Source organism: Tachypleus tridentatus, chromosome 7 (genome assembly GCF_004210375.1).
Source record: "Tachypleus tridentatus isolate NWPU-2018 chromosome 7, ASM421037v1, whole genome shotgun sequence".
Classification (NCBI taxonomy): Eukaryota; Metazoa; Arthropoda; class Merostomata; order Xiphosura; family Limulidae; genus Tachypleus; species Tachypleus tridentatus.
In genome coordinates this window covers 115,052,802-115,124,890 of record NC_134831.1, presented here as the reverse complement: position 1 = coordinate 115,124,890, position 72,089 = coordinate 115,052,802, and the positions used below count along the sequence as shown (strand labels likewise).

The 72,089-nt window shown below is 33.3% G+C and overlaps 1 protein-coding gene across 1 annotated transcript; it reads right to left on the bottom strand.

Moving 5' to 3' along the window:
• Positions 1–38,011: 38,011 nt before the first annotated feature.
• LOC143257781 (embryonic protein UVS.2-like) lies at positions 38,012–46,340 on the bottom strand. The gene is made up of 3 exons (XM_076516813.1): positions 45,691–46,340; positions 39,458–39,802; positions 38,012–38,136 (listed from the first exon to the last, which is right to left on the bottom strand). The coding sequence occupies exons 1-3, from the start codon at positions 46,193–46,195 to the stop codon at positions 38,012–38,014; spliced, it is 975 nt and encodes a 324-aa protein (XP_076372928.1). The 5' UTR covers positions 46,196–46,340.
• Positions 46,341–72,089: the final 25,749 nt, after the last annotated feature.

Below are 72,089 nucleotides of genomic sequence, written 5' to 3'. Positions count from 1 at the left end.
ACTTTTCCACTCGACATACCGTGTAAATAGTACAACTGTTTTTACAATACACTCTTTCCACCGATATACCGTGTAAATAGTACACTGTTTTTACAATACACTCTTCCACTGACATACCGTGTAAATAGTACACTGTTTTTACAATACACCTTTCCACTGATATACATCGTGATAGTTAGTACAATGCTTTTACAATACACTCTTCCACTGATTTGATATACTGTTTAAAGAGTACACTGTGATACACTTTTCACTGACATACGTGTAAATAGTACACTGTTTTTTACCATACACTCTTTCACTGACATACACAGTGTAAATAGTACAATTGTTTTACAATACACTCTTTCCACTGACATACCGTGTAAATAGTACACTGTTTTTACAATACAATCTTCCACTGACATACCGTGTAAATAGTACACTGTTTTACTATACACTTTTCACCGACATACCGTGTAAATAGTACAATGTTTTACAATACGCTCTTTCCACTGACATACAATGTAAATTGTAATAATTGTTTATACTATACACTTTTCACTGACTGATACCGGTAAATAGTACACTGTTTTTACAATACACTCTTTTCACTGACATACCGTGTAAATAGTGTACTGTTTTTACTATACACTTCTTCTTCCAACTGACATGCTGTGTAAATAAGTACAACTGTTTTGCTACAATACACTTTTCACTGACATACAGTGGAAATAGTACACTGTTTTTACCAATACACTCTTCCACTGACATACCGTGTAAATAGTACACTGTTTTATTATACAACCTTCCACTGACATACCGTGTAAATAGTACACTGTTTTTACTATACACCTTCCACTGACCTACCGTGTATAATAATACACTGTTTTACTGTACACTTTCATCACTGACATACCGTGTAAATAGTACACTGTTTTTACAATACACTTTTTCAATGACATACCGTGTAAATAGTACACTGTTTTTACAATACACTCTTTCCACTGACATCCCATGTAAATAGTACAATTGTTTTACTATACACTCTTCCACTGACACACCGTGTAAATAGTACACTGTTTTTACAATACGCTCTTTCACTGACATACATACAATGTAAATAGTACACTGTTTTACTATACACTCTTCCACTGACATACCGTGTAAATAGTACACTGTTTTTATTATACACTCTTCCACTGACATACCGTGTAAATAGTACACTGTTTTACATACACTCTTCCACTGACATATGTTTAAATAGTACACTGTTTTTTACGGTACACTCTTCCACTGACATATACCGTGTAAATAGTACACTGTTTTTATTATTACACTCTTCCACTGACATACGTACAGTGGGCCACACTGTTTTTACTATACACTCTTTCCACTGACATGTAAGTGTAAATAGTACACACTGTTTTTACTATACACTTTTCCACTGACATACAGTGTAAATAGTACACTGTTTTACAATACACTCTTTCCATTGACATACCGTGTAAATAGTACACTGTTTTACAATACACTCTTCCACTGATATACCGTGTAAATAGTACACTGTTTTACAATACACTTTTCCACTGACATACAGTGTAAATAGTACACTGTTTTATTCATACACACTTTTCCACTGACATACCGTGTAGTACACTGTTTTACTATACACCTTTCCACTGACATATATCGTGTAAATAGTACACTGTTTTACAATACACTTTTCCACTGACATACCGTGTAAATAGTACACTGTTTTTACAATACACCTTTCCACTGACATACCGTGTAATATAGTACACTGTTTTACAATACACTCTTTCCACTGACATACTGTGTAAATAATAGTACACTGTTTTTACTATACACTCTTCCACTGACATACCGTAAATAGTACACTGTTTTACAATACACTCTTCCACTGACATACCGTGTAAATAGTACACACTGTTTTACAATACACTCTTTCACTGACATACCATGTAAATAGTACACATTGTTTTACATATACACTCTTTCCACTGACATACCGTGTAAATAGTACACTGTTTTACAATACACTCTTTCACTGACATACCGTGTAAATAGTACACTTGTTTTTACTTATATACTTTTCCACTGACATACCGTGTAAATAGTACACTGTTTTACAATACACTCTTTTCCATTGACATACGTGTAAATAGTACACTGTTTTACAATACACTTTCCACTGACATACCGTTTAAATAGTACACTGTTTTACAATACACCTTCCACTGACATACCGTAAATAGTACACTGTTTTTACAATACACTCTTCACTGACATACCGTGTAAAATAGTACACTGTTTTATTATACACCCTTTTCCACTGACATACCGTGTAAATAGTACACTGTTTTACTATACACTCTTCCACTGACATACCGTTTAAATAGTATTACTTGTTTTACTATACACTTTTCCACTGACATACCGTGTAAATAGTACACTGTTTTTACAATACACACTCTTCCACTGACATACCGTGTAAATAGTACACTGTTTTTACTAATACACTCTTCCACTGACATACCGTGTAAATAGTACACTGTTTTACAATACACTCTTCCACTGACATACAGTGTAAATAGTACACTGTTTTTACCATACACTCTTCAACTGACATACCGTGTAAATAGTACACTGTTTTTACTATACACTCTTCCACTGATGACATATCGTGTAAATAGTACACTGTTTTACAATACACTCTTCCACTGACATACCGTGTAAATAGTACACTGTTTTTTACTATACACTCTTTCCACTGACATACCGTGTAAATAGCACTGTTTTACAATACACCTTTCCACTGACATACCGTGTAAATAGTACAATGTTTTTACAATACACTCTTCCACTGACATACCGCTTAAAGAGTACACTGTGACATAACCTTCACCTACATACTGTAAAATAGTACACTGTTTTACCATACAACAAATTTCACTGACATACATGTAAATAGTACACTGTTTTACAATACACTCTTCCACTGACATACCGTGTAAATAGTACACTGTTTTACAATACACTCTTCCACTGACATACCGTAAAATAGTACACTGTTTTACTATACACTCTTTCACTGACATACCGTGTAAATAGTACACTGTTTTACAATACACTCTTTCCACTGACATACAATGTGTAAATTGTACACTGTTTTACTATACACTTTCTTCACTGACATACTGTGTAAATAGTACACTGTTTTATTATACACTCTTCCACTGACATACCGTGTAAATAGTACACTGTTTTTCCTATACACTCTTCCACTGACATACCGTGTAAATAGTACATTGTTTTACAATACACTTTTCCACTGACATACCGTAAAATAGTACACTGTTTTTACATACACTCTTTCACTGACATACCGTGTAAATAGTACACTGTTTTACAATACACTCTTCCACTGACATACCGTGTAAATAGTACACTGTTTTACTGTACACTTTTCACTGACATACCGTGTAATAGTACACTGTTTTACAATACACTTCTTCCACTGACATACCGTGTAATAGTACACTGTTTTACAATACACTCTTCCACTGACATCCCATGTAAATAGTACACTGTTTTTACTTATACACTCTTCCACTGACATACCGTGTAAATAGTACACTGTTTTACAATACACTCTTTTCACTGACATACCGTGTAAATAGTACACTGTTTTACTGTACACTCTTCCACTGACATACCGTGTAAATAGTACACTGTTTTATTATACACTTTTCTCACTGACATACCGTGTAAATAGTACACTGTTTTACTATACACTCTTCCACTGACATACCGTTTAAATAGTACACTGTTTTATGGTATACTCTTCCACTGACATACACTCTTTACACTGTTTTTACAATACACGTTTCACTGACATAGTACACTGTTTTTATTATACACTCTTCCACTGACATACCGTGTAAATAGTACACTGTTTTTACTATACACTCTTCCACTGACATACTGTTTAAATAGTACACTGTTTTTACTATACACTCTTTCCACTGACATACAGTGTAAATAGTACACTGTTTTACAATACACCTTTCCACTGACATACCGTGTAAATAGTACACTGTTTTACAATACATACCTTCCACTGACTGTACCGTGTAAATAGTACACTGTTTTTTACAATACACTCTTTCATGACACTGTAAATAGTACACTGTTTTTACCATACACTCTTCAACTGACATACCGTGTAAATAGTACAATGTTTTACTAATACACTCTTCCACTGACATACAATGTAAATAGTACACTGTTTTTACAATACACCTTTCCACTGACATACCGTGTAAATAGTACACTGTTTTTACTATACACTCTTCCACTGACATACCGTTTAGTACACTGTTTCTACATACACTCTTCCACTCACATACCGTAAAAATAGTACAATGTTTTACAATACACTGACATACCGTTTAAAAGAGTACAATACACTTTTCCACTGACATACTGTGTAAATAGTACACTGTTTTTACAATACACTCTTTACCGTGTAAATAGTACACTGTTTTACAATACACTCTTCCACTGACATACCGTGTAAATAGTACACTGTTTTACAATACACTCTTCCACTGACATACCGTGTAAATAGTACACTGTTTTTACAATACACTCTTTCACTGACATACCGTGTAAATAGTACAATGTTTTTTACTTATACAACCTTTTCACTGACATACCGTGTAAATAGTACACTGTTTTACTATACACTCTTTTACCACTGACATACCCGTGTAAATAGTACACTGTTTTACAATATACACTTTTCACTGACATACCGTGTAAATAGTACACTGTTTTTTACAATACACTCTTTCACTGACATACCGTGTAAATAGTACACTGTTTTACAATACACTCTTCCACTGACATACCGTGTAAATAGTACACTGTTTTACTATACACTTTCCACTGACATACCGTGTAAATAGTACACTGTTTTACTATACACTCTTTCCACTGACATACAATGTAAATAGTACACTGTTTTACAATACACTCTTTCCACTGACATACCGTGTAAATAGTACACTGTTTTTATTATACACTCTTCCACTGACATACCGTGTAAATAGTACACTGTTTTTACTATACACTCTTCCACTGACATACCGTGTAAATAGTACACTGTTTTACTGATACACTCTGACTGACATACCGTGTAAATAGTACACTGTTTTACAATACACTCTTTTACACTGACATACCGTGTACATAGTACACTGTTTTTATTATACACTGTTTTACTTCTTCACTGACATACCGTGTAAATAGTACACTGTTTTATTATACATCTTTCCACTGACATACCGTGTAAATAGTACACTGCTTTTTACTATACACTCTTCCACTGACATACCGTTTAAATAGTACACTGTTTTTACTATACACTCTTCCACTGACATACAGTGTAAATAGTACACTGTTTTTACAATACACTCTTCCACTGACATACCGTGTAAATAGTACACTGTTTTACAATACACTTTTCCACTGATATACCGTGTAAATAGTACACTGTTTTTACAATACACTCTTCCACTGACATACAGTGTAAATAGTACACTGTTTTTACCATACACTCTTCAACTGACATACCGTGTAAATAGTACACTGTTTTTACTATACACTCTTCCACTGACATATCGTGTAAATAGTACACTGTTTTTACAATACACTCTTCCACTGACATACCGTGTAAATAGTACACTGTTTTTACTATACACTCTTCCACTGACATACCGTGTAAATAGCACACTGTTTCTACAATACACTCTTCCACTCACATACCGTGTAAATAGTACAATGTTTTTACAATACACTCTTCCACTGACATACCGTTTAAAGAGTACACTGTGATACACTCTTTCACTGACATACTGTGTAAATAGTACACTGTTTTTACCATACACTCTCCACTGACATACAGTGTAAATAGTACACTGTTTTTACAATACACTCTTCCACTGACATACCGTGTAAATAGTACACTGTTTTACAATACACACTCTTCCACTGACATACCGTGTAAATAGTACACTGTTTTTACTATACACTCTTTTTCACTGACATACCGTGTAAATAAATAGTACAATGTTTTTACAATACGCTCTTTTCACTGACATACAATGTAAATAGTACACTGTTTTACTATACACTCTTCACTGACATACCGTGTAAATAGTACACTGTTTTATTATACACTCTTCCACTGACATACCGTGTAAATAGTACACTGTTTTACTATACACTCTTCCACTGACATACCGTGTAAATAGTACACTGTTTTACAATACACTCTTTCCACTGACATACCGTGTAAATAGTACACTGTTTTACAATACACTCTTTCCACTGACATACCGTGTAAATAGTACACTGTTTTACAATACACCTTTCCACTGACATACCGTGTAAATAGTACACTGTTTTACAATACACTCTTTCACTGACATACCGTGTAAATAGTACACTGTTTTTATTATACACTCTTTCCACTGACATACCGTGTAAATAGTACACTGTTTTACAATACACTCTTCCACTGACATACCGTGTAAATAGTACACTGTTTTACATATACACTTTCCACTGACATACCGTGTAAATAGTACACTGTTTTACAATACACTCTTTCACTGACATACCGTGTAAATAGTACACTGTTTTTACAATACACCTCTTCCACTGACATAGTACCGTTTTTACAATAGTAACTGACATACCGTGTAAATAGTACACTTTTTACTATACACTCTTCCACTGACATACCGTGTAAATAGTACACTGTTTTACAATACATCTTTTTCCATTGACATACCGTTTCACTGACATACACTCTTTCCACTGACATATGTAAATAGTACACTGTTTTACAATACACTCTTTCCACTGACATACCGTGTAAATAGTACACTGTTTTTATTATACACTCTTTCCACTGACATACCGTGTAAATAGTACACTGTTTTACTATACACTCCTTCCACTGACATACCTGTTTAAATAGTACAATACACCTCCACCACCGTGTAAATAGTACTGTTTTACTTTTTCCATACACTCTTTACCACTGACATACCGTGTAAATAGTACACTGTTTTTACAATACACTCTTTTTCCACTGACATACCGTGTAAATAGTACACTGTTTTATTATACACTCTTTCCACTGACATACCGTGTAAATAGTACACTGTTTTACTATACACTGTTTTTACTTCCACTGACATACCGTGTAAATAGTACACTGTTTTATGTTTTACTGACATATACCGTAAATATACACTCCACTGACATACCGTGTAAAAATAGTACACCACTGACTGACATACCGTGTAAATAGTACACTGTTTTACAATACACTCTTTCACTGACATACCGTGTAAATAGTACACTGTTTTTACAATACACTCTTTCCACTGACATACCGTGTAAATAGTACACTGTTTTACAATACACTCTTCCACTGACATACCGTGTAAATAGTACACTGTTTTACTATACACTCTTCCACTGACATACAGTGTAAATAGTACACTGTTTTTACACTACATACACTCTTTCCACTGACATACCGTGTAAATAGTACACTGTTTTACAATACACTCTTCCACTGACATACCGTGTAAATAGTACACTGTTTTTACCATACACTCTTCCACTGTTTTTACTTATACCGTGTAAATAGTACACTGTTTTACTATACACTCTTCCACTGACATACCGTGTAAATAGTACACTGTTTTTACATACACTCTTCCACTGACATACCGTGTAAATAGTACACTGTTTTTACAATACACTCTTCCACTGACATACCGTGTAAATAGTACACTGTTTTACACTACTCTTTCCACTGACATACCGTTTAAATAGTACACTGTGATACACTTTTCACTGACATACTGTGTAAATAGTACAATTGTTTTACTATACACTTTTCACTGACATACAGTGTAAATAGTACACTGTTTTACAATACACTCTTCCACTGACATACCGTGTAAATAGTACACTGTTTTACAATACACTCTTCCACTGACATACCGTGTAAATAGTACACTGTTTTACTATACACTCTTCACTGACATACCGTGTAAATAGTACAATGTTTTACAATACACTCTTTCCACTGACATACCGTGTAAATAGTACACTGTTTTACTATACACTCTTTCACTGACATACCGTGTAAATAGTACACTGTTTTACAATACACTCTTTCACTGACATACCGTGTAAATAGTACATTGTTTTTACCATACACTCTTCCACTGACATGCCGTGTAAATAGTACACTGTTTTTACAATACACTCTTTCACTGACATACAGTGTAAATAGTACACTGTTTTTACTATACACTCTTCCACTGACATACCGTGTAAATAGTACACTGTTTTATTATACACCTTCCACTGACATACCGTGTAAATAGTACAACTGTTTTACTATACACTCTTTCCACTGACATACCGTGTAAATAGTACACTGTTTTACTGTACACTCTTCACTGACATACCGTGTAAATAGTACACTGTTTTTACAATACACTCTTTCAATGACATACCGTGTAAATAGTACACTGTTTTTACAATACACTCTTCCACTGACATCCCATGTAAATAGTACACTGTTTTTACTATACACTCTTTCCACTGACATACCGTAAATAGTACACTGTTTTACAATACGCTCTTTCACTGACATACAATGTAAATTGTACACTGTTTTTACTGTACACTCTTCCACTGACATACCGTGTAAATAGTACACTGTTTTTATTATACACTCTTCTACTGACATACCGTGTAAATAGTACACTGCTTTTACTATACACTCTTCCACTGACATACCGTTTAAATAGTACATTGTTTTTACGGTACACTCTTGACTGACATACCGTGTAAATAGTACACTGTTTTACAATACACTCTTTCACTGACATACCGTGTAAATAGTACACTGTTTTTATTATACACTCTTCCACTGACATACCGTGTAAATAGTACACTGTTTTTACTATACACTCTTCCACTGACATACCGTTTAAATAGTACACTGTTTTTACTATACACTCTTCCACTGACATACAGTGTAAATAGTACACTGTTTTTACAATACACTCTTCCACTGACATACCGTGTAAATAGTACACTGTTTTTACAATACACTCTTCCACTGATATACCGTGTAAATAGTACACTGTTTTTACAATACACTCTTCCACTGACATACAGTGTAAATAGTACACTGTTTTTACCATACACTCTTCCACTGACATACCGTGTAAATAGTACACTGTTTTTCTATACACTCTTCCACTGACATATCGTGTAAATAGTACACTGTTTTACAATACACTCTTCCACTGACATACCGTGTAAATAGTACACTGTTTTTACTATACACTCTTCCACTGACATACCGTGTAAATAGCACACTGTTTCTACAATACACTCTTCCACTCACATACCGTGTAAATAGTACAATGTTTTTACAATACACTCTTCCACTGACATACCGTTTAAATAGTACACTGTGATACACTCTTCACTGACATACCGTGTAAATAGTACACTGTTTTTACCATACACTCTTCACTGACATACAGTGTAAATAGTACACTGTTTTACAATACACTCTTCCACTGACATACCGTGTAAATAGTACACTGTTTTACAATACACTCTTCCACTGACATACCGTGTAAATAGTACACTGTTTTTACTATACACTCTTTCACTGACATACCGTGTAAATAGTACAATGTTTTTACAATACGCTCTTTCCCTGACATACAATGTAAATTGTACACTGTTTTTACTATACACTCTTTCACTGACATACCGTGTAAATAGTACACTGTTTTATTATACACTCTTCCACTGACATACCGTAAATAGTACACTGTTTTACTATACACTCTTCCACTGACATAGAGTGTAAATAGTACACTGTTTTTACAATACACTCTTCCACTGACATACCGTGTAAATAGTACACTGTTTTTACAATACACTCTTCCACTGACATACCGTGTAAATAGTACACTGTTTTTACAATACACTCTTTCCCTGACATACCGTGTAAATAGTACACTGTTTTTACAATACACTCTTCACTGACATACCGTGTAAATAGTACACTGTTTTTATTATACACTCTTCCACTGACATACCGTGTAAATAGTACACTGTTTTTACTATACACTCTTCCACTGACATACCGTTTAAATAGTACACTGTTTTTACTATACACTCTTCCACTGACATACCGTGTAAATAGTACACTGTTTTTACAATACACTCTTCCACTGACATACCGTGTAAATAGTACACTGTTTTTACAATACACTCTTCCACTGACATACCGTGTAAATAGTACACTGTTTTTACAATACACTCTTCCACTGACATACCGTGTAAATAGTACACTGTTTTTACAATACACTCTTTCCCTGACATACCGTGTAAATAGTACACTGTTTTTACAATACACTCTTCCACTGACATACCGTGTAAATAGTACACTGTTTTTACTATACACTCTTCCACTGACATACCGTGTAAATAGCACACTGTTTTACAATACACTCTTCCACTCACATACCGTGTAGATAGTACAATGTTTTTACAATACACTCTTCCACTGACATACTGTGTAAATAGTACACTGTGATACACTCTTCACTGACATACCGTGTAAATAGTACACTGTTTTTACCATACACTCTTCACTGACATACAGTATAAATAGTACAGTGTTTTTACTATACACTCTTCCACTGACATACCGTGTAAAAAGTACACTGTTTTTACGGTACACTCTTGACTGACATACCGTGTAAATAGTACACTGTTTTTATTATACACTCTTCCACTGACATACCGTATAAATAGTACACTGTTTTTACTATACACTCTTCCACTGACATACCGTTTAAATAGTATACTGTTTTTACTATACACTCTTCCACTGACATATCGTGTAAATAGTACACTGTTTTTACCATACACTTTTCCACTGACATACCGTGTAAATAGTAACTGTTTTTACTATACACTCTTCCACTGACATACCGTGTAAATAGTACACTGTTTTTTACAATACACTCTTCCACTGACATACCGTGTAAATAGTACACTGTTTTACTTTTTTCATACACTCTTCCACTGACATACCGTTTAAATAGCACACTGTTTTTACAATACACTCTTCCACTGACATACCGTGTAAATAGTACACTGTGATACACTCTTCACTGATATACCGTGTAAATAGTACACTGTTTTTACCATACACTCTTCACTGACATACCGTGTAAATAGTACACTGTTTTTACCATACACTCTTCACTGACATACAGTATAAATAGTACACTGTTTTACTATACACTCTTCCACTGACATACCGTGTAAATAGTACATGGTGTTTTGTTTTTTACTATACACTATTCCACTGGCATACCGTGTAAATAGTACACTGTTTTTACAATACACTCTTCCACTGACATACCGTGTAAATAGTACACTGTTTTTACAATACACTCTTTCACTGACATACCGTGTAAATAGTACACTGTTTTTACCATACACTCTTCCACTGACATACCGTGTAAATAGTACACTGTTTTTACAATACTCTCTTTCACTGACATACCGTGTAAATAGTACAATGTTTTTAAAATACAATCTTTCACTGACATACCGTGTAAATAGTACACTGTTTTTACTGTACACTCTTCACTGACATACCGTGTAAATAGTATACTGTTTTTACAATACACTCTTCCACTGACATACCATGTAAATAGTACACTGTTTTTACAATACACTCTTCCTCTGACATCCCATGTATATAGTACATTGTTTTTCCCATACACTATTCCACTGACATACCGTGTAAATAGTACACTGTTTTTACAATACACTCTTCCACTGACATACCATGTAAATAGTACACTGTTTGTACAATACACTCTTTCACTGACATACCTTGTAAATAGTACAATGTTTTTACAATACACTCTTCCACTGACATACAGTGTAAATTGTACACTGTTTTTACTATACACTCATCCACTGACATACCGTGTAAATAGTAACTGTTTTTACTATACACTCTTCCACTGACATACCGTGTAAATAGTACACTGTTTTTACAATACACTCTTCCACTGACATACCGTGTAAATAGTACACTGTTTTTACTATACACTCTTCCACTGACATACCGTTTAAATAGCACACTGTTTTTACAATACACTCTTCCACTGACATACCGTGTAAATAGTACACTGTGATACACTCTTCACTGATATACCGTGTAAATAGTACACTGTTTTTACCATACACTCTTCCACTGACATACCGTGTAAATAGTACACTGTTTTTACAATACTCTCTTTCACTGACATACCGTGTAAATAGTACAATGTTTTTAAAATACAATCTTCCACTGACATACCGTGTAAATAGTACACTGTTTTTACTGTACACTCTTCACTGACATACCGTGTAAATAGTATTCTGTTTTTACAATACACTCTTTCCCTGACATACCGTGTAAATAGTACACTGTTTTTATTATACACTCTTCCACTGACATACCGTGTAAATAGTACACTGTTTTTACCATACACTTTTCCACTGACATACCGTGTAAATAGTACACTGTTTTAACAATACACTCTTCCACTGACATACCGTGTAAATAGTACAATGTTTTTACAATACACTCTTCCACTGACATACCGTGTAAATAGTACACTGTGATACACTCCTCACTGACATACCGTGTAAATAGTACACTGTGATACACTTTTCACTGACATACCGTGTAAATAGTACACTGTTTTTACCATACACTCTTTACTGACATACCGTGTAAATAGTACACTGTTTTTACTATACACTCTTCCACTGACATACCGTGTAAATAGTACACTGTTTTTACCATAAACTTTTCCACTGACATACCGTGTAAATAGTAACTGTTTTTACTATACACTCTTCCACTGACATACCGTGTAAATAGTACACTGTTTTTACAATACACTCTTCCACTGACATACCGTGTAAATAGTACACTGTTTTTACTATACACTCTTCCACTGACATACCGTTTAAATAGCACACTGTTTTTACAATACACTCTTCCACTGACATACCGTGTAAATAGTACACTGTGATACACTCTTCACTGATATACCGTGTAAATAGTACACTGTTTTTACCATACACTCTTCACTGACATACCGTGTAAATAGTACACTGTTTTTACCATACACTCTTCACTGACATACAGTATAAATAGTACACTGTTTTTACTATACACTCTTCCACTGACATGCCGTGTAAATAGTACACTGTTTTTACTATACACTATTCCACTGGCATACCGTGTAAATAGTACACTGTTTTTACAATACACTCTTTCACTGACATACCGTGTAAATAGTACACTGTTTTTACCATACACTCTTCCACTGACATACCGTGTAAATAGTACACTGTTTTTACAATACTCTCTTTCACTGACATACCGTGTAAATAGTACAATGTTTTTAAAATACAATCTTCCACTGACATACCGTGTAAATAGTACACTGTTTTTACTGTACACTCTTCACTGACATACCGTGTAAATAGTATACTGTTTTTACAATACACTCTTCCACTGACATACCATGTTAATAGTACACTGTTTTTTACAATACACTCTTCCTCTGACATCCCATGTATATAGTACATTGTTTTTCCCATACACTATTCCACTGACATACCGTGTAAATAGTACACTGTTTTTACAATACACTCTTCCACTGACATACCATGTAAATAGTACACTGTTTTAACAATACACTCTTTCACTGACATACCTTGTAAATAGTACAATGTTTTTACAATACACTCTTCCACTGACATACCGTGTAAATAGTACACTGTGATACACTCCTCACTGACATACCGTGTAAATAGTACACTGTGATACACTTTTCACTGACATACCGTGTAAATAGTACACTGTTTTTACCATACACTCTTTACTGACATACAGTATAAATAGTACACTGTTTTTACTATACACTCTTCCACTGACATACCGTGTAAATAGTACACTGTTTTTACTATACACTCTTCCACTGACATACCGTGTAAATAGGACACTGTTTTTACAATACACTCTTTCACTGACATACCATGTAAATAGTACACTGTTTTTATTATACAATCTTCCACTGACATACCGTGTAAATAGTACACTGTTTTTACTGTACACTCTTCACTGACATACCGTGTAAATAGTTTACTGTTTTTAGAATACACTCTTCCACTGACATACCATGTACATAGTACACTGTTTTTACAATACACTCTTCCTCTGACATCCCATGTATATAGTACATTGTTTTTCCCATACACTATTCCACTGACATACCGTGTAAATAGTACACTGCTTTTACAATACACTCTTCCACTGACATACCATGTAAATAGTACACTGTTTTTACAATACACTCTTTCATTGACATACCTTGTAAATAGTACACTGTTTTTACTATACACTCTTCCACTGACCTACCGTGTAAATAGTACACTGTTTTACTGTACACTCTTCACTGTCATACCGTGTAAATAGTACACTGTTTTTACAATACACTCTTTCACTGACATACCGTGTAAATAGTACACTGTTTTTACAATACACTCTTCCACTGACATCCCATGTAAATAGTACACTGTTTTTACAATACACTCTTCCACTGACATACCGTGTAAATAGTACACTGTTTTTACAATACACTCTTCCACTGACATACCATGTGAATAGTACACTGTTTTTACAATACACTCTTTCACTGACATACCTTGTAAATAGTACAATGTTTTTACAATACACTCTTCCACTGACATACAGTGTAAATTGTACACTGTTTTTACTATACACTCATCCACTGACATACCGTGTAAATAGTACACTGTTTTTACCATACACTCTTCCACTGACATACTGTGTAAATAGTACACTGTTTTTACAATACACTGTTTCACTGACATACAGTGGAAATAGTACATTGTTTTTACTATACACTCTTCCACTGACATACCGTGTAAATAGTACAATATTTTTACAATACACTCTTTCACTGACATACCGTGTAAATAGTACACTGTTTTTCCTATACACTATTCCACTGACATACCGTGTAAATAGAACACTGTTTTTACAATACACTCTTCCACTGACACACCGTGTAAATAGTACACTGTTTTTACAATACACTCTTTCCCTGACATACCGTGTAAATAGTACAATGTTTTTACAATACACTCTTCCACTGACATACCGTGTAAATAGTACACTGTTTTTACAATACACTCTTCCACTGACATACCATGTAAATAGTACACTGTTTTTGCAATACACTCTTTCACTGACATACCTTGTAAATAGTACAATGTTTTTACAATACATTCTTCCACTGACATACAGTGTAAATTGTAGACTGTTTTTACTATACACTCATCCACTGACATACCGTGTAAATAGTACACTGTTTTTACCATACACTCTTCCACTGACATACCGTGTAAATAGTACACTGTTTTTCCTATACACTATTCCACTGACATACCGTGTAAATAGAACACTGTTTTTACAATACACTCTTCCACTGACACACCGTGTAAATAGTACACTGTTTTTACAATACACTCTTTCACTGACATACCGTGTAAATAGTACAATGTTTTTACAATACACTCTTCCACTGACATACCGTGTAAATAGTACACTGTTTTTACAATACACTCTTCCACTGACATACCATGTAAATAGTACACTGTTTTACAATACACTCTTGTACTGACATCTCATGTAAATAGTACACTGTTTTTACTATACACTCTTCCACTGACATACCGTTTAAATAGTACACTGTTTTTATGGTACACTCTTGACTGACATACCGTGTAAATAGTACACTTTTTTTACAATACACTCTTCACTGATATACCGTGTAAATAGTCCACTGTTTTTACAATACTCTCTTTCACTGACATACCGTGTAAATAGTACAATGTTTTTAAAATACACTCTTCCACTGACATACTGTGTAAATAGTACACTGTTTTTCGTATACACTATTCCACTGACATACAGTGTAAATAGTACACTGTTTTTACAATACACTCTTTCACTGACATACCATGTAAATACTACACTGTTTTTATTATACAATCTTCCACTGACATACCGTGTAAATAGTACACTGTTTTTACTGTACACTCTTCACTGACATACCGTGTAAATAGTATACTGTTTTTACAATACACTCTTCCACTGACATACCATGTAAATAGTACAATGTTTTTACAATACACTCTTCCTCTGACATCCCATGTATATAGTACATTGTTTTTCCCATACACTATTCCACTGACATACCGTGTAAATAGTACACTGTTTTTACAATACACTCTTCCACTGACATACCATGTAAATAGTACACTGTTTTTACAATACACTCTTTCACTGACATATTTTGTAAATAGTACAATGTTTTTACAATACACTCTTCCACTGACATACAGTGTAAATTGTACACTGTTTTTACTATACACTCATCCACTGACATACCGTGTAAAGAGTACACTGTTTTTACCATACACTCTTCCACTGACATACCGTGTAAATAGTACACTGTTTTTACAATACACTGTTTCACTGACATACAGTGTAAATAGTACACTGTTTTTACAATACACTCTTCCACTGACATACCATGTAAATAGTACACTGTTTTACAATACACTCTTGTACTGACATCCCATGTAAATAGTACACTGTTTTTACTATACACTCTTCCACTGACATACAGTGTAAATAGTACACTGTTTTTACTATACACTCTTTCACTGACACACAGTGTAAATAGTACAATGTTTTTACAATACACTCTTCCACTGACATACCGTGTAAATAGTACACTGTTTTTACAATACACTCTTCCACTGACATACCGTGTAAATAGTACACTGTTTTTACAATACACTCTTCCACTGACATACAGTTTAAATAGTACACTGTTTTTACTATACACTCTTTCACTGACACACAGTGTAAATAGTACACTGTTTTTACAATACACTTTTCCACTGACATACCGTGTAAATAGTACACTGTTTTTACTATACACTCTTCCACTGACATACCGTGTAAGTGATACGTTTTTCTTGCGATACATTTTTTGAATGAAACTTCGTTCAGTAATACATTTTTTCTTTAAATATGAAAACCGTCTGTCTGAGTAGAGACATGTGTTTGTAGAGACATGTGTTTGTAGAGACACGTGTTTGTAGAGACACGTGTTTGTAGCGACATGTGTTTTTAGAGACATGTGTTTGTAGAGACATGGCGTTTTATTATTTAAATTGCATATTAACAAGATAGGTTTTCTTTGTTAAGTTATTAAGGGGAAACCTATGTTTGCTCATCGTGTCCGTTTCATGTTCACACACTAACTAGTTTTCTATGTACTGGTGAAAACAAAAGAGGATTTACTTTTTAGTTTGTTACTTCCATTTTGTTGTTGTGTCTAAACTATGTTTGTAAATCTAAAAGCTTATTCCAGTCGCCCAGTAAAACCAGAGAGTTTCAACTATCAATTGCTTTTCACACTCAGGTTACTCTGACTGTTTATATCTGGCAGGAACGAATGACTAATTTGAATTAAAATAAATTTGACCAGAGAGATAGATAGAGCAATAACTTCAAGAAAGTGTAACAGTTTTCTCTTTCTGCAAGTTCACTACTTGTTGATTTTTCAATTGTAAACAGCGTCGTTGTCAACTGAAACTTTATATAGAAATATCTTAGATAACATCCCCAGACGTACAGTGTACTTATAACTAGGAATACAATTAATCAAATAGTTGTATGCAATGTTATTAGCTATGTTTTTTTTTTGTTATTTAGATGTCTATATTTTGTTTGGCTAGAGGGAGTTTTAATGTGGCGTGATTGAGAGGTTGATTGATTATTGTATTAGCAGGTTGTGTCTGCTGCATACACTGAAAATAATAAACTTGTGTTTCAGTGAAGTACTGGGAGCGTGAGATGTGATTAATTAGCATTTTTTGTTAATTTAAACCTATCGTTAATTTGTGAAAACAAGTTGTAAGACTTGTGGTCAAAGAAATGAAACCTTTTCTTTATTATTAATATGACTGTACTCTACACCATTTTCCTACCAAATAATCCTTAAGAAATAGTCCAACAAAAGAAACCGTTAAAACAGTATAAACAAACAACACCCCTACAAACAAGCACTATGCGATCTGATATTGCTACGCAGACTATCTAAACTCTAAACTTCAGGTATATGTATACATGTGCTACTCCCCCAGTGGCACAGTTTCGTGTCTCAAAAGCGGTTTTTGATACACGTGGTGGACACAGTGCTGATAGTCCAGTGTGTATGTAAAAGTAGGTTTTCTTTTCTGCACACAGATTATGAGATTTTCATTTAAAAATCGGATTTTTTTTTTTCAAATGCAAACGTTGTGCAATATCAAGGCTTAGCTTACAGTGAATTTTAAACGATGCAATCAACCCGAAACTTGTTACAAGACCCTACTAAAACATTTTTCAACAGTCTTTTGGAAAATTATTTTTAGCTGTACAGAATTAATAACGTGACTAGAGTGAACATGATAGAAAAACAAATAAATACATAAATTAATTAAAATAACTGCGCTAACTATTCAGAACATCCATAAAGTTAAACATAAATAATTAACCATTTGTTAGGTCTTAAACATACTGAAAAATAAAGGATGACCAGTATCAGTATGGTTACAAGGAACATCTTTAAACATTAATAATGGTGAGTGTCAGTATGGTTACAAGAAACATCTTTAAACATTAATAATGGTGAGTGTCAGTATGGTTACAAGGAACATCTCTAAACATTAATAATGGTGAGTTTCAGTATCAGTATGGTTACAAGAAACATCTCCAAACATTAATAATGGTGAGTGTTAATATGGTTACAAGAAACATGTTTAAACATTAATAATGGCGAGTGTCAGTATGGTTACAAGGAACATCTTTAAACATTAATAATGGTGAGTTTCAGTATCAGTATGGTTACAAAAAACATCTCCAAACATTAATAATGGTGAGTGTTAATATGGTTACAAGAAACATCTTCAAACATTAATAATGGTGAGTGTTAATATGGTTAAAAGGAACATCTTCAAACATTAATAATGGTGAGTGTTAATATGGTTAAAAGGAACATGTTTAAACATTAATAATGATGAGTGTTAATATGGTTACAAGAAACATCTTCAAACATTAATAATGGTGAGTGTTAATATGGTTAAAAGGAACATCTTCAAACATTAATAATGGTGAGTGTTAATATGGTTAAAAGGAACATCTTCAAACATTAATAATGGTGAGTGTTAATATGGTTAAAAGGAACATGTTTAAACATTAATAATGATGAGTGTTAATATGGTTACAAGAAACATGTTTAAACATTAATAATGATGAGTGTTAATATGGTTACAAGAAACATGTTTAAACATTAATATAGAATGGCGAGTGTGAACACGATTAGATGAAACATTTTTAAGCAATAATTTCATGATGTTTTCTAAATATACACTAACAGTATGGAACAATTTTATTTAAAAACTTTCCACAAAAATAAACCTTTTTCGCACATAACCATTCTTTGGTTTGAACTGACAGAGTCGAGGAGACATTCACCGTCAACTATTCAGGTATTTTTTTCTGATTATGTTACGATCTCTTTGGAAGTATAGGATTGTTCTATTGGTTACTATGTTCATTAAAACATGAGTTAAAAACTAGTTTTTGTGTCCTAGTGGCAGTATGTTATTTTCTGGTTTCGCCTCTTTCGGTTTATTTGTTCTCTCTCACATTACCTGGTCTTTCTTTGTATTTTCGAATTTTATATTATTTTCTTAAACTCACGCCAAATTAACTTCTATTTCTAACTTTGAACTCCTTTTTTCATTTATATCAAATTAAAACGACTCATGATCAAAAGGGTTTTGTAATCTCTTCAACAGTTGAACAAGGATGGTTACCACTTACTCCAATTTCCTATAATTTCCTAATCTATTAAAAACACACCAAAAACGAGTCATTTTTTGCCTCTATCTTATCCAATAGGCCCGGCATGGCCAAGCGTGTTAAGGCGTGCGACTCGTAATCTGAGGGTCGCGGGTTCGCATCCCGGTCGCGCTAAACATGCTCGCCCTCCCAGCCGTGGGGGTGTATAATGTTACGGTCAATCCCACTATTCGTTGGTAAAGAGTAGCCCAAGAGTTGGCGGTGGGTGGTGATGACTAGCTGCCTTCCCTCTAGTCTTACACTGCTAAATTAGGGACGGCCAACGCAGATAGCCCTCGTGTAGCTTTGTGCGAAATTCAAAACAAACCAAACCGTGTTTAATTTTAAGAGCCTAAACTTAAAATCCATATTACGTTAATATGACTAGCTGAGTCCCCCGCTGGTACAGGGGTATGTTTACGAACTTACAACGCTAAAATCAGGAGTCCGATTTCCCTCGGTGTACTCAGCAGATAGCCCGATGTGGCTTTGTTATAAGAAAACACACACATACAGCACGGCATGACCAGGTGGTTAAGGCACTCGACTCGTACTCTGAGGGTCGAGGGTTCGAATTCCGGTCACACCAAACACGCTCGCCCTTTAAGCCGTGGGGGCGTTATAATGTGGCAGTCAATCCCACTATTCGTTGATAAAAGAGTAGCTCAAGAGCTGGCGGTGGATGGTGATGACTAGCTGTCTTCCCTCTAACCTTACAACTGCAGATAGCACTCCTGTAGCTTTGCGCGAAATTCAAGCCACACACACACATACACACATGACTAGTTGATGTTACACATTACAGAATCAAGAACTATTTATAACTGAGGAAGTTAAGTAATGTTCTCCTTCCTTTGTTTTTATTAACCTCATAATAACCTCACTAATTACGTACCCTAATTTATTGATCAAATATTTAAATTCAAGGTTAAAACAAGGTGGACGTATTCTCTACTTACACCCGTTCGCAGGTAAAAATCCTAAACCAAAATAGCCTGCGTTCGCCGTTGGACATTTTCCATAATCCGGCCTGTTAAGTTTGGATGAGAGATGCTAACATACGCTCATAATGGATTATCTCTAACTTCTGGTTAAAGCAAGCTACTTACATATATAATAAATAAACACATATATCTATTAACCACTAAAGATAATCAAATATAGTGCTCAAACTATATTACTTATAAAGATTATAATGTACGGTTTTATAATTTGGGTACCTCGCTATTAACAATAGTTTCGCCTTAAACCCGAAATATCCCACAAGGTTCCGCGACCCAGCAAGTCTATCGACTAAGGTTATACAAATTAGTTAAATTTGATGAATAAGTTATTGTAATAAACAAATATATTAAACGCTCTAATCAAGTGTACGCGCAATTTGTTTACAATAAGATAAGTATACGCAGTATTTCTATTGATCTAAAACTGTATTTTATGTTTTCAAGAGCAATTACTCAAGCAGATATAATGTCTGTTATAAGTTATCGTATCATGAAAGTAGTGTAGCCAGTGAAACTGAAAAACATAAGTTTATGCTTATATGTTTCAATTTGGTGTACTTATAACAATAAGCAGAGAAATTATTTAATTTGTTTAAGGCTATAACGTTTAGGTACAAAGGTGAAATAATACCAAAACAAGTGCTGCAACCTAGCGTTATCATTACATGTTAATTTTTATCTTCCTTACCCTACTGTATAAAGTTCAGTAAAGAAGAAATAATAGCGAAGAGTTCTGCAAGTATTATTATTTTATCGTTTGATTTATTTACGCTGGTTAGGTAATTTCAAACTGTGCGAAATTATTTAGCAATCCCATGGTTACGAGGTTATGTTTTCAACCCTATGTGTGATTCTCAGCAAGGTTTCTCGAAAACGGATGTGCAGATTTGGACAAAAGTTGGTATACATTTGGACTATGACCATATTTAGAGGTGATTAGGTGTTGGAAAGTCAAGGCCACAAAATTCCAGAAAAAAAACATGTTCACATGGCAACAGGCTTTTCACACTAGTTTTGCTCTATAACTCGGATTATGATGAAACTTAGTGGACATGTGTAGAATATTATTGGATTATGATGAAACTTAGTGGACATGTGTAGAATATTATTGGATTATGATGAAACTCAGTGGGCATGTGTAGAATATTATCGGATTATGATTAAATTTAGTGGACATGTGTAGAATATTATTGGCCACTTCCTCACCACCTTTGAGAGCTATGGCGGTTACGTTTACACCAGACGCGCACATGCGTACGCAGACAAATACCTGTGTGTCTTGCTGTATGCAATTTCTATTTGTAATATAAAGAACCACTTCTTTTCTATGTCGGTTTTCGCTAGTTTATATCAAAAAAAAGATGCGCACGTACATAGATAAGTAATAATACCCAGGTACACAGCCTCAGGATCCACTTAGTATGTGTGTTTCTAGGCTATTTTCTCTTTGAGCTATAGAGGTCACACACAGACTAACAGACACGCCCTTTTATTATTATAGATTATTATATTCGCAAAGCCTGGTGGGCCCTGGACTCGTTTTCCCATTAGATAAAACGGCTCTGGCGACACCAGAAAATATTTCTCGCATTTCAACTTGGTGCATTATAAGAGTGACAGTCAGTTTTTCCAAACAAAACAGCAATAAGTCTATGGAATTACAACGTCAAAATCTGCGATTCGATTTTATGCGATAGATACAGTAGATAGTGTGCTCTAAAACAAAACAAAGAGTTTTCCCCCCTTCGCAGTTGCAGAATGTCCACGAACATACAACAATAGAAATCAGATTTCGATACCTTCGGTGAGCAGGATAAAGTTAGCTCGTTGTGTAGCTTTGTGCATAATTACAAACAGATGATCAGTTCGTCAGCGTGGATGGTATCTCTGGTCAGTAGTTCAAAGTTAGGGACGGTGGCAGATAACCTCAGTATCCTTGTAAAAAACAAAACGAAACTAAGCGGTTAACATGCTAACAAGTTACTTGTTTCAAAACAATGTTTCTTTGTTATTGTTGTTCTCCTAATTTTTTGAAATTGTTGTCTTGTAGAAACATTTAACAATCACAAAATCAAAAGACGTGTTCCCGCTTTGCTAGAGTACTGAATATCTAGGGCCCGAATCATTAGAAAACAACACAGATACATACTGATAAAATTTGCATATTAAACCTTTCTTACACTTCTTGAGATTTTTCAAGTCGGGTCGTCTAATGAGTAGATTGTAACGTTAGGTAATAATAATAACAATATGGCTGAACATGTTTATTAAAGTAAGGAACGTTTTGTGTTGCAAGTCACATCCAACCGAAAATCGGCGGTTGCGATATAAAAAAAAAGCTTTACCCATTTTATCGTCTGTCGTTTATGAACTTTAACATATCATTGATTTTTATATTATCATACGTCTTGATATGTCTTCATTTCAAGCAGAACCTATCTTGATTGATCACCATTATTTCAGGCAATTTGTCTGAATATATTTCTCAGTTGTTTGAAAGGACACGGTAGTAACAGAGACAAGAAATACATTATCTACCAAGAAATCATGACCAACCTCGGTGTTTCACAAATTCACCGATAGGTTTCATTTTATTGGCTATGAACACGTTCTTTGTCCTTTTGACGTCTATAACTTGAGCAATGGAGACACATATTTCACTCAGTAAACATTTGTGCTTTTTTCCATTTCAATAAGCATATCAATATACGTGAACACGTTGATTAATTTTCCAAACCAAATGAGGAACAACCCCAACAGAACTCCAATACGTAAGGTACTTTTTACATAAAACACAATCTTTCAAGACATAGTACAACCCCAACAGAACACCAATACGTAACGTACTTTTTACATAAAACACAATCTTTCAAGACACAGTAAAACCCAAACAGAACACCAATACGTAACGTACTTTTTACATAAAACACAATCTTTCAAGACACAGTACAACCCCAACAGAACACCAATACGTAACGTACTTTTTACATAAAACACAACCTTTCAAGACACAGTACAACCCAAACAGAACACCAATACGTAACGTGCTTTTTACATAAAACACAATCTTTCAAGACACAGTACAACCCCAACAGAACGCCAATACGTAACGTACTTTTTACATAAAACACAACCTTTCAAGACATAGTACAACCCCAACAGAACACCAATACGTAATGTACTTTTTACATAAAACACAATCTTTCAAGACACAGTACAATCCCAACAGAACACCAATACGTAACTTACTTTTTACATAAAACACAACCTTTCAAGACACAGTACAACCCCAACAGAACACCAATACGTAACGTACTTTTTACATAAAACACAATCTTTCAAGACACAGTACAACCCAAACAGAACACCAATACGTAACGTACTTTTTACATAAAACACAATCTTTCAAGACATAGAACAACTCCAACAGAACACCAATACGTAACGTACTTTTTACATAAAACACAATATTTCAAGACACAGTACAACCCCAACAGAACACCAATACGTAACGTACTTTTTACATAAAACACAATCTTTCAAGACACAGTACAACCCCAACAGAACACCAATACCTAACGTACTTTTTACATAAAACACAATATTTCAAGACACAGTACAACCCCAACAGAACACCAATACGTAACGTACTTTTTACATAAAACATAATATTTCAAGACACAGTACAACCCCAACAGAACACCAATACGTAACGTACTTTTTACATAAAACACAATCTTTCACGACATAGAACAACTCCAACAGAACACCAATACGTAACGTACTTTTTACATAAAACACAATATTTCAAGACTTAGAACAACTCCAATAGAACAGCTGAATGCAAAGTACTTTCTACATAATACTCGTAAAACTGTTTGGTAGTTTTCCAGTTTTTTGCCAGAAAATGAAATTGTTATATTAAACGAGTGAAATATTTGACATTTTCAGTAACAATGTGTTTGTGGAACGTGTCATAACGTAGGGTGTATTATAATACAGAGAAACACGTACAGTTACTTTTGTTATGAAATATGGAGGTAAATAAAACTTGTTACTGAAGGCTTTCTCACTCATTAAACTAAGACATTAATTAATGTAATACAACTATTTTGATAGAGCTTAAGTACACATTTTTGCCACGAACACAACATTTTTTACTAGAAACACACCTTACTGCACACGAAGTCAAGCAGACTTGGAAAAGCCAAAAATAACCTGGTGGTTAGTGCGTCGGATTGCGGATGAAAGATCCACATAAATAACCTGGTGGTTAGTGCGTCGGATTGCGGATGAAAGATCCACAAAAATAACCTGGTGGTTAGTGCGTCGGATTACGGACGAAAGATCCACGATTCGAGACACATATCCTCCCTCCCTCCGATGGTGCTGCTGAACACATTTCGCACCTTCATTTGTGGTGCATAATAAAAGTGACAGCCAGTCTCGTTATTCAATTCAAGGAGATGGTCAAGATCCTTTTTGCAGTGGGTGTTTCTAATTAGTTGCTTTTCCTTATAGTCAGGACTTCAAGATTACGGATGGCTATACCTTATCAATAAGCATATTTAGCCTGGATTTTTAGCCTGTGTGTGTCTTAGGGCCATTCATACTTAAAATATCAATATTGTAAGAGGCTTTGTTTTGACTGTTGTTAAATACAAAGTTACACAATGAGCTATTTGTTGTCTATTCACCGCGAATATCAAAACCCAAATGCTTACGTAATAATCCGTCTGTCTTATCGCTGATCTATTGAGGGGAGCATTGGAAGTGAACAAACAACAACAATGAATTATTGGTATTAGTGGTATATTAAGAAACTAATCACCAAATCAATCAGAAATTTTGAAAAAAGGATTAAATCCCTATAGATCTTTACCTATTACAGCAACGTGAAGGTAATCTAACCTATATTTCATTTTAAGCCTGACAGTGTCAAGTATTTTGCAAAATTTAGGCATGACAGTAACTGAAAGTCCTTAAAAAATAACACTTTGTGCGTGTTTCGAAAGACGTATTACTTTAAATAGAAGGTTTAGATGACAATAAGGTTGTTATGAAATCTTTTGTAATTTGATCCTACAAAAAGATTTAATGTTTTTAAAACCAACACCAACAAGAAAGCGGAAAAATAACAAATCTTGTGTCGGTGCTGATGAAACGAAACTACTTTTAACTTAACTTTCACTTCACAACATCATTACAATTAACGCGGACGTAAAAGTGAGAGGCTGGTAAGTATCAGTGTAAGTCCACTATTAGACGATTCATTTCTTCAGTGTGTCTTAAGGAATTTTCTTTAAACCAACATCCACCTACTGAAACCTGTCGCCCCAAAATCAGAAAAATAATACCGATTAAAGTCTAATGTTAGCTATAAAACTAAACGTTGCCACCCCACAACATTAACATCTAATCTTAGCGATAAATCTCAGACAACTCGAAACCTAGGTTGTTCTTTTTATGACTTTCAGAACAGTTTCGAATCATTTTTTTAGTGTGTGGACAGTGATTTTATTTTTAATTGTTTTAGTCATTAATTGTTGAAATATCATGACTTGTACCTTTATTATAGTAATAGAAAAATCATACAAAACAAAATATGCGAGTGTTTGAGGTAACAATTTACGCATCTACCAGATAATGTAATTGAAGATTACATTAATATCCGTTTAAAGGAGTGATTTGACAAATATCACAAGAAACTTTGATCAGGTAGTATACTTCTGGTTAAAATAGAAAACCTTTATCAATATAATTTATATTGTGAACCCAAAACACTTGTTAACAACATTATTGAATGAAATACTTTAAAAAATTATGTTGAGATCGTTAGCAGTATTATTAAATAAACCAGCCCAAAGAAATCATCATGTTGAGATTGTTAACAGTATTATTAAATAAAGCAGCCCAAAAAATCATCATGTTGAGATTGTTAACAGTATTATTAAATAAAGCAGCCCAAAAATCATCATGTTGAGATTGTTAACAGTATTATTAAATAAAGCAGCCAAAAAATCATCATGTTGAGATTGTTAACAGTATTATTAAAGGTGTGTGTGTTTTCTTATAGCAAAGCGACATCGGGCTATCTGCTGAGTTCACCGAGGGGAATCGAACTCCTGGTTTTAGCGTTGTAAATCTGAAGACTTACCACTATTCCTCCGGGGGACACATGGTGAGTAACACTATACCTTGCTGTTTACCTTTGCAGAGGTAATCGCTACTTTGTTTCTCATAATTGAACTTAACATAGTTTTGTATCCTTTTCAAGGATACATCAGTTGGTATACTTTTGGAGACACAAAAGAATTTAAACTTTATTTTTACATTCGCTATTTTGTTTTACAAGAATGTATGTCGATTACTTTCTCATATTGTAAAATCAATATAGTTTTATTGTTTGTGTTAACTTTAATATTACATTTAGAATTAGATGACTGATGTTTAAACTAGCAACAATAAAGCGAAAGCTTGTGATATGAACATTTCAATGATATAAAAAAAATTCAGTAGACTAAATAAAGAAAACAATGAAGGACGTTGTGAGTTACATTCAAATGATGTTATCATCTTCAATTATATGTTTAAACGGAACCAAATGACCATGAATTATACATTTCACACCAAATTCTAGACTACCAAACATCGGTTTCAGACTGTTATGTAAACCCTGTAATACATTAAATTAGTAAAACTATAATTCACTAAACACTACTTTGAAGTTGTTTTACAAACCATAAAAACATGAAATTATTCAAATAATTGTCTATTAAAAACCAATTTTTAGACTGTTGTAAAAACCTTAAAAACATTAAATCAGTGAAATCATAACGCACTAAACACCAATTTCAGACTGTTGTATGAAGTAAAAAACACGATATGATAAATGTTTATTACATACTAAACTAAGAACCTTTTAACCAAGGCCGCCAAATACATCTTGAGTGATTTCTTAAGTTTTACTCAACATCCTGAGGTTTGATTGTTCTGACTAATTACTCAAGGTTTAAGCAACATCCCGAGGTTAAATTTTCTGATTAATTTCTCAAGATTTAATCAACATCCTGAAGTTAAATTTTCTGATTAATTTCTTAAGATTTAATCAACATTCCAAGGTTAAATTCTCTGACTAATTTCTCAAAGTTTAATTAACAATCTGAGGTTTAATTTTTCTGACTAATGTCTCAAATTTTAATTAAAAACCTGACGTATGTTTAATTTTTCTTGCTAATTTCTCAAGATTCAATTAACATTCTGAGGTTTAATTGTTTTGACTGTTGTCTCAAATTTGAATCAATGTGTTGAGATTTAACTATTCTGAGTATTTTCTTCAATTTTTATTCAATATCTTAGGGTTGAAGTTTTCTGATTACTGTTTCAAGTTTTGATCAATATCTTGGGGTTGAAGTTTTCTGATTACTGTTTCAAGTTTTGATCAATATCTTAGGGTTGAAGTTTTCTTATTACTGTTTCACGTTTTGATCAATATCTTAGGGTTGAAGTTTTCTTATTACTGTTTTAAGTTTTGATCAATAACCTGGGGTTGAAGTTTTCTGATTACTGTTTCAAGTTTTGATCAATATCTTAGGGTTGAAGTTTTCTTATTACTGTTTCAAGTTTTGATCAATGTCTTAGGGTTGAAGTTTTCTTATTACTGTTTTAAGTTTTGATCAATATCTTAGGGTTTATTTTTTCTGATTACTGTTTCAAGTTTTGATCAATATCTTGGGGTTTAATTTTTCTGATTACTATTTCAAGTTTTGATCAATATCTTAGGGTTGAAGTTTTCTTATTACTGTTTTAAGTTTTGATCAATATCTTAGGGTTTAATTTTTCTGATTACTGTTTCAAGTTTTGATCAATATCTTAGGGTTGAAGTTTTCTGATTACTGTTTCAAGTTTTGATCAATATCTTAGGGTTGAAGTTTTCTTATTACTGTTTTAAGTTTTGATCAATATCTTAGGGTTGAAGTTTTCTGATTACTGTTTCAAGTTTTGATCAATATCTTAGGGTTGAAGTTTTCTTATTACTGTTTTAAGTTTTGATCAATATCTTAGGGTTGAAGTTTTCTTATTACTGTTTTAAGTTTTGATCAATATCTTAGGGTTGAAGTTTTCTTATTACTGTTTTAAGTTTTGATCAATATCTTAGGGTTGAAGTTTTCTTATTACTGTTTTAAGTTTTGATCAATATCTTAGGGTTGAAGTTTTCTTATTACTGTTTTAAGTTTTGATCAATATCTTGGGGTTGAAGTTTTCTGATTACTGTTTCAAGTTTTGATCAATATCTTAGGGTTGAAGTTTTCTTATTACTGTTTCAAGTTTTGATCAATATCTTAGGGTTGAAGTTTTCTGATTAGTGTTTTAAGTTTAGATCAATATCTTAGGGTTGAAGTTTTCTTATTACTGTTTTAAGTTTTGATCAATATCTTGGGTTGAAGTTTTCTGATTACTGTTTCAAGTTTTGATCAATATCTTGGGGTTGAAGTTTTCTGATTACTGTTTCAAGTTTTGATCAATATCTTAGGGTTGAAGTTTTCTTATTACTGTTTTAAGTTTTGATCAATAACTTGGGGTTGAAGTTTTCTGATTATTGTTTCAAGTTTTGATCAATATCTTAGGGTTTAATTTTTCTGATTACTATTTCAAGTTTTGATCAATATCTTAGGGTTGAAGTTTTCTTATTACTGTTTTAAGTTTTGATCAATATCTTAGGGTTTAATGTTTCTGATTACTGTTTCAAGTTTTGATCAATATCTTAGGGTTGAAGTTTTCTGATTACTGTTTCAAGTTTTGATCAATATCTTAGGGTTGAAGTTTTCTTATTACTGTTTTAAGTTTTGATCAATATCTTAGGGTTGAGGTTTTCTGATTACTGTTTCAAGTTTTGATCAATATCTTAGGGTTGAAGTTTTCTTATTACTGTTTTAAGTTTTGATCAATATCTTGGGGTTGAAGTTTTCTGATTACTGTTTTAAGTTTTGATCAATATCTTAGGGTTGAAGTTTTCTGATTACTGTTTCAAGTTTTGATCAATATCTTAGGGTTTAATTTTTCTGATTACTGTTTCAAGTTTTGATCAATATCTTAGGGTTGAAGTTTTCTTATTACTGTTTCAAGTTTTGATCAATATCTTAGGGTTGAAGTTTTCTTATTACTGTTTTAAGTTTTGATCAATATCTTGTGGTTGAAGTTTTCTTATTACTGTTTCACGTTTTGATCAATATCTTAGGGTTGAAGTTTTCTAATTACTGTTTCAAGTTTTGATCAATATCTTAGGGTTGAAGTTTTCTGATTACTGTTTCAAGTTTTGATGAATATCTTGGGGTTGAAGTTTTCTGATTACTGTTTCAAGTTTTGATCAATATCTTGGGGTTGAAGTTTTCTTATTACTGTTTCACGTTTTGATCAATATCTTAGGGTTGAAGTTTTCTAATTACTGTTGCAAGTTTTGATCAATATCTTAGGGTTGAAGTTTTCTTATTACTGTTTCACGTTTTGATCAATATCTTAGGGTTGAAGTTTTCTAATTACTGTTGCAAGTTTTGATCAATAACCTGGAGTTGAAGTTTTCTGATTACTGTTTCAAGTTTTGATCAATATCTTAGGGTTGAAGTTTTCTTATTACTGTTTCAAGTTTTGATCAATGTCTTAGGGTTGAAGTTTTCTTATTACTGTTTTAAGTTTTGATCAATATCTTAGGGTTTATTTTTTCTGATTACTGTTTCAAGTTTTGATCAATATCTTGGGGTTTAATTTTTCTGATTACTATTTCAAGTTTTGATCAATATCTTAGGGTTGAAGTTTTCTTATTACTGTTTTAAGTTTTGATCAATATCTTAGGGTTTAATTTTTCTGATTACTGTTTCAAGTTTTGATCAATATCTTAGGGTTGAAGTTTTCTGATTACTGTTTCAAGTTTTGATCAATATCTTAGGGTTGAAGTTTTCTTATTACTGTTTTAAGTTTTGATCAATATCTTAGGGTTGAAGTTTTCTGATTACTGTTTCAAGTTTTGATCAATATCTTAGGGTTGAAGTTTTCTTATTACTGTTTTAAGTTTTGATCAATATCTTAGGGTTGAAGTTTTCTTATTACTGTTTTAAGTTTTGATCAATATCTTAGGGTTGAAGTTTTCTTATTACTGTTTTAAGTTTTGATCAATATCTTAGGGTTGAAGTTTTCTTATTACTGTTTTAAGTTTTGATCAATATCTTAGGGTTGAAGTTTTCTTATTACTGTTTTAAGTTTTGATCAATATCTTGGGGTTGAAGTTTTCTGATTACTGTTTCAAGTTTTGATCAATATCTTAGGGTTGAAGTTTTCTTATTACTGTTTCAAGTTTTGATCAATATCTTAGGGTTGAAGTTTTCTGATTAGTGTTTTAAGTTTAGATCAATATCTTAGGGTTGAAGTTTTCTTATTACTGTTTTAAGTTTTGATCAATATCTTGGAGTTGAAGTTTTCTGATTACTGTTTCAAGTTTTGATCAATATCTTGGGGTTGAAGTTTTCTGATTACTGTTTCAAGTTTTGATCAATATCTTAGGGTTGAAGTTTTCTTATTACTGTTTTAAGTTTTGATCAATAACTTGGGGTTGAAGTTTTCTGATTATTGTTTCAAGTTTTGATCAATATCTTAGGGTTTAATTTTTCTGATTACTATTTCAAGTTTTGATCAATATCTTAGGGTTGAAGTTTTCTTATTACTGTTTTAAGTTTTGATCAATATCTTAGGGTTTAATGTTTCTGATTACTGTTTCAAGTTTTGATCAATATCTTAGGGTTGAAGTTTTCTGATTACTGTTTCAAGTTTTGATCAATATCTTAGGGTTGAAGTTTTCTTATTACTGTTTTAAGTTTTGATCAATATCTTAGGGTTGAGGTTTTCTGATTACTGTTTCAAGTTTTGATCAATATCTTAGGGTTGAAGTTTTCTTATTACTGTTTTAAGTTTTGATCAATATCTTGGGGTTGAAGTTTTCTGATTACTGTTTTAAGTTTTGATCAATATCTTAGGGTTGAAGTTTTCTGATTACTGTTTCAAGTTTTGATCAATATCTTAGGGTTTAATTTTTCTGATTACTGTTTCAAGTTTTGATCAATATCTTAGGGTTGAAGTTTTCTTATTACTGTTTCAAGTTTTGATCAATATCTTAGGGTTGAAGTTTTCTTATTACTGTTTTAAGTTTTGATCAATATCTTGTGGTTGAAGTTTTCTGATTACTGTTTCAAGTTTTGATCAATATCTTGGGGTTGAAGTTTTCTGATTACTGTTTCAAGTTTTGATCAATATCTTAGGGTTGAAGTTTTCTTATTACTGTTTTAAGTTTTGATTAATAACTTGGGGTTGAAGTTTTCTGATTATTGTTTCAAGTTTTGATCAATATCTTAGGGTTTATTTTTTTCTGATTACTATTTCAAGTTTTGATCAATATCTTGGGGTTTAATTTTTCTGATTACTATTTCAAGTTTTGATCAATATCTTAGGGTTGAAGTTTTCTTATTACTGTTTCAAGTTTTGATCAATATCTTAGGGTTGAAGTTTTCTGATTACTGTTTCAAGTTTTGATCAATATCTTAGGGTTGAAGTTTTCTTATTACTGTTTTAAGTTTTGATCAATATCTTAGGGTTGAAGTTTTCTTATTACTGTTTCACGTTTTGATCAATATCTTAGGGTTGAAGTTTTCTTATTACTGTTTTAAGTTTTGATCAATATCTTGGGGTTGAAGTTTTCTGATTACTGTTTCAAGTTTTGATCAATATCTTAGGGTTGAAGTTTTCTTATTACTGTTTCAAGTTTTGATCAATATCTTAGGGTTGAAGTTTTCTGATTAGTGTTTTAAGTTTAGATCAATATCTTAGGGTTGAAGTTTTCTTATTACTGTTTTAAGTTTTGATCAATATCTTGGAGTTGAAGTTTTCTGATTACTGTTTCAAGTTTTGATCAATATCTTGGGGTTGAAGTTTTCTGATTACTGTTTCAAGTTTTGATCAATATCTTAGGGTTGAAGTTTTCTTATTACTGTTTTAAGTTTTGATCAATAACTTGGGGTTGAAGTTTTCTGATTATTGTTTCAAGTTTTGATCAATATCTTAGGGTTTATTTTTTTCTGATTACTGTTTCAAGTTTTGATCAATATCTTGGGGTTTAATTTTTCTGATTACTATTTCAAGTTTTGATCAATATCTTAGGGTTGAAGTTTTCTTATTACTGTTTTAAGTTTTGATCAATATCTTGGGGTTGAAGTTTTCTGATTACTGTTTTAAGTTTTGATCAATATCTTAGGGTTGAAGTTTTCTGATTACTGTTTCAAGTTTTGATCAATATCTTAGGGTTTAATTTTTCTGATTACTGTTTCAAGTTTTGATCAATATCTTAGGGTTGAAGTTTTCTTATTACTGTTTCAAGTTTTGATCAATATCTTAGGGTTGAAGTTTTCTTATTACTGTTTCAAGTTTTGATCAATATCTTAGGGTTGAAGTTTTCTTATTACTGTTTTAAGTTTTGATCAATATCTTGTGGTTGAAGTTTTCTGATTACTGTTTCAAGTTTTGATCAATATCTTGGGGTTGAAGTTTTCTGATTACTGTTTCAAGTTTTGATCAATATCTTAGGGTTGAAGTTTTCTTATTACTGTTTTAAGTTTTGATTAATAACTTGGGGTTGAAGTTTTCTGATTATTGTTTCAAGTTTTGATCAATATCTTAGGGTTTATTTTTTTCTGATTACTATTTCAAGTTTTGATCAATATCTTGGGGTTTAATTTTTCTGATTACTATTTCAAGTTTTGATCAATATCTTAGGGTTGAAGTTTTCTTATTACTGTTTCAAGTTTTGATCAATATCTTAGGGTTGAAGTTTTCTGATTACTGTTTCAAGTTTTGATCAATATCTTAGGGTTGAAGTTTTCTTATTACTGTTTTAAGTTTTGATCAATATCTTAGGGTTGAAGTTTTCTTATTACTGTTTTAAGTTTTGATCAATATCTTAGGGTTGAAGTTTTCTTATTACTGTTTCACGTTTTGATCAATATCTTAGGGTTGAAGTTTTCTAATTACTGTTGCAAGTTTTGATCAATATCTTAGGGTTGAAGTTTTCTTCTTACTGTTTCAAGTTTTGATCAATATCTTAGGGTTGAAGTTTTCTGATTACTGTTTTAAGTTTTGATCAATATCTTGGGGTTTAATTTTTCTGATTACTGTTTTAAGTTTTGATCAATATCTTGGGGTTTAATTTTTCTGATTACTATTTCAAGTTTTGATCAATATCTTAGGGTTGAAGTTTTCTTATTACTGTTTCAAGTTTTGATCAATATCTTAGGGTTGAAGTTTTCTTATTACTGTTTTAAGTTTTGATCAATATCTTAGGGTTGAAGTTTTCTTATTACTGTTTTAAGTTTTGATCAATATCTTAGGGTTGAAGTTTTCTTATTACTGTTTCACGTTTTGATCAATATCTTAGGGTTGAAGTTTTCTAATTACTGTTTCAAGTTTTGATCAATATCTTAGGGTTGAAGTTTTCTGATTACTGTTTCAAGTTTTGATGAATATCTTGGGGTTGAAGTTTTCTGATTACTGTTTCAAGTTTTGATCAATATCTTGGGGTTGAAGTTTTCTTATTACTGTTTCACGTTTTGATCAATATCTTAGGGTTGAAGTTTTCTAATTACTGTTGCAAGTTTTGATCAATATCTTAGGGTTGAAGTTTTCTTATTACTGTTTCACGTTTTGATCAATATCTTAGGGTTGAAGTTTTCTAATTACTGTTGCAAGTTTTGATCAATATCTTAGGGTTGAAGTTTTCTTATTACTGTTTCAAGTTTTGATCAATATCTTAGGGTTGAAGTTTTCTTATTACTGTTTTAAGTTTTGATCAATATCTTAGGGTTGAAGTTTTCTCATTACTGTTTCAAGTTTTAATCAATGTACCGAAGCTTATTTGCGACAACACTGTCATATCTGAAATATTCCACATTCACATCTTTGCACGAATCTTTATAGGTGACGTCTCAACAATAATAAAACCCGTCCGAAACTTCTCCTTACTTATGTGACCAGAATTTATCGTTTAAAACGTGACCCAGAGGAACACATATAGGAATTATTCATGAGCGTCGCTTCCTTAATATATATTCTAGAAGTAACAAAATAGTAGTTTCTAATCTAAGGACGTTTTTAGCCGCTGATATGCGCGAGGCGATATGCTGTAGCTTATAAAAGATACAGTAGCAAAATAAATAAAAGAAAACACTTGTATCTGCACATTAATATACTTGTGTGTTTCTTTAGTGAATAGTTGTAGCTAGTAGGACGAGCGGATAGCATAGGAAACTTGCAAGTTCTTCGCTGGAAATACATTCTGTAAATAAAACTAGAAATCTTCAATTACGTATTATACAAGAAGAATTCCATAAGAATACTCCATCGTATGAAAAATAGTATTTATTTATCGAGTATGAATGGTACATGACACATATATACTGATCTTCGTCACTGTATTTGTCGAACCACAAATAATGATTCTTTTAATTATCTGTATTTTAGTCTGTACATATATATAACCATAAATTTTAAGTCATAAACAAAACACATTGAAATGAAACAAAATACGCTGCTTATTTTTTTATGACTTACCAATTTATGGTTATAATGTAATCAGTCAGAGGTTGGGATTTGCTGTTTTTAACGCAGTCCTTCCTCATGATTTTGTTTATTCATTTGGCTTCATTTGGAATGAAAAGTAATACACTTTAATAAAGTTAAATAAGCAAACCCACAAAGAAGGACTTTGTTAAAAACAGCGAATCCAAACCTCTGACTAACCATATTAGTTATAATTTAAAAAAACAAGCCGAAACGAAAATAAATTCAACAAGAAACGCTGCACTAATTGGAAAGATATCAGGATACAAGCTGTAATATGGGATTATAAAATGTATCTCAAGTTTTGGAGGTGACTGCGGAAGTAGGACCCACATTGCGATAGGGATACACCTTTTATGAGTGTTAATCTCTATTCGCCAGTCTCACATGAGAAATAAAAGAGTAGCAATAGATATAGAAATATAAATTAGAAGAGAGAGATCTGGGTGCTCAAGCCCATCACGTCCCACATCTAAATTGCCATTCACCGTCTGCAGACAGTTGTGAGAATGTGACTGCACTTCCAAGTAAAGATGAAACGTAGAACAAATTCATTAATATAAAAATAAGGTCCTACCATTTGGGGGTAAGTAAGTTGAAAACTTACCTCTTGAAGTCAGCATTCCAGCCCCCAATATGGTAGAAAGGCACTTATTGAGAACACAGCAAACAAACTGTAACTTCCTGCACACACACACTCATAATTGTCGTTTTTCAGTACTTTACTGACCTGGCATGAGCAGATGACTGGGATGCTCGACTCGTAATCTGAGGGTCACGGGTTCGAATCCCCGTCACACCAAACATGCTCGCTCTTTCAGCCGTGGAAGTGTTATAATGTGACGGTCAATCCCAGTATTCGTTGATAAAAGAATAGCCCAAGCGTTGGCGGTGGGTAGTGATGAATAGTTGCCTTCCCTCTAATGTTACATTGCTAAATTAGAGACGGCTAATACAGATATCCTTCGGGTAGCTTTGCGCGAAATTAAAAACAAACAAACAATTATTACTTTACTAGCTGGGGACATGGCACCCTTGGGATTTTTAAAATATTTTCACTGAAATGATGAATTCTTTATAGTGTTTAAGGCATTTCCATCTTTTAAACGAGAAAATGGTCCCTAATTTTGAACTGAAAGAAAGCAGTTAACGAGCAGCACTCACCGCCAGTTTGCAGCACGAAAGGTACAAGTATAATTTATGGGTCCAACTCCCCACGACCATTTCTGCTCACGTGTGTTTTAAAGGTAAAAGTCAGTGATCCCACAGAGTCAGCATTGCCGTGTATTTCATTCTACTCACTGTCATGCCCCAAGTTCAACAACAACAAACAAACTCATCCTGGCTAACTAATAAACGAGTATTTGCTGTAAAACTATTATCAATGCTACCAGTTTGGCCACCAGTTTTGATTTCATTCATTTACCTCTCAAAATCAATCGTTTTTCAGCCGAACATTGTTTTTCACACCTAAGGTGTTTTTCACTACATCGTCAAGTATTTCATCATCAACTGTCTCGGTGTGAACATGATTAATTTGGTAAACAGTGGTTCAGAAGCAAGTTTAGATTGTCTGAACCAAGTTATAAAAATCGTGCATTGGTGCGCACGTGGTGTTAAGGAAAGAGTAGATGTATATCAAACCTGATTTGAGTTCAGCATATTGGTTAGCGTTCACGTGTTGTCAACCTGAAGGTTCGTGGTTCGTTGAACGTTGATGCATAAACGCAAGCATCACCTTGGAGACGCGGGTTTGCTTTCACTATTTATTTAGAGGAAAAAAAAAGCTCAAGAAGGAATGACGTTCACTAGCTGTCTTCCTTAACTCAAGAAGGAATGACGTTCACTAGCTGTCTTCCTTAACTCAAGAAGGAATGACGTGCACTAGCTGTCTTCCTTAACTCAAGAAGGAATGACGTTCACTAGCTGTCTTCCTTTAAGCCCCTCAGCTTAAGTTTAGATGGCTCTTTGTGGAGCTCTCTGCAAACGTTCCGAAATAGCGTATTTCAAGCGATCTAATCTTGTTGGTTACTTCAGAGGATATTTCATGACAACACTGAAATCGGTTTATTGTACAGGTGTCACATTGTCTTGTTGTTCTGTAACGAGTCCTTGTTGCTCTGAAGACGACATACTATCAGATGAAGACTACACAATATCAGATCATCTCATGATCATAAGCTAACCCTAAGTTACTTATGACAAAGAAGATCCACATATTAATCTTGTGACAAGACACAGTAAAACCTGATTCACCAGTGCAGTTTATCTCGCTAGTAAATTCTGTAACCAAATGTTAAAATAATTACATGAATCACGAACAAGATCCGCCTGGCCCTGATTCATAGATAGGATATCTATAGGCAATGCAGAAGTTAAACCTTATAGCCCTGAAGCACGAACAAAGTGTATGTTAGTTGTATAGCCTTGAGCTATCAACATGATATGTGTAAGTTGTACATAACCTTGAGTCACGAACAAAGTGTGTGTATATAATTGTATATATCCCCAAGCTACGAACAAAGTATGTATGTACATTGTACGTATCCTTGATTCACGAACAAAGTGTGTATATAAGTTGTATGTATCCCCAAGCTACGAACAAGGCATTACGTAAGTTGTACATAACTTTGGGTCACGAACAAAGTGTGTATATAAGTTGTATGTATCCCCAAGCTACGAACAAGGTATTACGTAAGTTGTACATAACTTTGGGTCACGAACAAAGTGTGTATATAAGTTGAATGTATCCCCAAGCTACGAACAAGGCATTACGTAAGTTGTACATAACTTTGGGTCACGAACAAAGTCTGTATATAAGTTGTATGTATCCCCAAGCTACGAACAAGGTATTACGTAAGTTGTACATAACTTTGGGTCACGAAGAAAGTGTGTATATAAGTTATATGTATCCCCAAGCTACGAACAAGGCATTACGTAAGTTATACATAACTTTGGGTCACGAACAAAGTGTGTATATAAGTTAAATGTATCCCCAAGCTACGAACAAGGCATTACGTAAGTTGTACATAACCTTGAGTCACGAACAAAGTGTGTATATAAGTTGTATGTATCCCCAAGCTACGAACAAGGCATTACGTAAGTTGTACATAACTTTGGGTCACGAACAAAGTGTGTATATAAGTTGTATGTATCCCCAAGCTACGAACAAGGCATTACGTAAGTTGTACATAACTTTGGGTCACGAACAAAGTGTGTATATAAGTTGTATGTATCCCCAAGCTACGAACAAGGCATTACGTAAGTTGTCCATAACTTTGGGTCACGAACAAAGTGTGTATATAATTGTATGTATCCCTAATTCACGAACAAAGTATGCACGTAACCTTGAGTCATCAAAACGCGTGTAAGTTCTTTTGTATCTTTGAGGCATGGACAAGGTATGGATGGAACCTAGAGTTATGTACAAAGTGTGTATGTAAGTTGTATGTAACTCTGGGTGATGAACAAGATTCGTATTACGTACGTTAGGCATAAGTAATGATATTACATAAGTAAAGTAATTCTACTTAATTTGTCAGTGAGTTGTAATTACATATTATTACAGGATCTAATGATTTTATCTAATAACATCATATCTTACCAGTCTGTCCTTCGGACATAATTCCACAAAATCTCTCTCCACCCAGTTCAAAGAAGTCAGCTTCACACTTGTCGTCGTATTCAACGTCGAACAGCTCCACCTGGAGGCGCAGCATGCACACCAGGCTAGAATTTTTAGCAATGATGTAATCACATATTTGGCGATTGTTGTAGTTCGATGGAAAATTGGGACTGGTAAGTTTAAACTGAGAGCTAGAGAAGTTCCCATCACAGCTAAGAGGCGGGCACTCTTGCTGGACAGCGGTCAGCAGAAAGCCGAGGCCAGATCCATATCCGTCTGAATGAAACTTCATTACTACTACTGGTTCCTGAAACTGGATGACACCTGGAGAAACAATTTATACCAAGTGAAAAATATAAAATAAAAAAATTATTTTTACGAACGTTTATGGGTTCAAAATGACAACGTACATTACAGCGTCAAGTCTTTGCTTTTCTGAACTTGGGACAATGAACCACAAATTTACTTTTTAAAATTATCTATTTATAACTAGGTTGAGTGTGCCCGAATGTATATTCTAGGGTCTCTATGGCAAAATAGCGTTCCCCACTGTGGGTTTTTGGGTGTGTTATAAAAGTGGTGGTAAGCACCGACTATTACATTCGACTAGTTGCTCTCCTGCTAATCTATTGATTCTGCTAATCACGTGCTCTAAACAAACAAACACAAACTGTTTATAATACGAGGATATGTATATGATTCAGAAAGGAGAAGGTCAAAGTACAAAATATCATATGGCGGAAATCTATCTATATAACTATATCAGGCTCAGACCTTTCCATTAGAGTCCAAACAAATCCAATCACTAGAGCACTAGTGTGCTCCACACTTTCCGCGAAGGATATCACAGGTAAGAGTGTGCTCATTTCCATTATAGTCCAAACAAATCCAATCACTAGAGCACTAGTGTGCTCCACACTTTCCGCGAAGGATATCACAGGTAAGAGTGTGCTCATCTCACACTTCCCCTCAAAGCATGTCACAGGTAAGAGTGTGCTCATCTCACACTTCCCCTCGAAGGATATCACAGGTAAGGGTGTGCTCATCTCACACTTCCCTCAAGAGGAATCACAGGTAAGAGTGTGCTCATCTCACACTTCCCGCGAGGGGAATCACAGGTAAGAATGCGCTCATCTCGCACTTCCCCTCAAAGCATGTCACAGGTAAGAATGTGCTCATCTCGCACTTCCCCTCGAAGGATATCACAGGTAAGAGTGTGCTCATCTCACACTTCCCCGCGAGAGGAATCACAGGTAAGAGTGTGCTCATCTCACACTTCCCGCGAGGGAAATCACAGGTAAGAATGCGCTCGCGAAGAATTATGTATAATAATTATTTCGTTTTCATGCATGAGAATGGGTTATAACAATCAGTTCTGTAATTGTTTACTCTCTGAAATAACAACATAGTCATTGTAAGAATCGTCTTATTTCAAATTAACGTTTTTTACTGCCGCTCATTAAGAATGTAATAACTGAACTACATTATAACATTAAAACTTTCGTGACTGAAAAACCATGCCTTAATCGTATACTAATATCCCGACATAAAAGTGTGATATTTCACACATTACACAGAGAATTTCTTAAAATACATTAATACATTTTGCTGTTCAAACTGAACATTGGTACGATACACGTGATAACTTCGTATGTAACCTTCACATATTTATCATGGTATTAGCATCCAGTCAGTATTTTTATTTTATATTATTTAGATATTTTCCTTCGTAAAGATAAAAAGTAATCCTAGTTCGTAATTTTTACATAGGGTTCAATATTTAATGTTTATATCGATTGTATGTTTCACTATAAACATTTATTTTCAGGATAAAATGAAACGCAAATATTAGGTGGATGTATATAAAAAAGATTTTTCATGTAGATTAGATCGTTAGGGGCATTAAAAATGAAATAATTTACGAGAGTTTCATAACCAATTTTTATTTTCTCCTCAATTTGTAGGTAACATGAGAATCCTTCGAATCACAAAACAATCGTCTGCTCCTTTTAATGTAAAAATAAAATAATTTATTCATGTACAATGTTTATCGTCTCAAGATATTATGATATGAACATAAACTAAAAGAATATCGACAAATAAAGCCGCCATTTTACAATTTATTAAGACTTTTCAAAATATACTGCAAAAGTGAAAACAAAGGCCTAATTTTTCTGAATAACGGATATCAATTTTATGTTTTTCTATCGGTTTACTCTGTTCTTATATTATCTTCTTGATAAAAAACTCATATAAAAAGGTGTTCTTCATTAATCGAATTGCTGGACTGATATATGTGGTCCTGGACTTACAGTAATCCTTTATTAATACTTAAATATTACATTGTCAGTATTGCTTATTTTACGGTCAAAGAAAATTTTAACGCCACATCTCGTTGTGTGTTTCGCAATTTTATCGAATATATTTGTATGTTTGAATAATATACAAAAACATGATAAATACAAATTTATGTTGTCTCTACAAACATTTATCCTTTGAGTTTAAATGAACTTCGCATCTGATACAACTTTGGTTTTTAATTCAACATCAAATTTTATTGTCATCACCTTCAAACCCGCTACATCATTGGTGTTTGAATAAACATCAGGTTTTGTTGTTATCACCTTCAAACCCGCTACATCATTGGTGTTTGAATAAACATCAGGTTTTGTTGTTATCACCTTCAAATCCGCTACATCATTGGTGTTTGAATGAACATCAGGTTTTGTTATCACCTTCAAACCCGCTACATCATTGGTGTTTGAATGATCATCAGGTTTTGTTGTTATCACCTTCAAAAGAGCCACATCTTTGGTGTTTGAATCAACATCAGGTTTTGTTGCTATCACCTTCAAAACAGCCACATCTTTGGTGCAAACTCTACATCAGGTATTTTTGCTAGCACCTCAAACGGCTACATCAATAGTGTTTAAATAAACATCATGTTTTATTGTCAGTTCCTCCAGACCAAATACATCTGCTATTTTTACAAATTTAACACCATGTTTTATTGTCAGTATCTTCACTAAAGTTTAATCTCTGGTAGCTATATTGCCAACATAGAAATCATTTGGAAGAATCCAAGTTGCTTGACTACGTTTTGTAACTGTTTCGAAAGATGAGATTTTTATTCTATTTTCTTGTCCTCTGATAACGAAAACGCTTTATTTTTATTTTTCCATCTACAATTTTAAGAACTACTCTTTGTACAAGTTCCATGTAACAACCAATAGAAACTTTACACGTAATGAGAGATTTAATAACAGCTTTATATGTCTATTAATCTTATAAACTCGGTATTTCTGGCATTTCTTGTACTTAGTTGAAAACACAAGCGCAGCATTTACCCCACTGGACCAAGTAGCTGACTAAGTCAGTAATCTCAAGAACTGACATGGCCAGGTGGGAAAGGCACTCGACTCGTAATTTGAAGGTTGCGGGCTCGAATTCCCCTCACACCAAACATGCTCGCTCGTTCAGCCGCGGGGGCGTCATAATGTTACGGTCAATCCCACTATTCGTTGGTAAAAGAGAAACCCAAGAGTTGGCGCTGGGTGGTGATGACTAGCTGCCTTCCCTCTAGTCTTACACTGCTAAATTAGGGACGGCTAACGCAGATAGCCCTCTTATAGCTTTGCGTGAAATTCAAAACAAACCAAACCAAATCAAACCAGTAATCTCAACATTTTACTCTAGCGTTTCCATACAGTTCAAACCATTCTCTACTCTAGTCATCTAGTCTCTACTCAAATTTCTAGTCATCACTTCTCTTGCACCGGGGTAATATGAGCTGTCATACGTCACGAACCTTACAGTATATGGACAGCTGTGCATATACAACGAACTTTACTGTATATGGACAGCTGTGCATGCACCACAAACTTTATTGTATATGGACTGAATACAAATATCTGAAAATTAATACTGATAATACCACGTATATTAATAGGCTTATTTTTTATTTTTATTCATCATAGTATTTGAAATACAATTATTAATAAGAACCTCTGAGAGAATGTAGTATTTGTAACAATACATATCCGGCAAGGATATAAAACACATATAACTCTGAGATACTATTAATGTTGGTAAAACAACAAGGACAGAACATTATATGCAGTTTTGTAGGTAGCGCCCTCTAACTTTTTAATAGTTATTATTTTAAATATTAGTATAGTGTACAATGTGTATCTGGTTAGGTAATGCTTATTACAACCAACACTAAGTCAATCTATTTAAGTTTGCATTACACCATGTTTACATTGTAGTTACCAGTGAGCATGCATAAGCAATACCCAATCCACAGAAATGTATGACAAGCCACATGTTAAGAGAACACCTGCATTATCCGGACGCATTTCTCACGCGCTTATCAAGCAACGTCAAACTTCCTCTGGCCAAAAGCAGAACAAACGTCTAAATTTGGAAACAACAACTTTGGTTAGAACGTTATAGTTGAGAGAGCCGAAATGTGGCAGTTTGACGTATAATTATATCCAACTTTAGTATCCGAAGGCAATATATTTGTTTGTTGTACACACATACACGTAACTAGAGATGGTTAACATTAACAAAAACAGTATGAAGAAGATAGATAAGTTCCGTTGTGAGAATACCACGTGTTTGGCCAATACGTAAGACTAAAATCAAGCCTTAGACCACTAGCCTTCATAAGTTCAGCTTAGTTTGGTTTGGTTTGTTTTGAATTTCGTGCAGAGCTGCGCGAGGGCTATCTGCGTTAGCCGTCCATAATTTAGCAGTGTAGGACTAGAGGGAAGGCAGCTATTCATCACCACCCACCACCAACTTTTGGGCTACTCTTTTACCAATAAATAGTGGGATTGATCGTCACATTAAACGCACCCACGGCTGAAAAGGCGAGCATGTTTGGTGTGACGGGAATTCGAACAAGCGACCCTCGGATTAAGAATCGAGTGTTTTTACCACCTGATCATGCCGGGCTCTAAGCGCATTTTAGAGAAAAGCAAATCGATTACTGATGGATTTAATCATTATTATGGAGCTTACGTTCGTCTTTCTGAAACTTTAAAACCAACGCACTAGAGTTAGAAGGAAATAGAGTATTAACACTAACTTCTAGAATATGTGGTAGACTGTTAACTATTGGAAGTAAAACCTCGCTAATATGTAGTAGACTGTTAACTATTGGAAGTAAAACCTCGCTAATATGTGGTAGACTGTTAACTATTGGAAGTAAAACCTCGCTAATATGTGGTAGACTGTTAACTATTGGAAGTAAAACCTCGCTAATATGTGGTAGACTGTTAACTATTGGAAGTAAAACCTCGCTAATATGTGGTAGACTGTTAACTATTGGAAGTAAAACCTCGCTAATATGTGGTAGACTGTTAACTATTGGAAGTAAAACCTCGCTAATATGTAGTAGACTGTTAACTATTGGAAGTAAAACCTCGCTAATATGTAGTAGACTGTTAACTATTGGAAGTAAAACCTCGCTAATATGTGGTAGACTGTTAACTGTTGGAAGTAAAATCTCACTAAAGGCCAAACATTTTTGATGTTACTGAGAGAGTAGTTAAAGTTATTGTTATTCCTACACATATAAAGGTTAATTAAAGATTAATATTTTGGGAATAATTATTGGTTGTTACAATATTATAGGCAATAATTACTGGTTTATACAATATTATAAACAATAATTACTGGTTTATACAGTAATGGCTGTTACAGTGTTAATGAAAAGGTTTTTGGCTGTTTGGAAATTACATAAGATATTTTTGGGTTTCTTCACTATTGTAAAGAAATAATTATATGAAGTTACACTTTATTGTTTAGGTCAAACATTAATTAATGTTTCCTTTACAGAAACATGCACAGCTGGCGTCAAGACTCGAGTTATAGAAATGTTTTCTGAATTATTGTAAAAAAATGTTAATTTAACCTAGATATTTGGTTTAATTTTTTACACTGAAAATTAATGTGACGTGCAGGTCACTTCTAAGTCATAGGGACAGATGTGTGTTAATTTTGGAGAAATTGGGTTTATTTTGTTCTGTTGAAAACTTATATGACTTTCGTGGCACTTTAAAAAAGTTACAGTGCGTTAATCTCTGAAGATTACATTGGCTTGTTTTGGGACGTATTTGTTGCGTCCAAGTGACAACGTCAGTATTTGTTTATTTTGAAATTAGAACAATGAGAGAAGGAAGCAAGTTTTAGAGATGACTTACGTGTTACTCCAGCGGAAGGGACGTAACCACATAATTTCTCTTCATTCAGGATCACGTAGTCTTTATAGCAACCCTCACTGGCCTCGAGGTCTAGGACGTTGAACAAGAAAGTTACTGAACACGAATTAGAGGAGTTGCGGTGGACTGTGTAGTCACAGTTCAAGTTAGGCCCATAGTTGGCGGGGAAAGATGGACTTTTGATCACCGTAAGTTGGTTTTTCGTGACCACCTGGCATTGGGAAGCCAGAGGGTCGTTAACGTTCAGTGACAGGTTTCCTTGAGCAGCGGTTTGAACCTCTATAGTGTACATCGCCGTTGCGTTTTCTGCGTGAAAGCTGACGTTCGAGCTAAGATCTGAATCGTCGAAAACTGGCAACAGTACCGGATCTGAGCAGTTGGTTTTACCGTCAGTCGTATCCAGTTCCTCAGTGGCGTTAATGTGGTACAAATAACCGTCGCACCACGTAAGGGAAAGAACCACGGACCACAAAACTTGCCTAAACATGACGATCAGCTTATTATCTGATTATCAGCTTCACGAGCTCTCCAAGGTGCTCTTTTCTGCGAGGCTTAGGTTGTGTCAAACTCCGTCAACAGTTATCGATTAAACTGGCAAGTAAGTGAGAGTCTAGCCAACTATTGGAGTTTCCTGCGCCAACAGTATTTCTGCTAAACCAAAAACACGTAATCGCTTTTAGTAATGTTAGGGCGCTTTGTTACGATTTGTTTCTAGTCTCATTGGTGTGAAATCACTCTCAGTGTGAACTTAGCTTCTTAGTGTGTACACACCAGGAGTGTGAACTCATCCTTTTAGTGTGCACACACCGAAAATTTGAACTTATATTGCTATTATTGTAACGTATTATAATTTATTTCGGACGAGTCTTCGATTTATTATGTTGCACACGTTACGTGTTACGATTTCATGTTGCCGGAAATTTTAATTCAGGAACATGAAAGTTAATTGGATTTCGATATGAATCAAATTTATTATGTTTCTCAACAAGACTGATGTACACATTTTTACACATTTTCACACATTTTTACACATTTTTACACAGTTTTACACATTTTACACAGTTTTACACATTTTTACACATTTGTACACAGTTTTACACATTTTTACACATTTGTACACAGTTTTACACATTTTTACACAGTTTTACCCAATTTTACACAGTTTTACACATTTTTACACAGTTTTACACAATTTTCTTTTTCAGCACAAATATGTTTTAATAAACAAAAAAAACAATACAATTTATAATAAGAATTTTTACAACTAGTTAATACAAATAATTATTTATATACAAAAATGTTGCACACCAACAAACAATATTTAGTCTTCTGTCTGATCTGGAACTGAATATTTTATCAACCGTTCAGGCCCACAAAGTGCAAATTACTTTTGTGTTCACACACATGTAGACTTAACTTAACGGAAATGCCAGCTAGCTCTATTCTCGTTTGGCCTAACGCGGTTTACAAGCCTACTTTTCACAAGGGAAAATAGGTGTATAATGTTCTCGTAGAAATACTAACGTCTGAAGTTAATTCTCTAAAGCTGAACGGTTCGTGATGTTCGAAATATACAAACATTCCTGGTCGAATTCTGTAGTTCTCCGATTAACAAACGTCAATCACAATTACAGCTTCCAAAGCTTATATGGTCAAGTGGTTAGGACGCTTAACTAGTAATCTGAGGGTCCCTGGTTCGAATCCCAGTCACTTCAAACATGCTCACTCTTTCAGCCGTGAGAGCATCATAATGTGACGGTCAATCCCACTGTTAGTTGGTAAAAGAGTAGCCCAAGAGTTGGCGGTGGATCGCCCCTAATTTATCAGTGAAAGACTAGAGGAAAGGCAGCTAGTCATCACAGCCAACTCTTGGGCTACTCTTAGACCAGCTAATAGTGGGATTCACCGTCACGTTATAACGTCCCCACACGTGAAAGAGAGAGTATGTTTGCTGTAACGGGGATTTGAACCCGGGACCCTCGGATGACGAGACGAGTGCCTTAACCACCTGGCCATGACAATAGGTTGTTGTGACCCAGATACATAGCTTTCGAATATTTCAATGTGTAACACTAAAGCCAGTTTTTCTTTTTCTATAGTTGAATAATTAAACCTTTCAGTAAATAACAAACGATGTGTTCAATACCTCTGTCGTCTCATTGTAATAAAATCGCACCAGCACCATGATCGCCGGCATCAACAGGTATAATACATTGTACTGGTATAATCTATCAGGAACATTACATTGTACTGGTATAATTCATCAGGAATAACAAAAGCAGATATTTTGCTGTGCCAGTTAGAGAAACAGCACAGTATCCCTTCACCAGGTTACATTCTGTGATATATCTGGCATTTCTAACTTTATCAGTACAATACTCCCTTCTTGGAATTGGATAGGAATCTTGCTTTGCAAAGGTTTGCTTTGTGAAAGTCTGTACAGGTTCCCTGATGCCAGTCTCCAGCATACAAGATATTTATTTATACATTTTATCTGCCTTGCTTGGATTCACACAATAGGGGTGATGTTTCACAGGAAGAAATATCTCCTATGTCAGCATCATGATCAACAATGTGAGTTTGGTTAGAAACGTTAGGAAATTTACACTCGTATCCAATCAATAAACTAACAAGTTGATTTTCTTTGTAGGAGGCAAGTGATAGAGTCTTGTTCAGAATTATTCAGTTTGATGTTTCATTTATCTCTAATATTTTCAAATTTATTTCACTGTTAAAGAGACGGTCATAAATATCATGAAAATACTCAACAGCTAAAGTGTTTTCAGATGTGAAAAGGCTTCAACATATTGATATGACACAGCTGGGTATACTTTCGACGATTTGGTCATTTTACAATATATCCTGTCTCATTGACTTTCCGAACAACCTCATAGGGACCATGGTACCTAGCTTTGAGTGAATGTTCCACAGTGGGTAACCAGGACAGAACTTGCACTCTTCAGTCTTGTGGTCCTAAACGTTTTTCATTCTAGCTTGGGATTACTTCAAATTTTCTCTCCATCAAATTCACGAGTACCTAACAGTCTGGAATGAAACCTGGAAATATAATATTCACAAGCACCTAACAGTCTGGACTGAAACATGGAAATATAATCTTACAAGCACCTGACATTCTGGTCTGAAACCTAGAAATATAATCTTCACGAGTACCTAAATGTCTGGTCTGAAACCTAGAAATATAATCTTCACGAGCACCTAACAGTCTGGACTGAAACCTGGAAAGATAATTCAGTAAATACATTTATTTTGGGCTATCTTTCAACCATTTGTCCTTCAACAACTTCAAAGAGCCATGAAATGAATGACCAAACAACTTGAATGGGCTAAACCTTGACGACTCCTGAACTGACTCATGAACGGCAAATAATGATAAATTAACTCCTTCATCCCAATCATTCTTGTTAACCAGACAGTAAGTCCGCATCATATTTATCAAGGCAGAATAGAATCTCTCAAGAGCACCTTCCGATTCGGGAAGGTACTCACTAGATTTGGTCTGTTTAGCACTGAGGGGTTAAAAAAACATACAAAAAAAACTGTTCAAATAACCCAGACGTAAGATTTTATCCCTGATCAGACCAAATTCATTTGGACAAGCCAACCAACTAAAGAAATTAATCAAAGTCTTTTGAATTTTTTTGGATAAAATGTTTCTTAAGAGGAGTGGATGCGCACATGATAGTCAACAAATACTGGTTCCCTGATCGAGTTTTTGGTAAAGGCCCAAAACAGTCAATAATCAAATCACTGAAGGGTTCTACGAAAGCTGGATTTAAAAGGAGCAACGGAAAATTTTGGTTAGGGTTTCTAACCAGTTAACAAGTTTTACAAAACTGGGAAACATCTTGCCTAATTTTTGGCCAAAAGAAATGTCTCATAATTTTTCACACATCTTGTTGACTCCTAAATGACCTCTCATGGGAAATTCATGAGCAACTTTCAATATATCAAAACGATTTGCTTTTGGAACAATGAGTTGATAAACCACAGCTCAATACTCTAAAGGTGGTACATTTGGTGGTCTGCATTTTCTCATGAGCACACCATTTTTGAAAAAGTAACTATTTCGAACTTTCTCCAATTCGTCTTTTGGGAGTTCACTTTAAAAGTGAATCTGTGGATCATTTTCTTGTTTGCCAATCACTTTGCTTCTAGCAAACAAAACTGGTGAACTATATCCTCACGTTCATCATTGTCACTCACCAATGAATTGTAAGTAAGATAATTATTCACTAGGTCCTCGTCAGGTCCAAACAATGTCTGAGACAAATCTATAAAAAAATTCTCTGAACACATTTTTATCATTTATTTCTGGCGTTTCTTCATAGCCTGAGCTCGAGTCACAGCACACAAAGGAAATACGTCTGGATTCTCTTCAACAACAACTCCATTCTTAAACGAAACAGTGATCGGCTGGCTAACCATCTTGGGTTCGACATCAACTTTTCTCCTAGCAAATTGTTTCCCAACAACCTTAATTGGCAGAATAAGTATTATTTCAACCACATTTGGTCTCGAAACTAAGCGTTATGAAGAAGAATATTAACAAAACTACCCTCAATATCCTGAAGAATAACAGACCCACTACTGGCAGAACTTGAATCTATGGGCAATATACCTTTTAACAACAGTGATTGAGTCGCCAAAGTGCTACGTAAAATACATATTGGTATGGGATTAGTAGTGTCATTCGTCAAAGACACAGAAACAACAAACAAAAAGTCTAAATTCCTCCTTCAGCCTTTTCATTAGTGGCCAAGTCAACAACAATGAGTGATCTGGTGAATCCAATATGTGGACATGAACGCACTAGGTGTTGCCTCCTTTTTCTTTTCCAAACACTAACAGTTGGACATCATATTACCACGTTTATTTTTTACAGAAGTAGCAGACAGGACTAGATGATTGTGATGAAATTCTATCCTGACTGTCTGAAGATTTCGAACTAGAGGAGATAAAATTTTTACAAAAAACCTCAACTTTAGTGGATTGAACAGGCATAGGCTTTTGTTGAGTTGGCAGGACTTTCTTCTAACGAAAAGTGGTTTTATGTGTTGAAGTGTAATTGTCGAAATGAGCAACACCTTCCTGTAGTGCTTCAACTTTCTTTTCATCCAAGTAACTATTTAGATTGTTCCTTGAGCAACATTTAAATTCTGCAATCAGACATAATTGTCTTAATTTGTCAAAACTGTTGTCGATATGCATAGAATTATACCATCGACCAAAATAAACCTTTTTTCCTGGGTTAATTCCGTATAAGCTTGGTTATTTTGGTTACGATAGCCTCGAAACTTTTGGCGATAAGCCTCTGGTACTAACTCATATGTTTTGAAAAAAACTGCTTTAGCCTTACTAAAATTGGTGCAATCTTCTAGAGAGAGAGCGGCGTAAGCTTCTTGTGCTTTACCAGTTAGAACACAAAATGAAACATTTTGTCTATAGACGTAATTTCTGGATGTGTGATGCTTCTCTACGTATATTTTGAGATAACTAAAAGTCAAAACGGAATATTGAAAAAAACTTTATGAGGATAAAATATACAGTTTATATGACGTTAGAACACTCTTGATTGATTGGAGTCGAGTCTAATTTCCATTTCTTTCAGCCTAATTTTTTCTTGGCTCCGATATAGGCTTATTCAGCCTTGAAACGTTCACTCTTTCTTTCAGCTTCGATATGCGCTTGTTCTTTCTCTGCTTCGATACGGGCTTGTTCTTTCTCGAGACATCTACTTTCTCTTTTCGCTTCGATACAAGTTCAATTTGTTTTAGTTTCAATTGGATTTCTATCTTATATTCATCACTCAATTCTGGTTGGCTAGTGGTACATAATCGACTAATATTTCAACAATACACTTTTTAATTAATTTTTCCTTACTGATTTTTAACCTCTAATTCTAAAATTCTGGTAGTTACGATGAAAATCATTTTTGTTATATTTTTCTATTTGTTCGAAGGTGGGTGACTCAAGAAAACCTTGATAACCAGACATGATCAGATCTTCTACCCACTGATAAATATAGATTTAATTAAGGTTTGAATTTTAATTGAGAACGGATTTTGTCTCTGATTCATATTTACGCATTATAGTTGATCTTGGAGGTGTTTCAAACTCACACATACGTGGGTATTAAAATAGATGTATGACGGTAAATCCGTTACACTATGTTAAAACACATAAAGTCTAATAAGAATATTGAACAAAAGAACTCATCAAACCAACTGGGTCGAAATAACCAAAACCTTATAGATGGAGATCAGTTACTATGTCGTTATTTGAGAAACAGTATATACAATGTGAGGAAATTCTCCATTACAAATATTTACCATATACTTATTAAACGAGGACTATCTGTGCTGGCTGTCCTTTATTTAGCAGCGCGAGACTAGAGGGAAGGCAGCTGGTCACCACCACCTACTGCTAACTCTTGAGCTACTCTTTAATCAACGAATAGTGGGATTGACCGTCACATTATAACGACCCACGGCTGAAAGGGCAAGCATGTTTAGTGTGACGGGATTCGAACCCGCGACCCCCGGGTTATGAGTCAAGTGCCTTAACCACCTGGGCCAAAGAGTGATTACGGGTAGTGGTCAAAGTGTGCATGCCCTAACCTTATACAGAGTGTACTTCAACAAGGTTGAATTTATTGTTAGAATTATCAACCTTTTATGTTACTCCACACTGCTGAGTTTAAGACAGTTCTTGTTAGCATATAAAAATACTAAACTAATTAACTATGCAATGAAAAGACTCTAAGTATTATACTAGTGTAAATTGTAAACGGTACGGCAAATAAAAGTTTTTTTTATTATTTTCACATGAACAATACCTTGTATTCCAGCTTTCCAGATTCTGACGTTATCAATTCATAGACATATCGTTAGTACAAAAACTTTATTAACATAGCCAATTTGTTTGTGCTTGCATTTTGTGCAAAGCTACACAAAGGCTATCTGCGCTGGCTGTTCTTAATTTAGCAGTGAAAGACTGGAGAGAAGACAGCTTTAGCTAGTCATCATCATTCACCGCCATCTATTGGACTACTCTTTTACCCACGAATAGGGGAATTGAACGTTAAATTATAACGCCTCCACGGCTAAATGGATGAACATGCTTGTTGGAACGGAGATTCAAACCCATATCCTTCAGATTGCTAATCGAGTGCCCTAACCACCTGCCCCTGATTATTTTTCTGTACAAGTTGCCTGTACTGTTTGCTGAAAGTTTCCAACATTTCCTGAATATGAACATAGTAAATTCGTAGTTGTAGTTAACAATACTTTTCTGATACCAGCTTGGTCCAATAGACCGATCCCGTATACATTTAGTTAATTTTGTGAAATAATTTAAAAGTAGTTATATGGTTATTTTAGTACTGTGAAAATTTATCCTGTTTGAAAGAAGAAGCTTGTAAGAATATAAAAAAGGGAATGGAAACGCTTCTTTTAATGGGTTAGTGAATCTCAATAGACGCGACTTAACGACTAAATACCTTTATTATTACACCAGCGTTTTGTGATGAAATTAGTTCATATTCATAGAGGAAATCTTAGTGAAACACAAAAGTTTTATCTCGAAACTTCGGCTCCAGTAAGAATAAAGCATGACTTTGCATTTAAAGGCCTCTCAACCTTAATCGTCATGTTGTTTTGGAAGATAAAGCTTGTAAGTGTAACAGTAGAACACAAACATATTACTACAGAAGCCAATAGTGTGGGATATGATAATGTATGTAAAGAGCTAACTTCTAAGTCTTCATAAGTGAATGGACATATTCCCCCGGCTCTTCTTTTCCACTAGAGTTTCTGTTGAGGTTAAAATATCTTTGTTTGTTTAATGCTAAGCGGAAAGCTATTACAGTAAGTATTAAATAATGCGCTTATTGTAGAATCAAAACCCATATTTTAGTTTTATAAGCCCTTAGATTTATTGCTAACAAACCGGAGAAGAGCGTTATAATCACGTGAAACTATCTCGAAAAACGCATATTGTGTTGTCATAGACAAGTATGTAATTAAAAAACACCTTTTGAATAAATATGACACATGGTGGCGCTTTTTCAGTACATGTTTAATGAAGTGTTTCTCATTTTGTCTATAGACGTAATTTCTGGATGTGTGATGCTTCTCTACGTATATTTTGAGATAACTAAAAGTCAAAACGGAATATTGAAAAAAACTTTATGAAGATAAAATATACAGTTTATATGACGTTTGAACGGAATTTCGGTTCCCGTTAGGCCCTGCCCTCAGTGTAACAGCTGTAGGTCTGTGGGTTCTAACGATAGAAACTAGTTTTGGTAACTGTGGTTAAGAGAGCACAGAGAGTCTATTGTGTAACATTTTGCTTAACGCCAAACAAACAGTTTAATTTATCTTTCATCAATAAATTTTTCAACCCTTGGTTTGGTAACTTAAAAAATAATCTAAATATAACTTGTTTATTACTTCACTTTGGTTTCTACAAAAACTCGTGTTCACAAACACAAACTGACCATGAAATGTCTTCATTTTACTTATTTTCTGAACACGTTGCTGCTCTTGCCTCCTGTTAAAGGTCGAGTACTGTACTGTACTTACAATCCAGCATGGCCAGGTGGATAAGGCACTCGACTCGTAATCCGAAGGTCGAGGATTCGAATCACTGTCACACCAAACATCCTCGCCCATTCAGCTGTGGGGGCGTTATACTGTGACCGTAAATCCCACTATTCGTTGGTAAAAGAGTAGCCCAAGAGTTAGTAATGGATGGCGATGACTAGATGTATTCCCTCTAGTCTTACACTGCTTAGGAACGGCTAACGCAGATAGCCCTCTTGTAGCTTTGCGCAAAATTTAAAACAACTTAAACTGTACTTATAAAATATATATCCTTAAAGCTGTAGTTTTATTTTTATACATTTACCTCACACGTGCGACTACACAATCTTAAGCAATCAAATAATAAAAAAGTTACAATAAACTTATTCTAAAAACAAACACTTCATATAACTTGTTTGACACACACACACACAAAATCTAATGTGTGCTAAGACAGCTTCTCCATTTTGTTTGTTGATAGTGAACAGACAAAACCCATACTCTCGAACCGAGGTAGGTTTGGTGAAGAGTGCTTCTGTAATGGAGTAGATTTTGTTTAAATCGCATTAGCACTCGTGTTTTGTTAACCTTGTAATAAAACATGACTACATGTCCTTCTATTGAATAACAAATCCTATGTCAAAACCAGCTGAGTACTCCAGTTTTGAACTATATGAGATCTCTTCAACCCAGTTAGGGTGATATGGGAAGTTTATACATATTTAGAAGACAGAGCGGAACTGATGCTGTAGGCGAGCTCTATATACTCAGAATAAATCACTCTCAAAGACTCCCACTGTTTCGTTACGAAACAGAACCGAAGGGTTTTAATTATACTGCGAACTGTCTACCACAAATAATAATTGATTTCAGATCCAGTGTTTAAACATAAATACTTCTTCATTCTGAAATTGGCGTGTTTTCGATCGTGATTTGCTCTCTCTGAAACTTTGTGTGAGCCAGAAAGGCATGCTTAACATTAGAAGCATTTGTCTCATATTTTTACTTTTATCTTTTCAGAAGCGAGAATTTGTTTTAAAAGCACCTTTCGAGAATCTTATTTATTCTTTAACTTTCAAGTTTGTTACATTTAGGATATTGTGAGTTTCATTTAAACTTATTAGAAGAATTGCTTTTCTTCTGAAGTAGTTCTTTGTTTCGAAATTACTTTGATCAACATGTTATTAGAGACAAAATTAGTGTTTGTTGTCTTTTAGAAGTAATGTTAAACAATGTTATGTTCTAGAAGTAATGTTAAACAATGTTGCGTTCTAGAAGTAATGTTAAACAATGTTGCGTTCTAGAAGTAATGTTAAACAATGTTGCGTTCTAGAAGTAATGTTAAACAATGTTGTGTTCTAGAAGTAATGTTAAACAATGTTGTGTTCTAGAAGTAATGTTAAACAATGTTGTGTTCTAGAAGTAATGTTAAACAATGTTGTGTTCTCTAGTTAAGTAATGTTAAACAATGTTGTGTTCTAGAAGTAATGTTAAACAATGTTGTGTTCTAGAAGTAATGTTAAACAATGTTGTGTTCTAGAAGTAATGTTAAACAATGTTGTGTTCTAGAAGTAATGTTAAACAATGTTGTGTTCTAGAAGTAATGTTAAACAATGTTGTGTTCTAGAAGTAATGTTAAACAATGTTGTGTTCTAGAAGTAATGTTAAACAATGTTGCGTTCTAGAAGTAATGTTAAACAATGTTGTGTTCTAGAAGTAATGTTAAACAATGTTGTGTTCTAGAAGTAATGTTAAACAATGTTGCGTTCTAGAAGTAATGTTAAACAATGTTGTGTTCTAGAAGTAATGTTAAACAATGTTGCGTTCTAGAAGTAATGTTAAACAATGTTGCGTTCTAGAAGTAATGTTAAACAATGTTGCGTTCTAGAAGTAATGTTAAACAATGTTGTGTTCTAGAAGTAATGTTAAACAATGTTGTGTTCTAGAAGTAATGTTAAACAATGTTGTGTTCTAGAAGTAATGTTAAACAATGTTGTGTTCTAGAAGTAATGTTAAACAATGTTGTGTTCTAGAAGTAATGTTAAACAATGTTGTGTGTTCTAGAAGTAATGTTAAACAATGTTGCGTTCTAGAAGTAATGTTAAACAATGTTGTGTTCTAGAAGTAATGTTAAACAATGTTATGTTCTGGAAGTAATGTTAAACAATGTTGTGTTCTAGAAGTAATGTTAAACAATGTTGCGTTCTAGAAGTAATGTTAAACAATGTTGCGTTCTAGAAGTAATGTTAAACAATGTTGCGTTCTAGAAGTAATGTTAAACAATGTTGTGTTCTAGAAGTAATGTTAAACAATGTTGTGTTCTAGAAGTAATGTTAAACAATGTTGTGTTCTAGAAGTAATGTTAAACAATGTTAAACAATGTGTGTTATCTAGAAGTAGAAGTAATGTTAAACAATGTTGCGTTCTAGAAGTAATGTTAAACAATGTTGTGTTCTAGAAGTAATGTTAAACAATGTTGTGTTCTAGAAGTAATGTTAAACAATGTTGTGTTCTAGAAGTAATGTTAAACAATGTTGCGTTCTAGAAGTAATGTTAAACAATGTTGTGTTCTAGAAGTAATGTTAAACAATGTTGTGTTCTAGAAGTAATGTTAAACAATGTTGTGTTCTAGAAGTAATGTTAAACAATGTTGTGTTCTAGAAGTAATGTTAAACAATGTTATGTTCTGGAAGTAATGTTAAACAATGTTATGTTCTGGAAGTAATGTTAAACAATGTTGTGTTCTAGAAGTAATGTTAAACAATGTTGCGTTCTAGAAGTAATGTTAAACAATGTTGCGTTCTAGAAGTAATGTTAAACAATGTTGCGTTCTAGAAGTAATGTTAAACAATGTTGTGTTCTAGAAGTAATGTTAAACAATGTTGTGTTCTAGAAGTAATGTTAAACAATGTTGTGTTCTAGAAGTAATGTTAAACAATGTTGTGTTCTAGAAGTAATGTTAAACAATGTTGTGTTCTAGAAGTAATGTTAAACAATGTTGAGTTCTAGAAGTAATGTTAAACAATGTTGCGTTCTAGAAGTAATGTTAAACAATGTTGTGTTCTAGAAGTAATGTTAAACAATGTTGTGTTCTAGAAGTAATGTTAAACAATGTTGTGTTCTAGAAGTAATGTTAAACAATGTTGTGTTCTAGAAGTAATGTTAAACAATGTTGTGTTCTAGAAGTAATGTTAAACAATGTTGTGTTCTAGAAGTAATGTTAAACAATGTTGTGTTCTAGAAGTAATGTTAAACAATGTTGCGTTCTAGAAGTAATGTTAAACAATGTTGCGTTCTAGAAGTAATGTTAAACAATGTTGCGTTCTAGAAGTAATGTTAAACAATGTTGTGTTCTAGAAGTAATGTTAAACAATGTTGTGTTCTAGAAGTAATGTTAAACAATGTTGTGTTCTAGAAGTAATGTTAAACAATGTTGTGTTCTAGAAGTAATGTTAAACAATGTTGCGTTCTAGAAGTAATGTTAAACAATGTTGAGTTCTAGAAGTAATGTTAAACAATGTTGTGTTCTAGAAGTAATGTTAAACAATGTTGTGTTCTAGAAGTAATGTTAAACAATGTTGTGTTCTAGAAGTAATGTTAAACAATGTTGTGTTCTAGAAGTAATGTTAAACAATGTTGTGTTCTAGAAGTAATGTTAAACAATGTTGTGTTCTAGAAGTAATGTTAAACAATGTTGCGTTCTAGAAGTAATGTTAAACAATGTTGCGTTCTAGAAGTAATGTTAAACAATGTTGCGTTCTAGAAGTAATGTTAAACAATGTTGTGTTCTAGAAGTAATGTTAAACAATGTTGTGTTCTAGAAGTAATGTTAAACAATGTTGTGTTCTAGAAGTAATGTTAAACAATGTTGTGTTCTAGAAGTAATGTTAAACAATGTTGTGTTCTAGAAGTAATGTTAAACAATGTTGTGTTCTAGTAATGTAATGTTAAACAATGTTGTGTTCTAGAAGTAATGTTAAACAATGTTGCGTTCTAGAAGTAATGTTAAACAATGTTGCGTTCTAGAAGTAATGTTAAACAATGTTGCGTTCTAGAAGTAATGTTAAACAATGTTGTGTTCTAGAAGTAATGTTAAACAATGTTGTGTTCTAGAAGTAATGTTAAACAATGTTGTGAAGTAATCAATGTTGTGTTCTAGAAGTAATGTTAAACAATGTTGTGTTCTAGAAGTAATGTTAAACAATGTTGTGTTCTAGTTGTTAAACTAGAAGTAATGTTAAACAATGTTGCGTTCTAGAAGTAATGTTAAACAATGTTGCGTTCTAGAAGTAATGTTAAACAATGTTGTGTTCTAGAAGTAATGTTAAACAATGTTGTGTTCTAGAAGTAATGTTAAACAATGTTGTGTTCTAGAAGTAATGTTAAACAATGTTGTGTTCTAGAAGTAATGTTAAACAATGTTGTGTTCTAGAAGTAATGTTAAACAATGTTGCGTTCTAGAAGTAATGTTAAACAATGTTGTGTTCTAGAAGTAATGTTAAACAATGTTGCGTTCTAGAAGTAATGTTAAACAATGTTGTGTTCTAGAAGTAATGTTAAACAATGTTGTGTTCTAGAAGTAATGTTAAACAATGTTGTGTTCTAGAAGTAATGTTAAACAATGTTGTGTTCTAGAAGTAATGTTAAACAATGTTGTGTTCTAGAAGTAATGTTAAACAATGTTGTGTTCTAGAAGTAATGTTAAACAATGTTGTGTTCTAGAAGTAATGTTAAACAATGTTGCGTTCTAGAAGTAATGTTAAACAATGTTGCGTTCTAGAAGTAATGTTAAACAATGTTGTGTTCTAGAAGTAATGTTAAACAATGTTGTGTTCTAGAAGTAATGTTAAACAATGTTGTGTTCTAGAAGTAATGTTAAACAATGTTGTGTTCTAGAAGTAATGTTAAACAATGTTGTGTTCTAGAAGTAATGTTAAACAATGTTGTGTTCTAGAAGTAATGTTAAACAATGTTGTGTTCTAGAAGTAATGTTAAACAATGTTGTGTTCTAGAAGTAATGTTAAACAATGTTGTGTTCTAGAAGTAATGTTAAACAATGTTGTGTTCTAGAAGTAATGTTAAACAATGTTGTGTTCTAGAAGTAATGTTAAACAATGTTGTGTTCTAGAAGTAATGTTAAACAATGTTGTGTTCTAGAAGTAATGTTAAACAATGTTGTGTTCTAGAAGTAATGTTAAACAATGTTGTGTTCTAGAAGTAATGTTAAACAATGTTGCGTTCTAGAAGTAATGTTAAACAATGTTGCGTTCTAGAAGTAATGTTAAACAATGTTGTGTTCTAGAAGTAATGTTAAACAATGTTGTGTTCTAGAAGTAATGTTAAACAATGTTGTGTTCTAGAAGTAATGTTAAACAATGTTGTGTTCTAGAAGTAATGTTAAACAATGTTGTGTTCTAGAAGTAATGTTAAACAATGTTGTGTTCTAGAAGTAATGTTAAACAATGTTGTGTTCTAGAAGTAATGTTAAACAATAATGTGTTCAAAAGGAATGTTAAACAATGTTGTTCTAGTAATCTAGAAGTAATGTTAAACAATGTTGTGTTCTAGAAGTAATGTTAAACAATGTTGTGTTCTAGAAGTAATGTTAAACAATGTTGTGTTCTAGAAGTAATGTTAAACAATGTTGTGTTCTAGAAGTAATGTTAAACAATGTTAATGTTCTGTTGAAGTAATGTTAAACAATGTTGTGTTCTAAAGTAATGTTAAACAATGTTGTGTTCTAGAAGTAATGTTAAACAATGTTGCGTTCTAGAAGTAATGTTAAACAATGTTAAACAATGTTCTAGAAGTAATGTTAAACAATGTTGTGTTCTAGAAGTAATGTTAAACAATAATAATGTGTTCTAGAAGTAATGTTAAACAATGTTGCGTTCTAGAAGTAATGTTAAACAATGTTGTGTTCTAGAAGTAATGTTAAACAATGTTGTGTTCTAGAAGTAATGTTAAACAATGTTGTGTTCTAGAAGTAATGTTAAACAATGTTGCGTTCTAGAAGTAATGTTAAACAATGTTGCGTTCTAGAAGTAATGTTAAACAATGTTGTGTTCTAGAAGTAATGTTAAACAATGTTGTGTTCTAGAAGTAATGTTAAACAATGTTGTGTTCTAGAAGTAATGTTAAACAATGTTGCGTTCTAGAAGTAATGTTAAACAATAATGTGTTCAAAAGGAATGTTAAACAATGTTGTGTTCTAGAAGTAATGTTAAACAATGTTGTGTTCTAGAAGTAATGTTAAACAATGTTGTGTTCTAGAAGTAATGTTAAACAATGTTGCGTTCTAGAAGTAATGTTAAACAATGTTGCGTTCTAGAATTAATGTTAAACAATGTTGTGTTCTAGAAGTAATGTTAAACAATGTTGCGTTCTAGAAGTAATGTTAAACAATGTTGTGTTCTAGAAGTAATGTTAAACAATGTTGTGTTCTAGAAGTAATGTTAAACAATGTTGCGTTCTAGAAGTAATGTTAAACAATGTTGCGTTCTAGAAGTAATGTTAAACAATGTTGCGTTCTAGAAGTAATGTTAAACAATGTTGCGTTCTAGAAGTAATGTTAAACAATGTTGCGTTCTAGAAGTAATGTTAAACAATGTTGTGTTCTAGAAGTAATGTTAAACAATGTTGTGTTCTAGAAGTAATGTTAAACAATGTTGTGTTCTAGAAGTAATGTTAAACAATGTTGCGTTCTAGAAGTAATGTTAAACAATGTTGCGTTCTAGAAGTAATGTTAAACAATGTTGCGTTCTAGAAGTAATGTTAAACAATGTTGTGTTCTAGAAGTAATGTTAAACAATGTTGTGTTCTAGAAGTAATGTTAAACAATGTTGTGTTCTAGAAGTAATGTTAAACAATGTTGTGTTCTAGAAGTAATGTTAAACAATGTTGTGTTCTAGAAGTAATGTTAAACAATGTTGTGTTCTAGAAGTAATGTTAAACAATGTTGTGTTCTAGAAGTAATGTTAAACAATGTTGTGTTCTAGAAGTAATGTTAAACAATGTTGTGTTCTAGAAGTAATGTTAAACAATGTGTGTGTTCTAGAAGTAATGTTAAACAATGTTGTGTTCTAGAAGTAATGTTAAACAATGTTGTGTTCTAGAAGTAATGTTAAACAATGTTGTGTTCTAGAAGTAATGTTAAACAATGTTGTGTTCTAGAAGTAATGTTAAACAATGTTGTGTTCTAGAAGTAATGTTAAACAATGTTGTGTTCTAGAAGTAATGTTAAACAATGTTGCGTTCTAGAAGTAATGTTAAACAATGTTGCGTTCTAGAAGTAATGTTAAACAATGTTGCGTTCTAGAAGTAATGTTAAACAATGTTGCGTTCTAGAAGTAATGTTAAACAATGTTGTGTTCTAGAAGTAATGTTAAACAATGTTGTGTTCTAGAAGTAATGTTAAACAATGTTGTGTTCTAGAAGTAATGTTAAACAATGTTGTGTTCTAGAAGTAATGTTAAACAATGTTGTGTTCTAGAAGTAATGTTAAACAATGTTGTGTTCTAGAAGTAATGTTAAACAATGTTGTGTTCTAGAAGTAATGTTAAACAATGTTGTGTTCTAGAAGTAATGTTAAACAATGTTGTGTTCTAGAAGTAATGTTAATGATGTTATGTTCTGGAAGTAATGTTAAACAATGTTGTGTTCTAGAAGTAATGTTAAACAATGTTGTGTTCTAGAAGTTAAACAATGTTGTGTTCTAGAAGTAATGTTAAACAATGTTGCGTTCTAGAAGTAATGTTAAACAATGTTGTGTTCTAGAAGTAATGTTAAACAATGTTGTGTTCTAGAAGTAATGTTAAACAATGTTGCGTTCTAGAAGTAATGTTAAACAATGTTGAGTTCTAGAAGTAATGTTAAACAATGTTGTGTTCTAGAAGTAATGTTAAACAATGTTGTGTTCTAGAAGTAATGTTAAACAATGTTGTGTTCTAGAAGTAATGTTAAACAATGTTGTGTTCTAGAAGTAATGTTAAACAATGTTGCGTTCTAGAAGTAATGTTAAACAATGTTGAGTTCTAGAAGTAATGTTAAACAATGTTGCGTTCTAGAAGTAATGTTAAACAATGTTGTGTTCTAGAAGTAATGTTAAACAATGTTGTGTTCTAGAAGTAATGTTAAACAATGTTGTGTTCTAGAAGTAATGTTAAACAATGTTGTGTTCTAGAAGTAATGTTAAACAATGTTGTGTTCTAGAAGTAATGTTAAACAATGTTGTGTTCTAGAAGTAATGTTAAACAATGTTGTGTTCTAGAAGTAATGTTAAACAATGTTGTGTTCTAGAAGTAATGTTAAACAATGTTGTGTTCTAGAAGTAATGTTAAACAATGTTGAGTTCTAGAAGTAATGTTAAACAATGTTGTGTTCTAGAAGTAATGTTAAACAATGTTGTGTTCTAGAAGTAATGTTAAACAATGTTGTGTTCTAGAAGTAATGTTAAACAATGTTGTGTTCTAGAAGTAATGTTAAACAATGTTGTGTTCTAGAAGTAATGTTAAACAATGTTGTGTTCTAGAAGTAATGTTAAACAATGTTGTGTTCTAGAAGTAATGTTAAACAATGCTGTGTTCTAGAAGTAATGTTAAACAATGTTGTGTTCTAGAAGTAATGTTAAACAATGTTGTGTTCTAGAAGTAATGTTAAACAATGTTGTGTTCTAGAAGTAATGTTAAACAATGTTGTGTTCTAGAAGTAATGTTAAACAATGTTGTGTTCTAGAAGTAATGTTAAACAATGTGTGTGTTCTAGAAGTAATGTTAAACAATGTTGTGTTCTAGAAGTAATGTTAAACAATGTTGTGTTCTAGTAATGTTAAACAATGTTAGTTCTAGTAATGTTAAACAATGCTGTGTTCTAGAAGTAATGTTAAACAATGTTGTGTTCTAGAAGTAATGCGTTTTGTCCTTTCGGTTTTGAATTTAAATCGAACGGAAATAATCTCTATATCAGAGACCAGTTGACACCTGAAAATGTTCTACAGGGTGATTTCTGCTTCTCAGTGCGAGATTACGTGTGTAGGAAAACATTCATTCCATTGACAGAAACTCTTCGTGCCCTCTAGTGGCACTGCGGAATGTCTGCGGATTTGTGTTCCTATAAACTGGGTTTTGATACCCGTTTTGGGCAGAGCAAAGGTAAATCATTGTTTAGTTTTGTGCTTAATTACAAATAAACAAATTCCTTGTGGTTCTGGTTAGTTGATGTTTTACTGCCTGTTGTTTGTTTTGTGAAACAATCAAGAAAGATGCTTTCAAAAGTCTTGAGGTTTCCTTTCTTTCTCACTAGGTGGGCCAGTCGTGATTTTATGGACTTACGAAGGTAGAAGCCACAGTTCTGGACAGAGCACATATTTGTGTTAGGTTTAGCCAAAAGAAAATCAATAAAAACAACATCTTACCAATTAGTGTCCTTATTAATTATTCCCTTTATTTTAGCTTAACCCTAATTTCCAGTTATCTTTATTCACGTTTATTTTGACACAGTTTTAGTTTGTTTCTTTTAATCACAGAACTTTCTGGAAAATTGGACATCTGAAGCAGAAATACAGTTCAAATGTTTTTAACAATCCATAAAAATAAATTTGGAAATTAATTTTAGGCTTAGAGCTCAATTCTGCTCAGGTCAAACACTGTAACATTATGAATCTATGAGTACTTATTTGATTTGTAAAAAACACTCATGGGAAAGTACTGGCTGTGATAACTCTGACCATTGGATAAAAAGATGGTGATTATTCATTCAAAGAGGAACTAGGCTGCCAAGTTTCCAGGTACACAAGTTTCCTACGTGGTTCCACTGTCTATGTTTCTGATTAGTTTTAGAACTTGTATATCTCACACTGATTCTGGTTGTTGCATTGTTTGGGTAAATTAGCAGACGAACATGGAGTGACTTTATTTCATGGCGTAATTTTCCTACCATGGGAGTACCAAGGGAACTGAAATGCACTCCCCAACCCGAAGGTCACCCAGGTCATGATGGAAGCCTAAGAGTAGGTTTTCAGGGCATTTGAACCCGAGTCTGGCTTCGGAGTTAGTGTGTATGACCCCCCCCCTCGCCACTCTTTGGGTACCGGGGACATTATGTTTGGAATATAGTATTTTATGCTAGTTATAAGTAATGGCCATTCTATATTAATGAAAGTTAAAAGTGTTTTTTAGTTCGTATTTAAAATAATTCTCGTAGATTGTGTAAGAACAACTTGAGACAAACATTTTAAAACTTAGCCTTTAAAGTTTTATTTTGTTGTAGTTTATGCACAAACCTTGGTTAATCGTTTTATTGTTAAACGAGCAGAAAGATTTGACAATATTCAGAAACTTGTTTCGGCACACGTGCATGTTAGAAGACTTCTAGCAATGTCACGGTTGACAGATTCGAAAGACGCTGAGATACGAGTCGAGGAAATTCTTTGAAACTGAAAGCAAAGAAATGACACAAAGAAATGACATGATATTCCTAGCATGAGATTTAATTATAATTCTTCATTTTAACACAAGCTCTATTGATGGCTTGATAACAGAACTGTGAGAAAACATTTTGCCAAGTTTAGCCCTGTAACTAATTGATGCAAAGGAGTTTTGGTGAGATGCCGTCATACCTAGAGTGCCTTGGGCGTGCTGGGCTTTTATTGTCACTTTGATAGGATGTTGATGCAAAGCAATATAAGCTTAAAAGTTTGTTGTTTTTTACCCTACATTTTCGCGCCATAATTACTCTAGATGCATTGAAGTGTGAAGAATTTGTGTTTCTTTGTTTGTTATTAAACATAAAGCTACACATTGGGCTATTTGTCCTCTGTACACCACAGTTATCGAAACCCGATCTTTAGCGATGTAAGTCTACAGACATTCAACTGTGCCACTAGTGGCCGAAGTGTGCATAACACAGATTCTAGATAATTGAAAAATATATATCTTTAAAATTACGTCCCCTAATGACAGAGCGGTAAGTCTGAAGGCTTATAACGCTAAGGATCGGGTTACAACACCTGTAGTGGACACAGTACATATAACGCACTGCGTAACTTTGCTTAACTACAAACAAAACCTTTAAAATACTTACTGAATTTTCAAAGCTCTCGTTGTCTCAGTGATAATCATGACAGCTTATTAACCTAAAATTCAGAGTTCTATACCAGTGATGAATAGAGATTCATTGTTTAGCTTTGCACTTAAACAAAAATAAATTATTTTTCTAAGAATTATAACATATCTTCTCAAAATACTGGATATTAAAATTGGTAAACAAACTTTTTATGTACACAACTGAAAAGTCATCAGCGTTTTAAATTAGTTTTATTATGTGTCACCCATTGTTTGAGGTATACTTTAATTTACTTTATACATTTATTGTAAAATGTGTCACAAGACGGTTAAGGTATACAGTGAATAATTTTATAATGTTATTTTACTGTGTGTCACGTATTGTTTGGGCTACACTTTTTAAATTTTATTTTATAAAGTTAATATAAAATATATCAAAATTATTTTTTCTGAGTGATTTTATAATTTAATTTTACTGTGTGTCACGTATTGTTTGGACTATATTTTTTAATTTATTTTATAAAATTAATTTAAAATCTATCAAACTTATTATTTGTGAATAGTTCTATAATTTAATTTTACTGTGTGTCAGGTGTTGTTTGGGCTACATTTTTTAAAATTTTATTTTATAAAGTTAATTTGAAATGTATCAAATTATTCTTTCTGAGTAATTTTATAGTTTCATTTTAGATATGTGTCACGTATTGTTTGGGGTATAGTTTAATTTTAGATATGTGACTTAATGGTTGGGTCATATTTTTAATTATATTTAAATTTAATTACTGATATAATACACGTTGGTTTGAAAGGCGTTAAGTTTCATGAAAATGATTATTTTTTATTATTTCTTTAACTGTTCTTGAATAATTTTCAATTACCTACGTTTTGATTAGTTTTTGTATTATTTGCTCTTTTCAGTCAAGTAAAGAAATGTTTGTTAGAAAACAGAAAGTAAATCGAATTTGCTCTCCAGGGTTTGATTATTTTCCGAGGAAAGAAATGGATGTGCAAGTTTTACAAAAGAAGAAAACATCTGTTATTCTCGTTCTAAGGCTCAACCCTGGTGGTTTTATAGTAAAAAAAAACAAGAGCTATGAAGCTCTGAAGGCTTAGCTATTTTACCTTTTCCCTGCTTTCTTTTACAGTTGAACTTTCCTGACATAACTGTCACCTCTAGCTGTATTTTGTTCGTTTCATAGTGCTATAGTCGAACATTGAAAGACATACTTTAGACCCTTTACTTTGTATCTATACACGTCACATTTTTTACGAACGTCTAATAGTATATTTGACCTTTAACCTTCTACTTTCCTGAAGTCTTTGTACCGAATTGTATGCTCTTCTTTCAAGTTTTAAATTGATTTATTTGTATATATTTTAAAATAGTTCAATATATATCACGAAATATTTTAAGTGAATATTCTTTTCTTTTTAACTGCTATTACAATTGAATAAAATTATTGTAATCCTTTTTACATGTGGCTATTTTATAGAATAACCATAAGAAAATAATTAATTACTATTTTAACAGCTTTTATCTGCTTTTTCCCATCATTCAAAGTTACCAGTTTCTTACTGAACAACTATGTAGTACACCTTTATTTGAAATGCTCAACCGAGAGCTTTCAGTTCTAGAAATATGAAGTTTGTGAGATTTAAATCCAAAGGATTTTGGATTATTTATTTCGAGTCGAGATAAATGATAATGACGTCATTCAATACTAAATTGTAAATATTACCCTCTGAATAAGAACCGATGTAATAATTACACTAGTTCTCGGTGTTGCAGTGACGGCGCCAGGATATTTTCGTTCGGGGGCTGATGTAAACTCTGGAGGAATTTCCCAAAATACAATCGATATGAAGTATAGATGGTAAATTATAATAATGTAAATACCAAGGTACATTTCAGAAAGGTGTGGTATTTTGAACTGGATTTTCAATGCAGTTTTCATTGGAAACTCAAACTCTGATTAATAATTCATTATTACAAATTAGAAATAATCTGTTTATGAAAATATGCGTATATGTAAAGAGGAAGCTCACCTAAATTCCACCCAAGGTAATACATAATAATAAAGAAAATCAAGATTAGCTTAGATTGAACATTTAATATACCATTAAGAGTAAAGCTACAAATCAAAAGAAATATAACATAAAGACATAGTTTACATAGCAGAAACAATTATCCCATGTGAAGTTAATACACTCTGAGGAAAAGTAAGGTCACTATCAGGCTAACTATCTTTCATCATGTTGTGTTTATAGTCAATATTACTTCAAAACAATCCGCTTGTTTTGTTGTAACTTGAAATCAACGTGGTTGTCTAATCTTCGTCAAAGCTCAAGATAGAATGACATTACACAGGGAGCCCCAATACAGTGCATAAGTTTCATTGCATTCAGTACGTTGCTATGGGACGCATGACACATACTTCCGTCTTAATGAAGACGTTGAGTTCTACAGATCTATGTCTCTTTGATGTTAATTGTTAAGCAACAACGTCGATTGTGTTTTCCATATTTTATGAATATATGTAGGTAACAATATTGGGGGCTGAGGGGGGCTTAGCCCATATTGGTTACTCTTACAAACCTAGATTTATTTTTCTTCAGATCTTTCTCTGATCTAGATCTCTGATCAATTCGTCTAACGTTTGGTACACACACTGTATTTCGTCTAACGTTTGGTACACACTGTGTGTGATTTGTTTCATCACACAGTTCACTGAGTAGCGAGTGTTTCAATATATCTTTTCCTAATAGGTGAGGATACGTTTGTTTTTCTGTTTTTCCTTAGAGATAAAAATATTTTCAGTGTTGTTTTTTATTACAGATGAAAATATTTTTGTTTGTTTCTTCCCTACAGGTGAGAATATTTTAGTGTGTTTTTTCCTTACAGGTTAGGGTAGTTTTGTGTGTTTTTTTCCTTATAGGTCATGTATATTAATTCTAATATTTCAAATTAGTGTTTCATTATACGTTCTAGTGACATTTCTTAAGACGTATTTATACTATTTTATTTTGATAAATAAAAATGAACACGATGTTTCACTGATTTATTCTTTAATATTTCTATTCGTTCTCATTGATTTATACGACGTAAAGAAAAGAAATGTTTCTGGAGAAATCAGATGTGTAAAATCATGTTCTTGGATGTTTTTATCAGATGATTTTTAAATTTGTCTACACATTTTTTTAAAAAGATAAATACTTTCACTTTCTACTTTTTATCTTATTTTATATATTTTTCTACAAAGGCGTTTTTATGATAAGTTATTTTGTGAGTTTTTATCAAAATAAATGTATTTTTAGTCCACTGCACAAATTTGTACTAATGTCCCTTGACAATTTGATTTTTGTGAATAGAACATTGATCTTGATGAAGTTACTTCACTCTACAGTACATTCCATAATATTACGATGTTGATGTGTGTGAATCGTAGGACGGCATTTTTACTTCTTTTAAAGTCACAAATATTTAAGCCTATTTAAAAATGGGAAGAAAACACTCTCGCAGCAGTGTATGTCTTGTGTACTCTCCAGGTTCTGATGACTTCTTTTTCGCTCTGTAAATAATAGTTTGTTATATATGATATATATGATTTTATATGATAGGACAAGTCTGGTATATTAGTCTCCTGCTTTCATTCATGTTGAAACTATTCAAGATCACAGAGGCGGATAAGATCCTTTCTGTTAATCTGTTTCTTCAAGACATCTCTTAGCAGTGGTATGTTCATCAAAATCTCGTTTCTTCAAGGCATCTCTTAGCAGTGGTATGTCCATCAAAATTTCGTTTCTTCAAGGCATTTCCTAGCAGTGGTATATCCATCAAAATCTTGTTTCTTCAAGGCATTTCCTAGCAGTGGTATGTTCATCAAAATCTCGTTTCTTCAAGGCATTTCCTAGCAGTGGTATGTTCATCAAAATCTCGTTTCTTCAAGGCATTTTCTAGCAGTGGTATGTCCATCAAAATCTTGTTTCTTCAAGGTATTTCCTAGCAGTGGTATGTCCATCAAAATCTTGTTTCTTCAAGGTATTTCCTAGCAGTGGTATGTCCATCAAAATCTTGTTTCTTCAAGGCATTTCCTAGCAGTGGTATATCCATCAAAATCTTGTTTCTTCAAGGCATTTCCTAGCAGTGGGATGTTCATCAAAATCTCGTTTCTTCAAGGCATTTCCTAGCAGTGGTATGTCCATTAAAATCTCGTTTCTTCAAGGTATCTCTTAGCAGTGGTATATCCATCAAAATCTCGTTTATTCAAGGTATCTCTTAGCAGTGGTATGTTCATCAAAATTTCGTTTCTTCAAGGTATCTCTTAGTAGTGGTATATCCATCAAAATCTCGTTTCTTCAAGGCATCTCTTAGCAGTGGTATATCCATCAAAATTTCGTTTATTCAAGGTATCTCTTAGCAGTGGTATGTTCATCAAGAACATATCTGACAAAGTAAAGATATATCTTGATAGTATATCCATCAAAATCTCGTTTATTCAAGGTATCTCTTAGCAGTGGTATATCCATCAAAATCTCGTTTATTCAAGGTATCTCTTAGCAGTGGTATGTTCATCAAGAACATATCTGACAAAGTAAAGATATATCTTGATGGTATATCCATCAAAATCTCGTTTCTTCAAGGTATCTGATCCCTTCTATAAATATGAAGATGTTACTTCCATCATATTGCTTTTGGGCATCCGGCAAGTGTTCCAAAAGTTTATATCATTCTGGTATTTTTAATACTTTGCTGATCTAAGACCTTATAGGCTATTCGCATAATCTGTATGCAAGTCTAACATCTTGTAAAAACAATTCACATTTCACTGATTTCTCAATATGGCCACTCGACTCTACGTAGGCCCTTGACTCACATGAGCTCCTTATTGTCGTCGAAGTATACTAGTAATCGATCTATTTTACAGAAAACTTAATGTGATTATAAATAACAACACGAATGTAATTACATAAAGCATTTCATAGACGTTTTGGAATCTTCAGAATTCCATCTTTAGTAAGCTGGAAGTGCAAAACTACACGTTGGTAATTACACTAAGAATGTGATGTATTCTATAACGCACGATATCGTGCAGTTTGAATAGAAGACAGAAATAAAAGGAAATTGACGGTTTATAACGGAAATAAATTACGTGTATTTAAATATAATTCACATATTTAATTAATAAGTAGAGTGTGAACTGTTGTGCAACGAAAAAAAATTCTATGTATAATCGAAACTTAGCTGTTAACAGGATTTTAATGTTCGAGACAGAAATCGAATATCTTGTTTCCGTCAGCTACTATTATAATGCAAGCATATAGTTACAGAGTACTTTATACTACAGAACTAACTATGTGATTATAGTGTTTCACACTGAGTAAATAACTATGTAATTATAGTGTTTCACACTGAGTAAATAACTATGTAATTATAGTGTTTTACACTGAGTAAATAACTATGTAATTATAGTGTTTCACACTGAGTAAATAACTATGTAATTACAGTGTTTCACACTGAGCAAGTAACTATGTAATTATAGTGTTTCACACTGAGTAAGTAACTATGTAATTGTAGTGTTTCACACTGAGTAAATAACTATGTAATTGTAGTGTTTCATACTGAGTAAATATCTATGTAATTACAGTGTTTCACACTGAGCAAGTGACAATGTAATTATAGTGTTTCACACTGAGTAAATAACTATGTTGTAGTGTTTCACACTGAGTAAATAACTATGTAATTATAGTGTTTCACACTGAGTAAGTAACTATGTAATTGTAGTGTTTCACACTGAGTAAATAACTATGTAATTGTAGTGTTTCATACTGAGTAAATATCTATGTAATTACAGTGTTTCACACCGAGTAAATAACTATGTAATTGTAGTGTTTCACACTGAGTAAATAACTATGTTGTAGTGTTTCACACTGAGTAAATAACTATGTAATTATAGTGTTTCACACTGAGTAAATAACTATGTAATTACAGTGTTTCACACTGAGCAAGTAACTATGTAATTATAGTGTTTCACACTGAGTAAGTAACTATGTAATTATGGTGTTTCACACCGAGTAAATAACTATGTAATTGTAGTGTTTCACACTGAGTAAATAACTATGTTGTAGTGTTTCACACTGAGTAAATAACTGTAATTATAGTGTTTCACACCGAGTAAATAACTATGTAAATATAGTGTTTCACACCGAGTAAATAACTATGTAATTATAGTGTTTCACACTGAGTAAGTAACTATGTAATTATAGTGTTTTACACTGAGTAAATAACTATGTAATTGTAGTGTTTCACACTGAGTAAATAACTATGTAATTGTAGTGTTTCATACTGAGTAAATATCTATGTAATTACAGTGTTTCACACTGAGCAAGTGACAATGTAATTATAGTGTTTCACACTGAGGAACTAACTATGTGGTTATAGATTGTTTTGTGTTTAGTAGGAAGTATGGAAACTCTGAAGAGGACCCCAGAGTCTGGTCCTTCAATAATAAAAGTGTTCAGATGTAAATTTATGTATGTCAAGGTATCTACTACTGACCCACCTGTGAATCATAACACCACAGAAACAACAAATGGAATCAACAGACGTCTATCTTAAAAATCACAACTTAGGTGAGATAATTGTTTTTTATTTTCTGTAAAAGTGTGTTGTACTGACGATAAATTGACAATTTAATTGTCTGTGTCATCTCTTAGT

Bases quoted from the DNA above. Each gene is read 5' to 3' on its own strand.
- LOC143257781 (XM_076516813.1), bottom strand. From the start codon at position 46,195: ATGTTTAGGCAAGTTTTGTGGTCCGTGGTTCTTTCCCTTACGTGGTGC. The intron at 39,803-45,690 runs GTAAGTCATCTC...TTGTTTCTCCAG, and splicing joins CCCTTCCGCTGGAGTAACAC to GTGTCATCCAGTTTCAGGAA. The intron at 38,137-39,457 runs GTAAGATATGAT...ATTTGGTTACAG, and splicing joins TATGTCCGAAGGACAGACTG to AATTTACTAGCGAGATAAAC.